We start from the raw sequence: 72,089 nt of genomic DNA on the forward strand, positions 1-72,089 counted from the left end.
AAGTGTGGATATTATTGATCTCAACATTAACAAACAACTAGCTAGGGACAACCAATGACCTTTCCAACCTAAAATTTGAGAAATACAAATATCATGCAATTACCTTCATAGGATGCTCTTAGCTACTCCTTCAAAGAGACGCATCCCTAGAAATTTTATTGTGATCTTTCTAATTTTTGCTCAAAATTTTTCTATAATGGATCTTTGGGTTGCCTCTTTGATATTGAAAAAATAGATGTTTTATTTGATGTAGTTAATAGCCTCCTTGGAGGAAAATTTGTAATCATCTGAAACTCACTTCACTAATCTAGCTTCCACAATAATTTCTTTACCAAAAAAAGGATCATCTACAAATTGGGAGTGAGTCTCAAACTTCATGTTCTGGGTAATCCAAATGTCTTTCCATTAACCATTTGATCTTAGCATCACAATGGATCTACCAAGAACTTTAGTTAGGAGGATAAACAAGAATAATGAAATGGAGTCACCTTGAAAAATTCCATGAAATGTCTTAAAGAATCTCTAAGGGCTACCATTAGCCAAGATTGAGGCTCTGTAATTAGAAAACATTCCTCTAATCTAATTGGTCCATTCTATGCTAATTCCAAAAAAATTCAACACCAAGATTAAAAATTCCCTATCCATCCCATCATAAGCATTATGTATGTCCATCTTTAGCATCATATATCTTTCCTTGTTAGTTTGAGTGGTATGGATTGCTTTATGAGCAATGATGACTCCATCTACTATGTTGTAGTTCAGGGTAAACCCACTTTGTTCAAGTGATATGAGCTTTTCTAAAATTGTTTTTAATCTATTTAGTGCCACCTTTTTTATTATTTTATATAATATGTTTCATAAGGAGATCGAAAGAATTCATCAAAGGAATTGGGTTTCTTCTTCTTCAAGATCAGTGATATGAAGGTGTTATTGAAGTATTTGAAAATAAAACCCTTTTTTTCTGGACTCCTCAACCACAACCAACAACTTTGTATTTAGAATGTGCCAAAACTTTTGATAAAAAATTTCCTAAATGTTGTTTGACCTAAAGATTTATCCTCACCCAATCCAAATAGACAAACTTTTAGTTCATTCATTGTAACAAGTTTCATTAGTTCCTTGTTGCTTGTTGCAATCACTAGTTCTGGAATAGTCATTAATAGTTCCTCATGTGCTTGTAGCTAATTGACTAGTTTGACATTCTAAAGAGAGGAATAGAATGATAATGCATCTTTCTTGACATCCTTAGGGAGATTGACAATTGTCCCATATAATTGAGTGATTGTGATGGTGTGATTGAAAATCCTTCTATATTTGACTGAACAATGAAAAAAATTGTGTTCTGGTTGCCTTCTCTGAACCATATTTCTTGAGATATTTATTTCCAAAAGATTTCTTCATTTTGTAGGAGTTCACCATATCAAGACAATATATCTTGTTCTATCACATAATCCACTTGAACCATGCCTCCTTCCAATATTTTACAATTGAATGCTTCAAGAAATCCTTCTACATCTTTTTTTGCTTTAAATGTGTTATCAAAGTCTACTTTGTTCCAATCTTTGAGACTCCTCTTGATAAATTTCATCTTCTAATAAAAATTGAAGGCAAGATTCCCATCAACACTCGGAGTATTTTTCCACCAGGAAGTTACTTGATCCATAAATCTTGGATCATAGAACCACATTTATTTAAATCAAAATGTGCATCTTACTGGAATATTATCATTTTGAACAACCATTCATGCTAGATAGTGGTTTGATCCAAAGATGCCCATGATACATGCCTCAAAAAGTAAGGGTTGAGAGTCATATTTTCCTGCAAGGAAGAAGTGATCCAATTTTTCAGCAATATTATAAAAAAAAATTTTGTAGTTTGTCTAGGTTATCCACTCTTTTCTTCTACCTCAAAGAGACCGTTATTAATGACAAACTCCTAAAAGTCTCTTTGAACTTGATTTATAGCCCCTTTATCACCATGTTTATTAGCTAAATATAGCATGGCATTCAAATCTATAGCCAAGATTATAGCTTCCTAAGAGAAATCCTTAATTATATTTGAGACTTCCTCCTAGACCTTCTTCTTTTGATCTGTAGTTGTTGGGCCATATACATTGATAACTATGCCTAAAAATTTGATTGTGTTGGACAGAGACTTCATTACTTGTCAAGATTGTGACTTAGAAATTGGAGTCATTGTGACATCTCTAGGATTCTAAATTATCCCAAGGCTTTCTAAAGTTCCCACCAAATCAAAAAAAAATAGAATGAACCTGACACACCCTAAAAACTCTAGTAGTATTTTCAACTTCTAGCTTTATTTCTTGAATGTAAATGATATCTATTTTCAGTTGGTTAGCAAGACAAAAGACAGAGTCCACTAAGCTTAGAAGGTTAGCAAAGAAGGTTTATAGTTTCTACTGAGCGTTCTGAGACTTTACTTTATGTAGATAGTTATTACCGAGCTTTCAAGGTTAGCAAGGAAATTTAGTGTCTACTGAGCTTACTCGGTGATCAAAAGAAAATATTGTAGAGAGCAGTTCTTACCGAGCTCTCATGGTTAGCAAGGAAATTCAGTTCTTACAGAGTTATTATGGATTTTTAAAATAAAGATTTGATTGGTTGAACGTAATTTTCATATCAAATTTAAATTTGTAAAGTTTATATATATTTATATATATCACCACAATAATAAAATTTACTATGGTGACTTTATATTCAATATTGCATAGGATAAATTTTTTATTTAATAAGAAATTATTTTTAAAATAGTAATAAAATCTATTGTGGTGACTTCTAAGCTTCCCAAGGATGTAATAGTGCTTAACATATAAAGCAACAATTTCCTAGGCTATAAAGATGTGTAAAAGGTGCAAAAAGAGGATGATGGAGGATCCTACTTATAAGGAAATGATTGTTGGAAATATGGTTAGCCAGATGCCTTGATATTTGTCATTTATGGAAACATGTACTCAGAATTTCATTTATGCATTTAGAGTTAGAAAATTTGTCTAAGTGTTAGATAGTTTGCAGCAGTACAGATACAAATGTGATGTGTACAAATGACTCATTGAGAGCTATCTTATGCATAGTTGAGGAAAGCTCTATGACAGTGTCATGATGACATATACAAGTGCATAGATGTCTATGGATATTACAATGCAAGTTATAGTTGAAATACTAGTGCGGGTATTTAACAAAGCATACCAGTGATCAGAGTTGTACGGCTTAAGGAATTATTTTAGTAACAAAATAATTACTAAGTCATGATGAGAAAACTATGTGGATATTATTCCATAAGTTATTTTATATTATTTCAAGCATGTGAACACATAAAGCCTAATTGAGCAAAGATTTCCTAATATGCAAGATATAAGTAAGGATATTATCTTACGCAAATAAAGTGTGCAACATATGTGATATATGTGATATGTGAACTATTATATGAACTATCTAAAAGATATGTGAGCCTTATGAAATGTGAGATCTGATGTATGATTAGAACAAGTCTAAATTACAACACTAAGAAAGAATTATATGTATACTTATTCTTGTGAAGAATTGAATTGTATAGTTGCATCTTAGGGCAATGGGATCTGCTTGCATACACTATATTTGTTCTACCAACTCCTAACAAGGTTGAAGCAACTCCTAATAGGGTTGAGGCTTCTAATAAGGACTTAAGAGACTATATGTATTCCATAGACTCCTAACAGGGTCGATATCCTTAATAGGACCCTATTGCTTAGTGAATCGTCTAGTGGGTATTATCCCCTCCAAGGTTTTCCCTTGGTCATGTTGGATACAATCTTTAAATTTTGTGTTGTCTTTCATGTTACACAAATTTCATATCAGTTATCATTTAGAGTCTACCAATCTTAGTTGGTTAGCAAGGAAAAAGACAGAGTCCACTGAGCTCAGAAGGTTAGCAAAGAAGGTTTTCAGTTTCTACTGAGCGTTCTGAGACTTTACTTTATGTAGACAGTTGTTACCGAGCTTTCAAGGTTAGCAAGGAAATTTAGTGTCTACTGAGCTTAATCGGTGATCAAAAGAAAATATGGTAGAGAGCAGTTCTTACCGAGCTCTCATGGTTAGCAAGGAAATTCAGTTCTTACAGAGTTAACTCAGTAGCCAAAGGACTTTGCAAAATTTACAGTGTTAACTAAGTTGAGATGGTTAACTTAGGAAATTTTTTCTAGAGTATTGTTTACCAAGCAAGATTGGCCAATGAAGGATTTCACTATTTTGGGAAATAATTTTTTTTTTTAATGTAATATTTGTAGCTAACTGATGTATGGTTTATTGATAAATGTAACTTGTGAATGTGCCAACTTGATAATTTGAATGGTATATATAAGAGGTCAACTTGTGAATTTTAAGTGTGGTGTATTTGATGTGATATGAATGTGAAAGAGGATTGATTATTGTGAGAGAAAATTTTGAAAGATGATCAGAGATCATTGAGGAGTAGAAAAGCTATATTTGATCAAAGAGGATTTGATGGTGCAGAATAAAGATCTATAATCAACAAATTTAGTTGCATCTTCTTCAAGTCAATTCATTGTTACTTTCTAACCATTGTAGAAGTGATTCCAAAACCTCTCAACAAAGTTGGTTTAGCATCCATTTTTAAATCCTCTAATAAGGTGATAGTTCAGTTGAATTGGTCTAAAGACCTCTAGCAAGGCCACTATTAATAGGGTGATTAAATCCTTTAACAGGGTCACACCTAACAGTATGTTTTGTAACCTTTAATAAGGTTGGTTCCTAACAGGGCTCACTTCAGAAGAGTGAAAATTAGTAGCTAGTTACTTGGTGGTTTTTCCCATATTGGGTTTCCACATTAAATCTAGTGTCTCTTGTGTTCATATTATTTACTTTTGTGTGCATGTTAATAATTATGAATGCTTAAAGATCAGTAACAAGTTAATCTACTGAGTTACAGCATTTTTGTGAGTGTTTACCGAGTATCAGTAGTAACTAGTTATTTAAGACATCTAAGGGATCTAGATTTGTTTTGTGGTAACTGATTCACCCCTCTCAATTACTCCATCTATAATTCCAACAATTGGTATCAGACCTTTTGGTGCTTCCAAGAAAGATTTCAAGGATCTAAGCTAAAAATCAAGATGTCTTACAAGAGGGAAATTCCAAGGCTTAAGAAGGATGACTTCTCAACATGGAAGGGATTGATGAGACTTCATCTAGCTTCTATTGGTGATACAGGGCTGAAGTACCTTGATGAAAAATATACAAAACCTACTGGCACATTATCCATCAATGATATTTCTAAAAAGAAGACTCACAACAACATGATGATAGATATTGCATTTGTCTTAAGTTACGAAGAATTTGATGATATCAAGGATTGCAAAACTACTTTTGAAATGTGAAACAAGTTGAAAGAGATCTATGGAGGTGATGATAATATGAGAAGAGCCAAAGCAAAAAGTTTGAAAGGTCAATTTGATCAAATGAGGATGAGAGAAGATGAAAACATTGCAAAATATGTTGAAAGAGTTAAAGCAAGTGTTAGTGCAATCAAAGCATCTAGATCAGATATCAAGGAGGAAACAATTATAAGTAAAGTTTTTAGAACACTACTTCCCATTTATGCAATTAGAGTTTTAGAAATTCAAGAAAGAAGATATGAAGCAAATCATAAGATAAATATAGAGGCCATAGTTGAAAGATTGACTACATTCGAGCTAGATAACTATAATAATTATGTTCTAGCTACCAAGAACATTGAATCGGCATTTGAAGCCAAGCTTTCACTCAAATAGAAAGGTAAGAAGATAAAGGATTCTCAGTCAAATAGTGATGAAGAATCAGGACAGAGTTTAGACAATGATCTTGAGGTGGTTGAAGCTTTGCTAGCAAGGAAATATTCAAGAGGCAAAGGGAAATACAAAGGTAAGGTTCCTCTAATCTATTTTTCTTGTGAATAAATTGGACATATTGCTACTAGGTGCCCAAATAAGTAGAACAAGGATGAGAAGAAAGGTCACAAGTGCAATGGCAAGAAAGACAAAGGTAAAATCAAATCATTCAAGGACAAAGGTAAGAAAACATGTTTCATGGCTAAAGATTCTAATGATTTTGATGATGAAGGAGAAGATGAAATTGTTTACATTGTTGTAAAGGATGAGTCTGATAATGATGATGAAATGGAACTTATTTCTCATGTGAGAAAAAATGATACATGGATTATAGATAGTGGTTGTTCTCATTACATGACTAGTGATAAAACTAAGTTTGAACATTTTGAAGACTATGATGGTGGTAGTGTGAGGTTTGGTAATATTGAACCTTGTTGCATAAAAGAAAAAGGAAGAATCTTACTAACCAAAGAACTTGTATGTGATAATGCATATTGGGTAGAAGGACTAAAACATAATCTTTTGAGTGTGGCACGGCTACTCAGTAATGGATTCAAAGTGGAATTCATGCATGGAAAAGAAAGACTGCTAGATGGCAAAGGAAAGCTTATTGGCTCAAGCACTCAAACAAAAGGTAACTTGTTTTATCTTGAACGTGGTGAATTTTCATGCTTTATTGCTCAAGTTGAAGAAAGTTGGTTATGGCATAGAAGGTTGTGTCATGTGAACTTTGATAACTTGGTGAAAATAAGTAAATTCAAGAAAGTAAGAGGCATTCCTAACATAAAGAAACCTAAAGTTGGTCTATGCAAGAATTGTCAAATTGGCAAAATGAGAAAGACTAGCTTTAAAAGAAAAAATTATCAGTCTAAAGAAGTTTTAGAAATTGTCCATACTAATTTGTGTGGACCTACTAGAATTGAAAGTTATACTAGTGAAAAGTTCTTCATTCTTTTTGTTGATGATTACTCAAGAATGATGACTGTCATGTACCTAAGAGAAAAATCAGAAGCATTTGAGAAGTTCAAATGGTATTTGGCCAGAGTAAAGAAGGAAACAGGCAAAAGACTAAAGTGCTTGAGGTTAGATAGAGGTGGTGAATTCATTTCACATGAGTTCAATAACTTTTGCATTGAAAGAGGAATCAAAAGGTAGGTTTCGGCACCTAGAACTCCTAAACAAAATGGAATAGCTGAAAGAAGGAATAGATCTATCATAGACTATGTAAGAACCTTAATGATTGAAAAGAGCATTTCTATCAAATACTGGAAGGAAGCTATCAGCATTGCAATTCATACCTTGAATCAAGTACAGCTGAAGAAGGACTCATTCAAAACTCTCTATGAGTTATGGTATGGCTACAAACCCAATGTAAGTTAGCTAAAAGTATTTGGAAGAAAATGTTACATTTTGAAAGAATCTAGAAAAGGTAAATTTAATGTGAAGGGTGATGAAGGAATATTTTAGGGAGATTCTTGCAAGATTAAAGCGTATAGATGTTTGAATTTGTCTACTCACAAAGTCATAAAAAGTGCACATGTGAAATTTGATGAGTTTACAGAAAGAACTAAAGAAGAAAGCAAAAAGGAACTAGAAGACTACATGAGATTTGTTTTCATTGAACTTGTTATAGTACCAGATACTCTTGTCAATTAGGAATCTTCTACTACTGAGTCTTCAATAACCAAGTTGCAAGAAGTTCAAACCGAGCTACAAGAACCTGAGTCACATTCTGATGCTACCAAGCCAATGCCTACAAGTTTGAAGGACTCAAGCTATAGACAAGATAGTCATAACCTAAAGCTGAAGTTCAAGAGGATAAAAATACAAATCATTCAAAAGGAAAGGAACCTGTATTAGCTAAGTATGTCAGGAGGCATCATGCACCAAATCAGATCATTGGAGATAAATTTGAAGGAACTATGACAAGAAGTAAGTTAAAAGGCACTTGTTTACTTGCTGATTTTGAACCTAGAAATTTCAAAGATGCATTAGAAAATGAAAGTTGGATTGAAGCTATGAATGAAGAGATAGAGCAGATAGAGAAAAACAAAACATGGACTCTTGTACCTAGGCCTAAAGAAAAAAATGTGATTGGAACTAAGTGGGTATTCAAAAACAAGTTAAATGAAGATGGTAAGGTGTCAAGGAACAAAGCTAGACTGGTATGCAAAGGATACTCTCAAGAAAAAGGTGTAGACTATGGAGAGACTTTTGCTCCTGTTGTGAGATTGGAAGGTGTTAAAAGTTACTTGCATATGTTGCATACAAACAATTCAAAGTTTATCAGATGGATGTCACATCATCATTTCTTAATGGTATACCAGATGAAGAGGTTTACATTGAACAACCTAAAGGTTTTGTTGATCTAGACAAGAAGGACATGGTCTGCAAATTACATAAAGCATTGTATGGTCTAAAGCAAGCCCCTAGAGCATGGTATGAAAGACTGCATAACTATCTTATTCAGATTGATTTTCAAAGAACTAATGATAATAGTAGCTTGTATTTCAAGGAAGGACCAAATAATAAGATTTTTTTGGCAAAATATTTGTAGATGATACTTTGTCCATAGGAAATGATGATCTTTGCAAAGAATTTTTAGAACAAATGAACAAAGAATTTGAAATGTCGATGTTTAGTGAGATCAAATTCTTTGGTGATCTTCAAATTTAGCAGAATAAGAATGGCATCTACATCACTCAATCTAAATACATCAAGGAGTTATTGAAAAAGTTTGGTATGGAAGACTGCAAACCAGTTAAGAATCCTATGGGTACTGGATTAAAACTTACCAAGGATGATGAATCAAAGGAAGTGGATCAAACATTTTTAGATCTATGATTGGAAAGTTGCTGTATGTAGTGCATACAAGATCAAACATTGCCCTTGTAGTTGGTATTGTAGCAAGATTTTCAGAAAAACCAAAAGAAAATCACATGATGGCAATCAAAAGTATCATGAGATATTTGAAAGAAACTGAAGATTATGGATTATGGTATAAACTTGGAGGAAATCTAGATTTAAAAGTGTTGACTGAGGCAGATTAGGCAGGAAACGTTGATGACAGAAAGAGTACAAGTGGAGGAGATTTCTTTCTTGGAAAGAGCTTGGTTTCTTGGACAAGTAAAAAGCAAAATTGTACATCCTAGTCCACAGCATAGGCAAAATATGTTGTAGTAGTAGTAAACTATTCAAACATTGTTTGGTTCAAATAGTTATTGGAAGGTATGAAGGAAGAAATCAAAGAACCTTTTGTTATGTTTTGTGACAATACAAGTGCAATTAACATATCCAAGAATCCAGTGATGCATTAAAAAACCAAGCATATTGCTATAAAGTATAACTTTATCAGAGAATTAGTGTAGGATAACGAGATCAAATTGGAATATGTCCATACAAAGGAACAAATTACTGACATATTCACAAAGCCTTTACCTAAGGATGTATTCTTGTATCTAAGAGGTAAGATAGGGGTCATTCCCTTATCTGAAGCTTACTAAAATATAGTTTTAGTGATGCCTCAACAAGAATAGAATTGAAGATCTATCAGTTGATGTAGCAAAGTAATGAAGACATTGCATATGAATTAGTACATAAGGTACATTGAATTTCATTTGAGTTATGTTGTCTTTGGCATGTGTTGTCAAAGAGGGATATTTTACTATCATATCTTTCTAAAATTTGCAAGAAAAAGGAGAGATTACTATGAAAGAGGGTGATTACTATATTTGAGGAGTTTAGTGGAATGAAATGTAAGAACGAGAAGCATTCTTTCAGAAAAGACTTGCTTTCAAATTTCATTTTGCTATGACATGTTGTGTTGCCATCAATGCCAAAGAGGGAGATTCTTGGATATAATTTTTTAATTGTGTGTTGTCTTTGATATTACACAAATGTCATATTAGTTATCAATCAAAGTCTATTGAGCTCAATCGGTCACCAAGACAAAAGACAGAGTCCACCAAGCTCAGAAAGTTAGCAAAGGAGGTTTACAGTGTCTATCGAGCTTTCTAAGACTTTATCTTATACAGATAGTTGTTACTGAACTTTCAAGGTTAGCAAGGAAATTTAGTGTCTACCAAACTTACTCAGTCATCAAAGGAAAATATGGTAGAGAACAGTTCTTACCGAGCTCTCACGGTTAGCAAAGAAATTCAGTTCTTACCAAGTTAACTAGGTAGCCAAAGGACTTTGTACAATTTGTAGTGTTAACCAAGTTGAGATGGTTAACTTAGGAAATTGTTTCTAGAGCAGTGTTCACCAAGTAGGGTCAGCCAATGAAGGATTTCATTATTTTGGAAAATAAAGTTTATTTGTTTAATGTAATATTTGTAACCAACTGATGTATGGTTTAATGGTAAATGTAACTTGTGAATGTGCCAACTTGATAATCTGAAAGGTATATATAAGAGGTCAAGTTGTGAAATTTGAGTGTGGTGAATTTGATGTGATATGAATGTAAAAGAGGACTAATTATTGTGAGAGTGAATTTTGAAGGATGATTAGAGATCATTGAGGAGCAGCAAAGGTATATTTGATCGAGGAGGATCTAATGGTGCAAAATAGAGATCTATAATCAAAAAATTTACTTGCATCTTATTCAGGTCAATTCATTGTTACTTTCCAACCATTGTAGTAGTGATTCCAAAACCTCTTAACAGAGTTGGTTTAGCAACCATTTTGTAAATCCTCTAACAAGGTGACAGTTCAGTTGAATTTTTCTAAAGACCTCTAGCAAGGCCACCCTTAACAGGGTAATTATATCCTCTAATAGGGTCACACCTAAAAAATTATTTTGTAACCTTTAACAGGGTTGGCTCCTAACAGGTCTCACTTCAGAAGAGTGAAAATTGGTAGCTAGTTACTTGGTGGTTTTTCCCATATTGGGTTTCCACATTAAATCTGGTATCTCTTATGTTCATATTATTTACTTTTGTGTGCATGTTAATAATTAAGAATGCTTAAAGATTAGTAACAAGTTAATCTACCAAGATACAGCATTTTTGTGAGTGTTTACCGAGTATCAACAGTAACTAGTTATTTAAGACATCTAAGGGATTTGGATTTTTTTTGTGGTAACTAATTTGCCCCCCCCCCTCTTAGTTACTCCATCTATAATTCTAATAGGTCAGGGTTTCCCTAGTTAACAAATAGTGGTGTTATGAGTTCTCTATGTGCATGGTCATATTTACTATTTAGTATTATTAATTTACTTTCATATGTAACTTATAAAGTAATTAATAATATTCAGTTGTGGTAAAAAGTTTGGATCACCCCCCTAGTATTATTTATTTCTAATAATTGGTATCAGAGCCTAATTACTTTGAAGATGCTTAATGACTTAAGTAAGACCCTTTGAATATGGAATAGTTGAAGAAAAACCTTTGAAATGCTCTTAAACAAATTGACCTTCTTATTGAAGAAAGAGATAACCTAAAAGATAGGTATGAGGATGCAAAATTTTATATTGGCAAAAATTGAAAGACAAGATTGATGATCTAAAATATGGTAAAGAACCAATTGTGCAAATTAGTTGTTGGTCTCAGATTGGTTTTGACAACTGAGTGTCACCACACTTTAATAAATTTTCTAAGTTGATGCCAAGTATAATATAGATGTCGAGTTACCATATATGTCGAGCCAAAAATTCAACAAGTGTTGAGTCATTCAGATGTTGAGTAGATAGACAATGTTAAGCAAGTTTTAACTACTAACTAAACTATAGGTGTCAAGAAAGATAGAATTCATATAGGTGTCAAGGAAGACATAATTTCTATATGTGTTGAGCATCAATAATCAACAAGTGTCAAGCATCAATAATCAACAAGTGTCGAGTGTTACAGTATTAACATATGAGTTTGTGCCTTCACAAACTCAAATGTAAATTATGTTACATGACAGCTAATATGCAGATTTCAAAGCTTAAAGATAAGATCAAATCTATTAGAGTTCCTATGTACTCTGCATGCAACCAATCAAATAATTGTAATGCTAAAGAGGAAAAATGGATGAATCTCAGCCATAGATTCATACCTAACCCTAAGTCATGAAAAAAATTTAAGAAGGATGAAGATTCATAATTCAATTATTAGCAAATTGAAGAGAGGAATGCCAGAGTGAAAGAGAGTGAAGAGTAGAAGGGTGAAGAGCACAGGTGACTTAGTAAAGTAGAGGAATTATCAAATCAGTTAATAGTAGAATAGAGCATCAGCACTTCACGCAATATCATATGAGATCAAAGAGGATCATATCAGAATGGACTAAACATTGATCTAAAATTAGCAATTGAAGATTGTAAGTAATCCAGTCAACACATTCTACTATACTTTCTAGCCATTGTATTAGAAGAATAAAAATCCTATCAAGATAGGTTGGTTTAATAGCCATTTTCTAAATACTTTAACAGGGTGACATTCCAAGTGAATGTTTGTAAATCCTTTAGACAAGTACACCATTAATAGGGTGTTGGAGCCTTTAATAGGGTAGGCCTCTCATAGGGCATACCATTGATGATTGTCAAAACTTTGTAACCTTGACAAGTTACATATTGCTATAGTGATAAGTTGTGAGTGTCAACCCCACCCTAGTTTTACCTTCTCATTTTGGAGTGTTTCTAGGTGATCAAATATTGTGTTGTCTATTTTCATGCATGCATTTACCTTCATGTTAATTAGATATGTTATATGCATGTGTTGATTTTAGTTTAAAAAATTATAGCTTAAAGTTTGGCACTTCTAATTCACCACCCCCCCCTCCTAGAAGTATTTTCCCACTTGTTAATTCTAACAATTGGTATCAGAGAAAATTTATTATAAGGAAAACCCTTATAGCTTGAAGAAAAGATCTAGAAATGGAAGTCTACAAGCTTGGGAAGATTATAGAGAACTAAAAGATTGAAATACATCTCATTATGCATTCTCTAGAAGAAGCTAGGGAAGAATCGAGGAAATCCCTGAAGAGAAGAAGAGACATCACCATAGCTGAGAATGATACACATTACAAGGAGATTGACACCAAAAAAGTGTTTTCCAATGGATATTCTAAAGAGTTTGATGCAGAAATTGCAGACCTAATGGAGAAGAACAGAGCTCAAGCAAAAGAGATCAAATCTCTCAAGATTGAGCAAGAATCACAAGCCATGATGTTGTGTGAAGTGACTGAATAGAAGAAGAGAGCCTTTGAAGATAAAGCTATGATAGAAGATGACAAGAGAAACCTTTCCAAAAGGGTAGAGGAAAATCCAATTGAGCTTGCAATAGTTTCCAACATGCAGCCAGACACCCTAAGCAAAATCAAAAATGCCCATCATGAGTTGAATGTGAAGGACATTAAGATCTCTCCACTAAAGATGCAAAATAAACAATTGAAAAATGACTTGAGAAGAGAGAATGAAATTGTAGAAAGATTTAATAAACCTAATGAAGCCATAAAGTATTTTTGAACAGTTACTAAAATCACCAAGATCTAGCAATGACACTTCAGGACTAGGATACACTAGCACTGAAGAAGGAGAGTCATCTAAGACTACAGAAGAAACAAGTGACAAAGGTAAGAACACAAAACCCACTTGTTATTTCTATTGTAAAAAGGGACATACCTATAATGTGTGTAGGAGCAAGAATGCCAATCAGTGTGACAAACCTAAAAACATGGGTCACTATCACAAGTGCAATAAGCAAGGTCATCAGGCACATGACTGCAGGACTAGAACCATCAAGACATTAAGATTTGAAGGTCACTACTATAATTGCAAGAAGTATGGACATAGAGCCTTTGAATGTAGGTTTAAGACTATGTGGAGACTAAACCAACCAACAAAGATAAATAGTCATGGACATCACTAAAATTGGGACTACAACACTAGCCAAAACTATCACTAAGTTCAAGAATATGGACACATTCCTAAGAACTACATAAGAACACATTTTAGCAGCAACTACAATAGGTGGTTTAGTCAAACCACTTATTTTAGCTATCTAAAGATAGGACACATCAGCAAGTATTGCCCAACTAGGTCAAAGGCACCCGATTCTGAGTTCAACAAAGGAAAAGGAAAAGTTGATGTTGAACACATCAAAGGAGAGATGAATAGGACATGGAAAAGAAGAGATGGAAGTGGTACGTCTAATGGAGGGATCACTTCACCAAAAAGGTCAAGTAGTCACGCTTCATCCAACTAAGTAGAAGAAGGTATGTGGGACTAATATTTAAATGATTTATCATACATCAGTTCCCAAAATAATTTATCACTGAAAAGGATAGATCAACATGAATAAACATGCAAGGTTAAATCTTCAAAAATTTTGCATTGTTGTCGAGTAAGGAAAGTTGCCTTCAGATGTTGAGTAAAATCCTAGTATATGTCAAGTTGTCTACCAAAGTTAGTAGGAGCTGAGCTAGTAGTGGATGCCAAGTGAAGGGTAATTTTGATTGAAGCCAAGTAAGGGAAACTCTAGCATATGTCGAGTGTTGGAAAATCAATGGGAGCCGAGTGGATAGTTGTATATGCACTAAGCATTAAATGGTATGTAATGAAGGGTATAAGGTTGAGTTTTTTATCATCATTGTGAACATAGAGAAAGAGCAAGAAGAGAATAGAAACAACTTCCAATAAGAGATTGATGCTTTTGAGAATATTTCAGCCAAGATTCAATATTGTTTCGTCGATTTAAGGTATTTACCCTAGTGCCAAGCTATGCAGTTATGCAAATTTTACATCTTGAAACCCTAGTTTTTAGAAATGGCATCTAGCTCTAGGAAACCCTAGGATAAGGAGCTATTTTAGGTCCAACTGGTCAATAATGAAGTTAAATAGCCAAATTTCAGACCAATTCCTAAAGTTGCATACAAAAATGGCCCTGCTGGAGCTCTATCCATTATTCCACCTAAAGTTGTGATGGTGCAAGATGTTAGAAGGTGTTATCACTATAAGATAGGAGAAATTGGTGACATGGAGATAAGGCAAGCATATAATAAACTTTGTGAGAATGGGGTATTGAAAGAAGAATTCCAAATTGTTGAAAGGAAGGGCTTAACTCGTGCCCTAGATTTCCCCATTGTTTTCAAAATGGAATGGATAAGAATTATGCTAAGTAGAATACATGATGGATGCCTATGGTTGGAGGATGGACCTATTAAATACTCTAAACGAATCATACATAGGATAACTAGGTATCCAACCCTATAATGGCCAAAGACCCTAAGGACTCGTTCAAATGAAGATATAGAGAAAAACACTAGGGAAAAATGGAATAAGAGGCGCATGACAATAGACACAATAAAATATCCTCTTGTAGAATTTTTTGTTAGGGTCATATCCCATAAATTCTACCAGTCAAGCTAACTCAATAGTTTACCTTGTATTGTAGTTGATGTAGGATACAAAATTGTCAAGAAGGATCATACATATGATCTGGCTAAACTACAACTACAATAGATTATGGAGAATTTGGGAGCAATAAGGAGATCCAAGAGTGTTCAATGCAAGTTTGGATCAATTTTGATATCCTTATTTTTCTATGTTCAGAATGAATTCCCCTCCTTTGGTAAAGTAATTTGGAAGAAAAACAAGTCTATAGCAATATAGGTCAATGAGTACATAGAGAAAATGGGGGAAAATTTTGAAATTATAATGACCAACTACTTTGAAGACTTTAACAAATCAATGAAATAGAGACTCAGGATACCTATCTCTCTTATTGAACAGCATGTTAATGACATATGTTTCTTAGTTGACATTGATTTCACATACATCAAAGCAGTAGTACTAAGGGTGAGATGGCTAAGGACACTTGGATATGAAATGAACATTGATGAGGCATCTATAGCAATCACAACATTGCTTGCAGAAGACATTGATAAAAGTGCAAAACCTTTTGGCACTTTTGACGTTGTGGAATCCAAGGTAGAAATGGAGTTGAAAATTGCTTCAACCCTAAAGAAAAGGACATATTGGTCAAGAAGCTTAAGGCTAGATTTGGAGAAGGGATAGCAAAAGTAGAAGAAGATGATGATGAATATGAAGAAGATGAAGAATAGGGCTAGAGCAACTTGCATTGACCCACGGCATGGGAGAAGATGCAAAAGAAGTAGAAGGTGTTGAGGAGGAAGAGCAAGCCAAGGAAGCACCAAAGCCAAAGCCAAAGAAAAGAAAAGCTTAGAAATAGCCAGTAGCTCAACCCAAAGGCAAGAAGATAGCCAAGCCAAGCCCAGAAAATCCTACTACAAGGGCAAGTACAAGAGCTACAACAAAGGAGGCTAAGGAGAAAGAAAAGAAAAAGGCTATTGAGCAAAGAAAAGAAAAAGGCTATTGAGTAGGAAGGTCCAACCAAGAAGAAGCTGAGAAGAAAGTATGTTGCACCTCCTAAATCAAATGAGGAAAGAACTAAATCTAATGACAATAGCTATTTTAGAGTGGTAAGTCACACCACCAATTCTGACTTAGAAAATATGTGTGATAACATTAGAGATAATGCAAAATTATTAGGCTTAAAAAGCATTGATTTTAATAAGTTGAGAAGAACATAACATAGTGGAAGAACCTATAGCTCAACCCAAAGGCAAGAAGATAGCCAAGCCAAGCCCAGAAAATCCTACTACAAGGGCAAGTACAAGAGCTACAACAAGAAAGAAAAGAAAAAGGTTATAGAGCAGGAAGGTCTAGCCAAGAAGAAGCTAAGAAGAAAGTATGTTGCACCTCCTAAATCAGATGAGGAAAGAACTGAATCTAATGACAATAGCCATTTTAGAGTGGTAAGTCACACCACCAATTCTAACTTAGAAAATATATGTGATAACATTAGAGATAATGCAAAATTATCAAGCTTAAAAAGCATTGATTTGTATAATTTAAGTAGAGAAGAACATAACATAGTTGAAGAATCAGTCTACACTATGATGGCAATGTTCAAGAACACTCCACTTGAACTTGAAAATTAAATGCCTAAGTTATATACTATTGTAGAAAATAAATGGAATTATTGCCTTAATATGGAAAAATAATGAAGAGATTCAACATTGGCTCAAGGAATGCCTAAACTCACTAAAGGGAAAATTAGTAAGGAAAATAAGAAGCATGGGAGCAAATTTGCACCCAAATATAGAGCATTTAGTATCTTTTGAAATAAATTTGAGGATGTTGTCAAAAAGTCCACTTTAATGTGGAAATTAATCCATGGCCTCACAACTATAAAGGAAGGAGAGGTAGACCCCTTTGAGGGAAGAAAAAATGGAGAAGAAGAGGACTATGATAAGAGAGAAGAAGGTGAAAAAGAAAAGGTAGATAATATAGTAGAGAAGGGAACACAAAAGGATGATATGGCAACTGTTCAACAGTAGTAAATAGAATAGAGTGTGCAAGACACAAATTGCCACCACCAAGTCCTCCACATGTTACACCCACACCTATAGATACAATAATTATACAAGATGTTCCTCACAATTTTGGTCAGAACATAAATCCACTAACTATAGAGGATCTTAAAAGGATTCTTCACCAAACTACACTACAAGCACAACTGTGTACAAATCCAATCTTGGTGAGTGTGGAAGAACTAAAAAAAGTTGTAGCTAACATTAGAAGGGATAAGGTGAATCCACAAGAACCACCTTCTCATATCCCAAGAGCTGCAAGTGGAAAACCCCAAGAGCAAGCTACACAAGATACATCAGCTAAGGTTGACTCCACAATAACAGTCACTACAACAACTGAGGAGCTAGCAAAAGACCAAATAGAATAGATGAATACCTCTATCTCTATAGCACAAGTACAAGATGCAACCCCATATATCATAATAATTGATAAGGAAATATCTAAAGAGGACAAGAAAATTCCTAAGGAGAAGGAGCAAGAGGCAATACAAACATTGATAAATTTTCCTACAACAGGGACTCCAATTGGAACATCTCAAAAGCCAAGCACTAAAGCAATACCACTTCAAATCTCAGCACTAGGTTTGAGTTCTACAAAGGTTTCAAGGGTACTTCACTATGGAGACCCTACACTAGTTGAAGAAATAGTCATTCGTAAGTATGCCTATGCAACCATGAACATCGATCAAATAAATGAAGTGCAAGAGGCACTAGAAAGGAAAAAGTAATAGGAGATACTCATAAATGAGTATAAATAGATGCAAGCTTTGATTGAGATAAAAGACATCTTTCTAGATGCATTTAGCTTGCAAGCACCTGATGAAACTAAGCCAATCATGGAACAACTATCCAATATAGTAGACCAGGTGTAGAATGAAAACCTAGATACAAATGTAAAATTGTTATAATGGTCAGAAAAGAAGTTTCAGACCAAGGTGAATGAAAGAATATCTAGTGAAATAGCACTATCACAGGTGGAGCTAGCAAAAAATATTGAAAGGGTAAAGACGGTACTTGAGAACATATTCTCATTGTACTCCAAATTGTGTGAGCCATCAATTTTCACATGAGAAACCAGCCAAAGGATAATGAGCTTGGAGAGAAATTTAAATATATCAAGCATGTAGCTACCCAAAGATCCAGCTCCGAGTGAGAAGCATTTTAACACTACACTTCACACTTAGAAGGAACTAGATGTGATAATAGCAGATGAGGCAAATACAAAGGCCAAATTTATATAGATTCAATTTGTCATAACCCCATACATGGAAATTTTGTAGAAAGAACTAGACTATGCTGAAAATGTGTTAAAGAAAGACCCCAATCTTTCTACATTAGAAGGCCTAGTTCACCTTGTAGCAGAGTTAACCATCCAACTTAAATCACTAGAAATTGCACTAGAAAACTTGGATGATGCTCTCAAGATAGTAATGGAGGTAAATAAATCCTTTTTTGCTAAATATTTAGTTAATGTATAGACTCCTTTGAGATAAGTGTCAAAAAGAGGGAGATAAAATTTTGGGAGAGATAAATTTTAAGGGGGAGAAATAGAAACACCAAAAGGAAACTATAATTGCAAGGGAAGATGTATGAAAGGGGGAGTCAAAACAAGGCAAATAGAGAAAGAATGATAAAGCAAGGCATATAAAAATTAGCATGAAACAAATCTAGCATGAGAATTTTTGGAGACAAAAAAGGCACATCAACTCAGGGGGAGTTACAATTTTGAGGTATAAAATCCTTCACAAAATTTTGAACAATTTTAAAATTTTCTATATATGTTGAACATAATGTATTGTATACTTGAAGAAATTAGATTCATCATGTATAGTTAAGTATTTTTGACATTCATGTCAAAGGGGGAGATTGTTGGTCTGAGATTTGGTTTTGACAACTGAGTGTCAACACACTTAAGAAATTTTCTAAGTTGATGCCAAGTATAATATAGATGTTGAGTTACCATATGTGCTGAGCCAAAAATTCAACAAGTGTCAAGTCATTCAAATGTTGAGTAGATAAACAATATCAAGCAAGTTTCAACAACTATATAAACTATAGGTGCCAAGCAAGACAAAATTCCTATAGGTGTTGAGCAAGACAGAATTTCTATATGTGTTGAGCATCAGCAATCAACAAGTGTCAAGCATCAACAATCAACAAGTGCCGAGTGTTACAATATTAACATATGAGTTTTTGGCTTCACAAACTTAGATGCAAATCATGTTGCATGATAGCTAATATACAGATTTCAAATCTTAAAGATAAGATTGAATCTATTAGAGTTCCTATGTACTCTGCATGCAACCAATCAAATAATTGTAATGCTAAAGAGGCAAAATGGATAAATCTTAGCCATAGATTAATACCTCAACCTAAGTCATGAAAAAAATTAAGAAGGATGAAGATTCATAATTCAATTATTAGCGAATTGAAGAGAGGAATACCAGAGTGAAAGAGAGTGAAGAGCATAGGCGACTTAGTAAAGCAGAGGAATTGTCAAATCGGTTAATAGCAGAACAAAGCATCAACACTCTGCATAGTGTTGGTTTGAATTTTTTGCATATCAAATTTTCTATAAAAAAAAAATTAGATGAGATGTTTCTGACAAGTCATAGGGTTTTGGGTTTTGGTTTAGTATATTTTGTACCTTTGAAAATTTGTGAAAAACCCTAGGTTTGGATTATAAAGTTTAACCTGGCGCGAATTTTTTTTTTTTTTTAAGGTGGGGGGGGGGGGGGGGGGGGCGAAGAACGAATATTCTTCTCCCACTTGTTTGGACATCGTGGTTGAGTCTTTTGAGAAAAGGGGTTTTTAGTCCTATTGTCAGATCTGATTTGAATCCATGGTTGTCACATACTTGCTATGGCAAGATGCTCACATGTTACGCATAGCGAGATAGCGATCAGTGGAAAATTATTTGTGATACTAAAAAGTGGAATTTGATGTCACAAAATGTGTTCACGAGAAGATCTTATGACCATGTGATACGTCCTAGACCTGTTAGTTTCAAGAAGAAATGCACATGGAAAAAACTTGCAAGTGGTGTCACTAAAGTTCAAATTTATCCGGCGATTCACCAAGTCACTAATAGGAAATACTTGCAATTTTCCGGTGGTGATATAGGGAATGCTCAAATTTTCCAAAGACGGTGTCCTTCTAAGGTAAGAAGTAATTCTAAGGATCTCGAAGAAGATATGGTACATGTTTAATTTTTGTTTCTCTGCAAGTTAATGTCTTTTGTGGTTTCTTTTTCGAGAGTTGTTTTTAAATGGTTACCGAAACTCGCCATATTGCTAGCCTAGATTGTTGGTATTTATGTCAGTAGTGATATAGCAACCCACCTAAAATTCACAAACATGACAAGGCCCAGGACATATGATGTCATTAAGAGATTAGAAAATATATATATATATGTGCCAGCGTGTTGAGCCAGCTCAGCGATAGTGGTATCATGGACCCACTTCTCATGTATAAAGTACAAAAATTTCTAATCATGAGATCAAGCCAAGATCAAAGGCCATCATTAACTTGCTATGAAGACATGCTTGGAAGTTATGTATAGCGAGCTAATGAGTGATGGTCCACCACTGCTGCAATAGATTGTTGTCCATAGGATCAAATCTGGATTAACAATGCTCGTTAACTCGCTATGAAGAGATGTGCGATGAATAAGTATAGCAAGCTAATGAGTAAGGGACCCACCATTATGTTTTTAAAGGTTGTTTCAATTATCTACCACATTATTAAAGAGAGATCAGTGGTCATTGCTAGCTTGCTGTGGAAAGGTGCTCGAGAGTTATGTATAATGAGTTAGCGAGTTGATGACACATGTCTGTGGTCATCCATGGGCCCAGTTTGAAGTGCCAAAATTGAAGGAAAGGTAAAGGTGGAGGTATTTTATTGGCTTGACTGCCAATGTGTTAAGAAGAAAACTAAGTCAGCTTAGTTGTCATTCCCAGATTGTAGGATTTTTCAAGGATCAACGATGCAAGATTAAAAAAGAAAGTGCGACGCCACTCTATTTTTCTGTTCTACACATTTATGATAAGTGAAAGCTTCACGTGTGGGAGAAATAGAGTACAACATAGGAGATTTTCATTAATTCCAATCCCACGTGAACAAAGATTACACTTTTTTTAGCATAGGAGCTTGTTGATTGCATCGTGTTAAGCTTGGTAAAGATGTGAATTTATTCTTCTATTGTTCAAGAGCAATTACAGAAGTTCAGAGAAGAACAAATTTAGCAAGTCAAGTAAGTACTCATATTATACCCTCTGTGGCATTCCAGTTTTCTCAATACTATCAAAATGCCTCCTAAGAAACAATTTTCTGGGCAAATTAATTATATGGATAGGAATTTCCATGATGATTTATTAGAACTACTCCCAGAATCTACTGTAGAGCCTACACAAGTTAAAAAATTGATTTCCTTAAACCCTAGGCTTAAAATTGTGGATGGCCTGTATGACAAGGGGAATTGGGTAAGGGATGCAATAACCACTCAAACTAATCTTATCCTATTTAAAAAGTGGTTTTTAGAAAGAAATTTGTTTGCCCCACATGCTAATGTCTTGAATTTTGATTTGGGAAAGTTAGTAGTTCCGAGTGTTTTCATGGATTATGATTTTCTTGAAGCCATTTCCAAGAATTATGACCAAGCCATTAGGGTTGTGAGAAGAAAAGATGGTGTGCCTCTAGTCTCAATTAGTCCTAAAGAAATTAGAGAAGTTATTCACCTACAACCTTTGTTAGATTACCATGTGCAAATCAATCTGCCAGAATTAGAAAATGAATACAAAGAAAAGAGGGATGTAATTAGGGGAGGTGCACTAAGGGCACATATCGGTACAATAGGATCTTTGCCAATAATTACTATAGCTTCTAGAGAGCCCTTTAAGAAGAGTTTTTAAACTTCCCGAGCTATAGAGATATACATGACCTTGTGCAGAGTTTTTGGTGAAGATGAGCAAGAGTTCATGCCCATTGGCCTCATGTACATGATGGTTCAAATTGCTTCTTTTGATGTAGAGGTTATTTTTTCTTTTGCTTCCTTTTTGGCTGAAGAAATTCACATTGGTTTAGTTGGGATTGCAAAGGGCAAGGTCGAAAAAAATTTTGGTCACTACTCTTTATTAATGCATATGTTTTTATTCAAAGGAGTGACATATTTTGGTAATGAGATGAAACTAAATAGAGAGGAAAATGGGCCAGTCTAATTGTGGAGTGCAGATATGACTTGGGATGCAAGTAATGCTAGTTTTGTTAGATTTGATAGATATTTTGCTGCTAAATTAAGATGCCTTATATTGAGTGACAATCCTACAATCCCTAAGATGCTAATGAGTCTCATCAGGCATATGGATAACCCCCATGACTTGAAAGTTTCACATAATTGGGGAGATATCATCCCTTACTTTGTTTCTACTATTTTTAGAATCTATGGTTTTAAAGGCAGTCCTCATGTCTTGCCTTACCAAGTACCTTTGAAGGTAGGAGTGGCTGAAATTTTGTGGTAGTTAGGGGGAGTGGAAGAAATGTTTTTGTTGAAAAGGTAGTTAGGGTCAATTTTCCCTACCTACACATTGGCCCAGCAGTTTGTGATTACAAAAGGGGGATGGCTCTTTTTGTATAAAATTTTGGAGCACTATATGATGGTTGTCTCTCATCCCTATTTTTGTGACTCTGAGGGATTTTTCAATCAAATGTTGAGGCATAGAATCAAGTTGGGACCGGTCAAGCATGATTCTTATTATCCAAAGGACATTATAAGTAATGAATTCCCATTGCAAGAGCAGGAAGCTAAAAAGGAAAAATGGAGAGTTTATTCCCAGGTCTTAGAATTCATTCATTGTTTTGATAATAAATATGATCCTTTAGATAATGCTATTACAGAGGCTGATAAAATAAGTAAACTCATGAATACCTTCCCTGAGATAATGGAAGTCATGGATGAAAAGAAACAAATTTTTATTGATTCTTATCCTGATAAGGCTAGAGAAGTCATGAGGAGATTGGCTTCCACCCCAAATGTGGGAGCTGGTAAAATAATTGTACAAAAGAAGCCTGGGTATACTATAGTTCAGAATAAAAGGGTTCCTATAGATAAGGGCAAACAAATAATAGGATCCACCAATATAGCCCAAGAGGAGAGACCTGAAGATCCTAGTCCTAAGAGGCAAAAGGTAATAATTGAAGAAAGGCCTCACGTTGAGGAGTATTCACCCACTCAATCCCCTTTGAGGATTGGAGAAGAATAGCTCACTGGTGAACAGGTTGAATAAATGGGATCATGGGGGGGTATTTTTATTACTCAAGCAGAATTAGATGAGGGTAACCCTCCAGAGCCTCCTCTCCCAAGTTTGGATCTAACAATAGCTAATTATAGATGCAGGGAATTGGACCCTGTATTAGAACAAGCAAATCATCAATTTTTGACTGATGACATTTTTTTGAAATCTAGGGCTTTTCAGCAGTTTGCATGGAGGACAAACATGAACATTTTCGAAGAGAAATGTAAAAAGATGAAAATAGAGCATACAGAAATGGATGAAACTTTCATGCAAAACCAAATTAAGGAAGAAATGATGAAGGAATTGCATAATATAAGCCTTGAGGAGGGGAGGAAGATGATAAAGGCATCTAACATTTTATTATTGCCCAATTGGGATATTGCAGATGCACTAATTTTCAATTCTGTTTCAAGTAGATTGGAGTTGCAAGACTCAAATAGAAGTGACTTCCAAGGCACTACATTCATTGAAGATCAAGCTACATTGGTTAGTTAGTCATTGAGAAAGGGATCTAGAGCCACATCATTACAATCAGATGAGTCTAGGTTGATGGGAAATATACTTGTAAGAAGGGTTGCTGACACCTCACTTATGTAGGCAGCATATTGGAATGTGGATTCTTCTAAGTTTCTTTTGGCCACCACTAAGAAGGAGGAATAGGTTATGTCTAAGTTACAGAATAAATATGAAACAATTCTTGAGGCTTATAATAAGGAGGTGAAAAGGAGAATTGAACTTGAAAACAAGGTAATGGAGAAGTCCACAAGGCCAAGAATAACATACCCCTGTCCTCCAGTGGAACCTTTTAAATACACACCCCTTGTAGAAATACTAGACGCACCTCAGAGGCCAAAATATTATATAGCTAAGGATTTTGAAGAAGAAAAAAATAAGCTATGGGCCTTACATGTAGAGTTAAATACGCAATATGAGCATAAGCTTAGAAAGGCCCTAATGTATTTAGTAAATAAGATTGAATGGCCCTTGTTCTTTGATTAGTTGGCAAGAGTAATAAGTATATGGGAGAAAATGAAAACCCATGATGAAACCCTCAAGCCTATTGTTAACAAGTGGGAAAAAGGGAAAAAGAAATCACCCTTTTATGTTATTCAGTTATAAGGTCTTCCAATGACCATATTGAAAAATTGTTTGATATTACTAATGACCTATCAAATTTTGATAACAAGAGAGTTTCTCTTCAACTAAAAATTGCTTCTTTCTTAAATAAATACAAGAATTAAAAATTTGATCTGTTTCCTTATGCCTTGGATAGAAAGAACCAATTGAAAAATAAGGATGAATGGAGTAAAGAATTAGATGACCTTTTTTGCATAAGGATAAATAAATTTGTTAATGAAAAAGGGCATGCTTGGTGGGCCACCATGATAGAGGAATTGGTTAAAATCTAGTTATTTTTTTATTCTTTGAGGCAAGAATTTGTTGGTTTTGAAAAGGAGACTGATTATATATTAAAGAAACAAGATGATATCATACAGTTCAACTGGCCGGATGACATACAGTTTAACACCTGGATGGCAGATATTCCTTCAGACTAGTAGTTGGAGGAAGGTAGTTCAGATGATGATAGGGAATAGGAAGATGAGGTGCAGGTCATTGACACATCAGCACTAGAGTTGAAGGAAGAAGAAGGTGAAAAAGAAATAGTGCCTGCTCAAGGTGAAAGCAGTGAAAACCCAAAGGAAAAAACTGATCTAAAGGCATCAAAAGATCACCCCCCATTGGCTAGCTTGGTAGCCACATATTCTAAGGATTTGGAAAAATGAGAGACTAATCAAAAGTTGATAAGTACAATAGTAATAGGAACAGGCCTACCTAAAAGAATATTTGATATGCTTAGTATTCTGTTGTGACCTTTTTGTCTTTTGTGTAATGTTTTGTTTCTTGGACACTTGTCAAATCACAATTGCCCTTTGCTTGTTGTAACTCATGCTATATAAATGAGTTTCCAAGGCATTATGATGGTCTGAGACTTGTATGATTTTTGTTTCTCTCAAGAAAAGTACATATTCAGTCGGTCTAGTACAGTATAGCTGATTCTGAGTTTATTTCCATTGTACTTTCTGATAACACATTGAATGACAGAAATACCAATCAATTATGGGTTTTAAATGGGTTTTCTATTGGTTATTGTATTATTCGTATGAAAAGGATAATACAAAAGGTTATTTACACTGAATTTGTGTCATCTGTTTCTATCTCCAATTTATGGGTTTGTTTACTTTGAAGTCATTTAAATAAGGTTTAATTGGCTAAATGCAATCTGGATGGGTTGTATATTGTTCTCATTGTTGCTATTAATTCAAGAAGTTATATAAATGCTTCAATGAATTATTAGGGTTTGTGAACTCATAAAGGGATACTTCATAAGAATAGAGAAAAGTGATTACAATTGATTAATTCATTTACAAGTTATCTAAATTGGATCTCCTACCAATGGTTACTGCTTTGCCCAATGGATAAGGCAGTGATCTCATGAGTCAAAAGTAAGAAGGATGAATTCTAATACTACACATTAAATCAATTCATAAAATAAAATCATATTTCCATTTTGTTCAAAGTCATAAATGCTAGTCAATACTCATTCATATCTATTCTCTAAGTCTTAGGTAGCTACTATTTCTAGGAATATTTGTAAATTCAAGAAGAATGTGGACCATATTTTCTAATAAGGGATGCATACGAGTTTGAGAACATCAGAATAAGTGAAGTAGATTGCTCATGTGTTAGTGGATAATAGATGAGAATCAAAATGAAACTAAGAAATTCTTTACACAGTAGTCTGCATTAAAATCATCCCTAGGTATACCCACCTTGGTTTAGCAAGAGCCAAAAGAGTAGGAAACCATCCTTTAGTTTTGTTGAAGTTGGGTCATAGTGATTCATTCATATAGTTGATACTGGGAATTGGCTAATCCCTAGATTGTGTGAGTCAATTTACTGTGATATTGAGCATTTTGTTGCTTAATAGTTTTAGTAGTTTGAAACACCAACACATAGTACCATATCATATCAAAGAGGATCATATTATAATGGAATGAACATCAATCTAAAATTAGTAATTGAATATTGTAAGTAATCAGGTCAACATGTTCTACTATACTTTCTAGCCATTGTATTAGGAGAATGAAAATCCTATGAAGATAGGTTGGTTTAATAGCCATTTTGTAAATCCTTTAATCGGGTGAAATTCCAAGTGAATGTTTGTAAATCCTTTAGATAGGTACACCATTAACAGGGTGTTGGAGCCTCTAACAGTGCAGGTCTCTCACAGGGTAGACCATTGATCATGGTCAAAACTTTGTAACCTTGACAAGTTGCATATTGTTGCAGTGATAAGTTGTGGGTGTCATCCCCACCCTAGTTTTACCTTCTCATTTTGGAGGGTTTCTAGGTGATCAAATATTGTGTTATCTATTTCCATGCATGCCTTTACTTTCATGTTAATTAGATATGTTACATGCATGTGTTGATTTTAGTTAAAAATTTTATAGCTTAAAGTTTGGTACTTCTGATTCACCACACACCCCCCCCCCCCCCCCCCTCCCCTCCCCTCAAAAGTGTTCTTCCCACTTGCTAATTCCAACACTAGTGACAATGATGAAGTAGGAAATCTCAAGAAAGAAAATGAGATCTTGAAACTATTGAAAATATAAGGTAGGCAAGGTTATTGAGAGGGGAGGGCTGAATCAGGAACCAGTAAAATATTATCTTAATCCATCAATTAATCCTTCATATAATATTCTATTCTAATTGCATGCATGAAATAATGAAAGTGATAAAACATTCATAAAACATTGACACAAGATATGGTCACCCAAAAACCTTCCAAATAGAAAGTAAAACTAGGGTGGGGATGATACCCACAAGCTTTAGTACTGTAGTACAAAGTTGGCCTATTAACACTTATAATTGATCACTTCTAGTGATCTTTTGTGTTAGGAGCAATAAGGACTACTAGGTTCACCTTGTGAAAGGATTTACAAAATGTACAATGAAGTATGCACTCGATAAAGAGATTTATCAAAATATTTTTAAGTCTACCCTATTAAAGGATTTAATTGATACACCTATTAGGATAAACTAGTGGTTGATCTTTGATCTACAACTCTTATTTGCTTGTTGAGATTCCTTGTAATGTAACAGTCACCTTGCTGTCATAGATAAATCTTTATTTTCCCTTATACTTCTTGTAGCCTTCTTAATTTACACTTTTGCTCATCGTATATTCTTCACAGTCACTAATTTGAATATGATACAATGCATTACATATATACCAATCCAAATCATAACTTACTGGAGTTGGCTACAATACCAATTTCATCATGATTCATAAAGTCGGCCCAACTATTGTAACTCAAGTTCTAAAGACAAACTTGGTGATGTCCTAATACTCAGCAACCACTTTTAACACTCAACATCTACTAGCACTTGGTGGATGAAGAGGCTCAATCCATATTAATCACTTCCAAGTAACTTAAGCTTGGTAGCAACTGTATATTGACTTCTTGGCTTGGCAGCAAGTGTAGCACTTGGTTAACACTATTGAATGAAAGATAAGCTCAGTAGCAACATAAACAATTGACTAAGTGCAAGTTACTAATAGAAAAATTGACCTTACTGTCAACAATCTCCTCTTTTGGCATTAGTGACAAAAATACATATCAACCAAAAACTTCAAAAGTCTAAATATTCTTTATCATCATTTTGTGTTCTCAACTTAGTAGCATACTCTATTTTTCATATTTTTCAAACTTGTTTTTGTAAAGATGTTTTTTCTTATCTGTACATGTATCTGTATAATACTATATTGCTCCCCCATACATATACCTCATCTATACATATCTCCTTTACAATTCACTCTATATACTTCTCCTTTTTCTCATATTATACTTCTCCCCCTCTTTGACATAAATGCCAATGGTATATAATATCCATATTTTAATACCAAAATGTGACAAGAATTTAGAATGTACCTTCAAAATGAGTACCATTTTCTTGTCCCAATTCTCTTATAGTACCTTGCTTGCATGTAATGCAATCTAAAATTTTGTTGATAATTCCATCATGTGATCAGCTATGGAGAAATTGTCATCATGGATGAGTGTTTTAGCATGTACAATATGTTTTTGCAATGCATCCATGTTTGGAAGAATCATGCCTTGGATTTTTTCAAGTGTGACCCTAATCCTAGATTCTTCCCTTAATAATCTGCCTACCAATTTATCAAATATTTGATCTTAAAATAATGGGTAGAACTATAATTTGGGTCAATTGACGGCTAGTGTGCACTTGCCTTCATATATTGATCTCTCTTTGATAGTTTGTCCTTGATGCCTTGAGTGAAGATAGATGTGTCAATTAATTTAACAAATAATTAAATGGCATTATTAATAGAGGTTTATAGTGTTCCAATAATAGTAATTAACTTTGTTAGAGTAGGGTTGTCATTACACCAAAAGACTAATCTATAAATGCTCAATACAACCACCAACTTATAGTACATAGAAGGTGGTTAAGCCTTTATCACAAATCCTGAGAGGAGTGCTGAAAAAATTTCCAACAATCTCCCCCTCAGTGTTACCTGAGGATCTAATGATTTGAACCTATGACCAAGCTCTAATACCACTTGTTAGAGTGGGTTTTTTGTTGCACCAAAAGATTAATCTGTCAATGCTTGATACAACTGCTTAACTTATAGTACATAGGAGGCCATTAATCCCTTGTCACAAATCTCAAGGGGAGTGCTAAAAAAATTTCCAAAAAACATTACTTGATCTATTGCAATCTTCTATCCAACTTGTTCTAACACTCTATTTTCAAACTTTCTTTCATCTCTTTGAAGTAGCCTTTCCTATCCATTCAAGTCTTCATTGAATTTGTGAACAATTTCTACTAATGGATCAAGAATAGGATGAGTACTATCAACCTCAATACTTAGAGCATTCAAAAATGTGTCTTTGATATCCTCAAGAACTTGTGTTTTCTTCCTTTTCTCTTCTCTAAGATTCTATTGCTTAGCTCTCTTTTGCAAAAATTCTCCTAGGGTATTCATTTTATTAGGTTTGAGGGTAGAAATATCCCAATTTAGAATAACTATATTATCATCTAAATCAATTTCCTCTTCTTTACCTTTTCTTTCAACATAGTGGAAATAATTAGTTTACCCTTATCTAAAACTTCAGTACTCATATTGTACTAGCTATAGATACATTCAGAATAGAAATAATTGTAGAAACATATGGGCTAGAAAAAAATTTAGAGATGAGATTAATAGTAAAAATACCTTGTTGTTGTATGGAAATTCCTAATGATGGAGGAACTTGTACCTTGGTAGATGAAGTGTTGATCACTTATGTCAATGTAGTACTTTGTTAAATAGGTCCAAAGCTTGGTTGGATGCTTGTTGTTGTAGTAGTTACCACATCCAACTTAGTAGAACCTTTCTCAGATCTAGATAGCACTAATGCTTTCCTCAAAGAATGATAAAATGAGGCCATTATTGCTGCTATAATCTTCTTTGGATCAGTTTCCTTAATGCTTCAAATCTCTAGAAGATGTCCTCCATTAGATTCCCATTCGTCCTCCTCATCATCTAAATTTGCATCATCAAATTAATCATCTTTAGTTTCTAAATTTTCTTCCTCATCTTCATCTTCCTTTTCATCAACATGAATATCAAAATCACTTGGTTGATGACAACTAGTAGATGTTCTTCTATGTGACAGTGGAATATTTTACCATAGATTCAATGTTTTTCATCAGCACAAGACATGTATTAAACTTAGCTGTAAGTTTATTTTCATTTGTCTTCAATGTTTCCTTCACCTCTTTGTTTCTAAGACTCTGAATAAGTTATCTTAGAGTCTACTCATTGGTATCCATAGAAGTCTTCTTTGTATTATCCCATTGAGGCTTAATTACTTGTAAGAGTGCATTTGGAACTTGTTGAGAGATCTCATCTGGTGAATACTTCCATTTTCCCAACTTAGATATGAGAATATCTTCAATTTACTTCTTCTCCTTGGGGTTCCTTGTTTCATATTTTAGTGATTTGAAGTTTTTCATACCTGTACCATCTTCTATATTCTTCAATCTTTCTTGAAGTTTAGGAGCTCTCTTCATAAAGACAATTTTATGATCTTCTTCTTCTCCTAACTTCAATTTTCTTTTGGTCTTTATTGACCTTCTTATGAAAAAAATAGTAGAGGATTGGTAGGTCTAGTTATGCTAATCTTACCTTTCTTCTTGGGAGGCTCTTCCTCCTGAAATTCTACACCTTCTTCCTCATCCTGTGCATCATCAACTTCTACATCATCTCCTCTTCCTTTTGTTGGAAGTAGAGTAGTACTTTCTTGTTTTAGATTTTCTATCCTCTTCTTTACTTTTCTTATTGTTTGAGGAAGCTTAATCTCAAGTTCCATTCTTGCCTTTGTCTCATCATAAGTCCCAAAATATGTAGCTTTAGGGTTGACAAGCTAATTTAGCAAAGCTTCTATGATATCCTTGGTGTCATCGATGTTAACCTCATACTCTAGAGTCTTAACCCATGCCACTCTAGGTCTGACTGCCTGGAAGTATACTTTATCATAGCCCACCATGAAACAAATATCATCCTTGTAATCTTCTACAAGTTTCTTAGGGATCCTAAATCTAATATTCATCTTCTCTTTGAATGTTTCAAAGTAATTGTCTGTGATACTATCAAAATTTTCACCCATCTTTGCTATATACTCATTAATCTAATATAAAATAGGGACATCCTTCCTCCATACTACTATAGCTTTGGAAAGGAAAATTTTCTGAACAAAGAAGAATAAACTAGTCAAAATTGATCCAAATGTACATGGATTATTATTTGATCCTCTTATTCTCTCCATATTCTTGTTGATTTGATTTGACAATAACTCGGCAAGGTCAAAGGACATGTTGTTCACAACCTTGTATACAAGATCGATAGCTTCACATGACACATTATTTAATCTACTAGAACTATAAATGTTGTGTGCAATTATATGAATATCTAATTTTAGCTCCATTCTATGATTCCACTAATATTCATTCCTCTTATGTCCCACTTAACAAGAGTCTTCTTGGCCATTTCAACCTGACCTAGGGTTTTGATTGTCTTTGCTTTTCTTAGCATGAGCCTAGTGATTCTATGAATCATTTTCTTTGTTATTTGAATGGGTTGTTCTAACCATAAGTGCCAGTTATGTACATGGCTCAAAATATATCACATCCATTTGACCTAGAAATATCTTGACATGTGAAAAATATGTATCAAACCCTTGGCTTCCAAATGTTGATGCTCAAGTTTCAACACGCTATTCACAGATAATTTACTCAAAATTTCATTTATTTTGAGGGTTTTGAGTTCTTGAATGGAATAGAAATAAAATGATTGGATATCATGCATGAGTAATACCTTAGGTGGAATTTGAGATTGTGCACCAACTGGGTCAAGCACCTCTACAGTTGTTGGACTTAGCTTGAAATTTGGTGCCTTGTAGTTGACTCTATGAATAAACATTTCATAACCTTTATTTTTCTTGAAAATATCATGCTTGGTAGGGTTTCTAAAAACTTCAAAATTCTTTCAACAACAAACACTTGAATCACTCAGGGGCTCTAAGTTCTTTCTTCAAATAGCTCTAGAAATTCATAGTGAAATAATGTCTTTGATTTCTTCCTTTTAACAATTTTCCTTCTTTCAATCACCATTAATACTTCATACTTCATACTTGGTCAATGATAGACTGTCCTCCAGTTGGTTTAGCCATTCATTCTTGGGAGACATTCACATCTTAGTAGACTTACCATCACTTAGTAGAGTCACTAACAACTTGGTGTCCACACATCATGCTCTAGTGTATCCCAACCTCGCTCGGTAGGGTCTTTTGACCTGACCTTGCTTAGTAAGGTCTCATGCTTTTCTATCATGTTTGGTGATCCTTGTACATCTTAAATACTAATGTGGATCTTTCTTTGTGTTGGTTGGAGATGATGTTAGATTTCTTCTTCCAAATCATAGCTCTAGTGATCTCTATAAGGAACTAATTTAAAGTGTTTGGACCACCCAACTCCTTGACTTGGATGTCATTTACTTCAAGATCTTGGTTAGGATTCTTAGGAGATTTTGGTATCCATTGTCACTTCATTTTTTATTTGATATTGTCAACTTTGGCTTTCTTTTCATCTTTAACTCTTCATATATTCATGTAGTTCTTGGAAAGATGTCCAAGTTCTATACAAATAAAAAATCTTCTAGTGGTGTCTCTTTTCCTCATGTGAGGTTTCACACAGTTTTCTCCAATGTGTCCAAATTCAACATAGTAATGGCATCTACACCATGTGTTATAGTCACATCCAAATATTGCTTTCACAATCTATTCTGCTAGATTCAATTTCTTGGTCTTGCATTCAAAAGATTTGTGTCCTTGCTTATTACAACTATAGCACTTTCCTCAAACTTAGATTTCTCCTTTCATTCACTTGCTCTATGACCATGCTTATTGTAGCACTTATCATTGAATTTAGATTTATCATTGCTCCAAAATTTTCTTGATGTATAAACTATATTACTACAATGATTGCAAGTAGATCTTTTATGCTTTTGAACTCCTTGCTAAGATGATTCTCCTTCTTCTATATAACCTAATCCTACTTTACCTTTGTGTCTATACTAATTTGTTTCATTCAACTGATTCATAATTTCTTGATATTTCATCATCCTCTCATTGGTTTTCTTTTTAGTGTTGAGATCATTCTATAGTCTTTCATTCTCTAATCTTCAATTCATGAGTTCTTCATTTGCACTACTCAGTTGATCAATAAAATTTGCTTGTTGAAGGGGTACTTTATTGATTTCATTATTCTTCTCTTCTATGGCTTTGTCCTTTTGTTCCATGACTTCACATAGTCTAACTAATTGAATTTCTTGTTCTCTTTTTAGCTTTCTTACTTCTTGGAGAGTAAGATTCTTCTCAAGTAGATCTTTGATTGCTTCATCCACTTCATCTAAATTTCTTTCTAGACATAGGTCTTCAATTATTTCTTCAATGTGGAGATTGCATTTGATTGTTCTACTAGTTCCTTCCTTCTTTGCAGAGATTCAAAGAGATGTTCCTTTGCTTTTCTAAGATTCCCAATAGCCAATTCCAAATCCAACTTATCATTCTCAATAGCCTTTTCTAGCTTGTATACCTCCATTGCTTCTAACCTTTTCTCAAGTTATTAAAATTCTTCTGTGAGAACCAAAAAGCTCTGATACCAATTGTTGGAAATATAAGGTAGGAAAGGTTACTGATAGGGGAGGGGTAAATTAGGAATCAATAAAATATTATCTTACTTAGTTGACTAATTAATACTTCATATAATATTTTGATCTAATTTCATGTATGAAAGAATGAAAATAGTATAACATTCATAACACTTTGGCACAAGATATGGGGACCCAGAAACCCTCCAAATAGAAAGTAAAATTGGGGTCAGGATGATACCCACAAGCTTTAGTACTGTAGTATAAAGTTGACATGTTAAGGCTTACAATTGATCACTTTTAGTGATCTACTCTATTAGGAACAATAAGGACTGCTAGGTCCACCTTGTGAAAGGATTTACAAAACATACAATGAAGTATGCACTCAGTAAAGAGATTTATCAAAGATTGTTAAGTCTACCCTATTAAAGGATTTAACTAATACACCTGTTAGGATGAACTAGTGGCTAAAATTTTGTTTGCAACTCTAATTTTCTAGTTGAGATTCCTTGTAATGTAATGAACGCCTTGTTGTGATAGAAAAAGCTTTTTTGTCCATTATACAACTTGTAGCCTTCTTAAATCACACTTCTTCTCATAATATATTATTCACACTCATTGATTTGGATATGATACAATGGATTACATATACCAATCCAAATCATAACTTACCAAAATTGGCTATAATACCAATTTCATCATAATTCATAAAGTTGGCCCAATTGGTGTAACCAAGTTCTAAAGACAAACTCAATGATGTTTTGATACTCTACAACCACTCTCAACACTTGACATCTACTAGCACTCATTTAATGAAGAGGCTTGGTCCATACTAATCACTTCCAAGTAACTTGAACTCAGTTAGCACTGCGTGACTTGGTGAACACTGAGAAACTTGGCATATACTGAATCACTCGATTGACACTCCATTTCTTGGTCAACACTAGATTCACATCACTAACATTGTAGAGCATGGTTAACATTAAATAACTCGATCTACACTCAATTAACATTACAAAGCTTAGTAAACACTAGAGTTCCAATCACTTCCACTAAATAACTCAGTAGACACTACTATGCTCAGCATGAAGTATATATAGACTCTGAAGCTTAGTAGCAACTATATATCTATTTCTTGGCTCAAGAGAAACTATAGCACTTGGTTAACACTACTGAATGTAAGATAAGCTCAATAGCAACTATAGAGCTCGATAGCAACTATAGAAATTGGTAGAAACATAACCAATTGGCTAAGTGTAAGTCACTAATGGATAGATTGACCTTGATGTCAAGAAAACACGTGAGTTAAAAATTGTTGAACTTAAGTTGAGTCTTAAGACAGATGACAATAAAAGTTAGCCTAATCTAAAATCTAAGAATACAAATCTTAGATCCCAACTGATCCAAGTGACATCGAAATTAGATTTTATTAAGATAGAACATGCTAAGTTGGAAAAGTACAACATTATTGTGAAAGGAGAGTTAATACAAGCCAAGCAGCATTTAGAGAAACTTTGCACAAGTTTAGAGAAGATTGATGAATAGATATTTCACCAGGGAACCTCTTATGAAAAAAAAAATCCTGGATACCTTATTGGAGAAAAGTTAGCAAAGAAATTTGAGATTAGGAAAGAACCAAATCCTATTGTAGAGAGCCCCAAGGAAACTTATTAGAATATGAACCAATCATGTAAAGAAGTTGAGATAGTTGATTTGTATAAGAAATCTAATGAACCTAAGATAATAGGGCATTTTAATCAACCTAAGAAAGATGATTCACCCAAGGAAGTTAGACATGAATTCGAAGGTAGATGTTTCATATGTAATGAAGTTGGACATATGAAGAGAGGCTGTATAGGTAATTATTTTAAACCTATTACTAATTTCTATTGGTATAATTGTCATGGTTATGGACATAAATTAGTAGAATGTAAGTAACCTAAATTTGATAGTAACAATGGGAATAGTAGAATGTTTAGGAATACTAACCCTCTAGGTAATGAAAGAGGTAGATCCCAGAGCAGATCCAATGATGGAGAGAGAAATAATAGTGAAAGGAAGAAGATTATATGTTATAAGTGTAGCAATTCTAGACACATTGCAAGGAATTATAGAGCACCTAAGAATAAAAATGGAACCAATCAGAAAAGGAATGCACCTGTATGCCAATTATGTAATAAATTTGGACACACAAAAATATACTCTAGAATGGATAGAAGGAATTTTAATGGGAATCCTAATAATAGGAGGAACAACAATAGGAATGGTAGAAGAAGTAAAAATAGCAATGACAATAGTCAGGAGGAAGCAGTTAAGGAACGTGTTAATGAATTCAAGGAAGCATTTGTGAAATCTTGTAATCTAGAGAGTTCTTGTATAGTTTTGGAAGAATAGTTCTTTGATACACCTGAAGGGAAGTTGAAGTTAGGGATTGTTTCTGACTCATCCTACCTGAATTAAGTTGTTCTAGCAGAGGCAGAGCATTAGTTTGTCAAAACTAATGTTAGAGAGTGAGTTGGAAGTTGATCAGTTTATAAAAGATAAAGGACATAGAGAGAAAGCTATGGTCAAGAGTGCAAACCTTGATATGATCGCAGTAAATGAGAATTTAGAAAACAAGTTTATTAGTGAATAGAGATAGTATTTGAATTTTTGTTAGATATGCATTTAATGCATAGTCCAATTTGAAATGATTTAAGGATCATAAACAAGATTGTGTGCCATTTGTTCATTTGAAATGTCTTGAGTGAATTGAAGAGCAATTTGACAATGAATTGAAGTACAAAGAGAAGTTTGTGAAGTGCAAAGTTGTAAAAGCCCTAAAATGTGATTTTAAGGTATTTTATGGAGTTTGAGTCCAATTTTCAGTGCTTAGAGTTACAATTTTAGTGGCTAGTTAGACTGTCTATGATGTGAGTGATAGACCATGGTATGTGTTCAAGAAATGACTATTTATTTTACTTTTGGATGACTCATTGGGTGCATTTTTGCAAGTTCCAAAGAATGTGCTTCATGTTGAAGATATAGAAAGCTATATTCACTATAAAATAGAGAGTATAGGTGATAATGATATATATTAGGGCTTAGGAGTCATGTGCAACAATCACCTAACCTTGAAGTCTAAGTATGTGCACCTAAATAAGTTGAATCTAGTGAAATATATGTTTTATACACAGTTTGACAACCACGATTAGACCTGAATCATTATAAGTAGGGTGTGATTATATGTTATCACTAGGTGATATGAAAATAGTTGTTGAAAATGACCTAATTCATAAGGTCATAGGATTGAGTAATGAGGGATGTAATCCTATGAATGAGAAGAATGTAAGAAAGATGGTTGAAACAAACCTAAATACAAGATTTAGATTTGATGGAAGAAACATGAAGGTAGACTCCATTCAAGACAAAGGAGTAAAATTATTGAGCAAGATATTAAGATAAAGGTTTAACCATGGTTCAAGGGTTAACTTAGTACCAGCTAGATTCTTGCATGCAGTGTATGTAATGGTAGTTTAGGGGAGAAAATTAAATCTATGTGAGATTATCATATTGTGATTGTTGGATAACATTACAAAATTAAAGAAGACAAAGAGTGCAATATTTATATTTGAGTCCCTACTGACTCATTTTTTTCTATGCTACAGGGAAGTTCCTAGGAATTAAAAATTGGGATAGTAATGAGTGCACAATGAAATTGGTAATTTAATGCTACAGATATAAGCTGGAGAATGTTAGAGATGATGACATTGACATAATAGTGAAGATTTTCTAGTTTGAAATGAAATAGAGGTATAGAATACCTCCCTCCATGGTAGAGAAATATAAGGATGAAATATGCTTCATGGTGGAGACAAATAACACCTGTATCAAAGTTATTGTACCAAGAGTTAATTTCATAGATCCCATGGGATATGAGATGAGCACAAAGCTCATAGAAGGGTATGCACAAATCATACTCCAGTCAGAGAAGGACACAGAGTTCCCCAGATGAGGAACCAATGAGGAGAAAATGAGAATAGTTCAGTCTGAGCTATACAAAAAGGAGAGCAAGAAGAAAGTAGAGAAATTAATTGATTCCATCCTTAAAGAATTAGGTATGACTCGAGATGAATTTAATGAGGTGAAAAGTATATTACTTGAGATGAAAGTAGGTGGGCAGACTAAAGTGATAGCAGTAACCCCAATTTGTGTTGCAAGACATTATAAGGTATAACCATTACAAAATAGAGTGTGCAAGTACCTTATGTTGTAGTTGTGAAAGTGAAACTAGTGAGGAAGAGGAATGATCAGCCTAGGAGGTAGACAGAGGTGGAAACACCTATTGTCTAGAGGAAGTCAAAGAGACTGGTGAGGGTAAAGCAAGAACTTGCACTAGTCAACAAGAAAAGGGTCAAGAAGACCACTAGTGGAGTAGGACAAAGAAGGAAAATGATGCAAGTTAGTGAATCTAAAAGTTTTGAAGATGAAGCTAGAGATAGACCAATAGTGCAAGATGCACAAGAAGGCAGAACATCAACTGGAAAGAGAGCATGGAAACCCAAGGTAGAGAACCTTGACATGCAAATAATTAATTATTGTGGTTTCAAAATTCATGTCCAATTTCAATTAGAAATGGGGATCCCCTATTTTATTTTCAGCTTTTTGGATCCCTAGTCTGAGGTCTAAGTCCTTTATCTAGTGTCTTAGTTCATGTTTGGGTCCCGACTGAAAAACCCAATTGTCAAAAGTTAGAGTTTTTTTTAGGATAGAGTGTCTTTTTTGCAAAACAAAAGGTGCACTAATGCACCTAATTAGGTGTGCTAGTGCACCAAACTAATAAGAAAGAGACACATTTTTGTGATGTGTAATTGTGTAGTTGTGCAGCTGCGCACCTACATAGCACAAAAATGTGTGGGGGTCCCTGGGCTATATAACCATGGGGTACCCCACCCTCCTTACCTTATTTTATTTCTACATTTTTTGGAGCTCTGAAGCCACACCCTTCCACCTCCATAGGTGTGCCGTCCCACAAGACCTTCACAACTTCAAAACACATTTTAACTTCAAAAATTGAAAAAACCTAAAAAACCTTAATACACAAAGTGCAAGTGGTGCACTAGTATGCACCCTAATAAACTAAAAAAACTCTCACTAAGTAAATGGGTGTACATCAATATACCTTGTAAGGTATGCTGAGGTACACCCATTTCAAAGAAACCATTACAAAATAAAGGCACACCAGGGCAGTTATCGGGTGCGCCAAGTGCACCCTAATTTGTAAAATAGTTTTAAAAATTAGCTTTGTTGTTTTTTTTTAGACAATTAGGTTTATGGGTCTTGTTTGGGGCAATACTATAGTTTCATTAATCCATTTTTATTCAATTCTAAGCTAATGGATGTGCTTTTTGTGTAGAATCAATGGCATCTTCATTATCCTCCCTTGCTGAGAAAATAACTCCAAAGTTGATGGTATTCAAATTTTAGGGCATTCCTGCAAAATCACAGTTTTAGGATGAGTATTCATAGATTTGAGAAATAGATTTGGGTCACATGGATTTGGGTGAGTCCTTAAAACTATGCAACAAACCAATTGAGAGGTCTTAGATGATCTCTACATTGATTTGATTAGGGCTTGTTAATGCACCATCACACCCAGTGTTAGTACAGTCCTTAGAATTAATCATGACAATTGTAGAGCATTTTCTTCCTGAAGAGAGGGTAGTCAAGAGCATACTGGGAGAAATCATTCTTGATCTTTGACCCAAGAACATTGAAAAAGTGTTCCATCTCCCAAGGGTGGATCAATTCATTAGACTAACCTTTGAGCAAGTGGAGAGATGGTATCTAGAACATATTGATGAGGCTTTTGAGATCATCCAATCTTCATACCTTATAGAGAAGACTCCTCTATGAAATAAAATAGGCAAAGTAGACATGAAAAGAGGATACATGAAGGAAGATATTGGATACTCAATCATACTCTTGAGTAGAGTTATGGGTTTTCTGGCAGCCAGACACCTGAATATTTTTATAGTGTATTTTATTGAGACAATAAAGAAAGTAGAGATGCCATTGGATTTGGCTTCTACTCTCAGTGGGAATTTAGGTGAGCAGTTGGTGGTGATGAAGAATAGCAGGAAATTTTATATGAATTCATATTTGGTATACCTACTCACTACAAGAGCAACAGATTATCCAAGGCTCTATAAAAGGGGTAGCATGAAGGATACAAACCCATGGTTGTATATTGTATATCCTTAGCTGGTGAAGGAGAGGCTTTCAAAAAAAATCAAAGAATATAGATTTGTAAATGATGTTTTCATATTTTCAATAATTTAGATCATAGAAGGAAATTATGTGAAGAGAATATCAGAGGAGTTAGCTATATAGATATCACTAGTTGGATCTTATTATATCTAGTTCTGAACATTTACATATTTGAGGGTAGCAGGTACAACTTTTAACCCTAAAAATCTCCTTAGGTATCCTAGTGACAAGCTTATTCTCCTGGATATCTCTCAAAAAATCTTGTTTGCATATGACAGAGTCAGAAAGTAACACAAAACATGTTGGATGTGGCCTATAACTATATGACCTTTTTAGGTGGATCAAAGGCAAGATATTCCTTCTTATGAATGTGAATGGGATCAGTATCCCTTAGATGAGTATAACTCTTCTTGATCATATTTTGACAACATTGGGAGAGTAAACCACTTGGCTGCTAAAATATTTTAGCATGAAGATGCCATTGAAGATCATTGGATGAATGCAATAAATGACTACGATGTCTACATAAGGGATTACTGTAGGATGACTTTGTATCTAGCAAAGAATGCCTTGAAGATAGATATTCCATTGAAAATTGTGCAACAAGACATGGAAGAGTTGCTTGATCCATTGTTCAACAAGGATAAGATTGGTGAAAAACCTATTATGAATGCCTAGATTGACAAAGAAGAGAACATAAATATTAATCACAGGGCAAGGCACATCTTCAAATTGACAAATGATTGGATCAAGAGACCTTTCAAACTTGATCCAATTCCTAAGACAATGATCTTTCATGTGAAAGCCCATCTAGCTAGAGGTAGAGGAGTAAAGGTCACTATGCCTACATTTATAGCCCAATCACTAGTAAGACGAGAAATGGTGCACCAACTTGATAGACTAGTTGGGTATTATTGGGATCAAAATGGTAAAGGTAAGGGCAAGAGGAAGAGGAGTTCTCCTCAATAGGTTGAACCAGAAGAGGGAGAAATTATGGCACCTCCACAACAAGGAGAGGAAAACATACAAGGGTTGTAGAATTTAGAAGTTGCACAAGCCCAAGTTGATCCCCAAGTGTTGTCAATTGCACAAAGCCAAGGAGAAGTAGAAACTAAGGTATAAGAGTTTTCCTCACCTCAATAGATAGAGCAAGCCTCCCCCTCTACACCCAAAAGAAGAAAGATTAAGAGTCTGGTAAAGAAGAGGCAAAAGGTCATAAGGAAAGTGATTCCTTTCCCATCAGTCCTTAAACCTATTCTAGAAGAAGCAAAAAAGGAGGATGATGAGGAGGAAGAGAATAATCTACCTTTGAGTAAGAGGACTTGGCTTGCCAAAGCCATAGAGGAGGAATGGAGAAGAAGCTCTATGACCACACCACAATCTATCCTTGATGAACCCATTTAGATGACTACATCAGAAGATGAAATACAGCAGTGGGTAGATTAGAAATATGTGGAGGGCATTGATGCCTTTCAGATATTAGATTTTGACTTTATGCCTATGGGTACTGAGTTGATTGGGAATAAGATAAGAGGCACTCCAACTAATCAACTTCAATAGGAGGATTAGAGTTAGATACCCCTCAAATCACAAGGACCTAAGATAGTTTTGTCATCCCAAGTATAGGTCACATTTTGTGTAGACAAGGGATCAGCCACCCCTCTTCCCCCAAGTATAGAAGCCGAATAGGTCCAAGTGAAACATGAAGAAGAGCCACAACAAGTATCCACCAATGAAGTGTCAGAAGAAGGGCAAATAAGTGAACAAATTCAGCAAACTTCCCAAGACACTGAGGTGAGAACTGTGGGTTGTATAGATACAAAGACTCCTGGTATAGATCTATTGCAAAGGGAGAAGACTCTAGAAAGGAGTGCTAAGAAAACTCCATCCTCTAAGGGAAAATCCCTAAATATCCCATGGTGGCTAAGGAAAGAAATGATAATAAATAAGAAACAATAGTTCACCACTAAAGAGGAGGATAGAATGGAATTGATAGAAGTTCTAAGGAAGCCTAATTCACTACCTAAGGATGCACAAGAATTAGCCTTTGTTATGAGTGATCATAATCAGGATCTTTTTTCCTCATGTAGCTATCCCTCCTCCACAATCAAATGTTGAAGAATTGATTCCAGTGGATTATCAAATCTGAGAAGTTATGCTTAGGAAGCCAATCTTAGAAACTATAAAGCTGATGGTTGCAAAGGGGATGAAGGAGGTATTCAAGAGCCTAGAATAGGATGGGGTGGAATAGATAACACTTTGATGTAAAAATGAAATCCTAAAGGAATATTTGAGCAAAGTTGTTGGTCCCTTCGATCCCACCAACCCCAAGGAAACTTTAAAAGTAGCAATTGAAAGAAGAGATGGGGGAGCAATATAGTTAGACCTATTTTTGAGTACTTGACAAAAATGGAAAGAAATTTTTAAGGAGAAAGGCATACTAAAAATTCAAGGAAATATTAAGTTATTTCATGTTGTACAGAAGAATGCGGATGAGTTGGTAGCAATTTTGAATCAAGATTTTGGTTTAATGGATGAAGTGCATACCTGGGGGAAAGATTTACAAGCATTACAGGAAATCAAAGGCCAAAGGTTTCAAATGCTAATGGATGTATATACAACTGAGGAGCTAGATAAAATAGATGATTGGATTGAAAAGATTGCAGATGGAAATAAAGTAATGGAGGTATTACATGCAAAGATTCACAAGCTCAAGGACCAAGCCCAAGAGCAAATTTTGGAAGTTGAGAAACATTATAGTGATGCGTGCCTAGACATTTTTGATGATGATGCATGAGAAAAGTTAATACTTGTAGAGGTGGTAGTTGAGAAATTTTTGAAGACTTTTGAAGAAGTTTCTAATGATAAGGATATCTGGGAGGCATTCAGAATGGAAGAAGCTTTATTAGAGCTTGATGTAAAACTTGGATATTTTGCAGAAACTTGTATAGAAGTGGATAACTATAGGCAGAAAGTAAAGGAAAAATATAATGCCTTATATTTTCTAGATGCAATTTAATTTGCTAAGATTATTGAGAAATTCAAGGGAAAATACTTAGACATAGATCTAGTATAAAGGGGAACAAAACCCAAAAGCCAAAATTTCAATTTTGGCACTTGGTGAAATTTTAGAATTTTTGCCTCTAAGGTGTGCTACTAGGCGAGATGCACTAGTGCAATGTTGCACCAGGTGTACTAGTGCACTTTTTGTAACAGTGTCTTGGAATATTTTGAAGAAGTTAGAGGTGTGCCAATAGTTAACTGTCAATTTCAAATTTAGAGCTTTCCATGCATAGGAAGAGCATTCTGACAGTAGTTTAACTCTGACAAACACCTGGTCAAGATTGACCTTCTATTTTTGGCACTTCCAAACACTCCTACATCAATTGAAGGCTCTCTCCTTCTTATTTTCTCATTTTTTTTTGTTTTATGACATGTAAAGGCCCATGCATCCAATTAATGATATAAAATGGATGGAGTCCTAATTAGCACCAGTTAGAGAGTCAGTTTGTACATAAATTGAAAAAATTATTAGTTCAGAATTTTATGATTGCATAAATATATCTCTCACTTTCAACACAAATTGAGGAGATGATTTCCTATAAATTTGGGATTGTAATATGTAATCATGGTCATCATTATTTTGTAATCATATATGCTTTTGGTGCTTGCATTTGGAGTGTATTGATTCTTGCCTAAGTGTGTTATATTTTGTGGATATATTTTCATGGGATGTAATTGAGCCAAAAGTTTTATTGCATTTTTTCTAGTTGTGCAATCTTTTAATTCTAGTGTTTGCTATAGTTTTATGAATTATGTTGACATACCTAGTTCGAGAAGAGATCATCATATTGTTCCTACATAGCATTTCATCTCACATGAGTGCACTTTTTGTGGCCTTGCAATTTGATGAAAAGTGAAACATATTACAGTAATTGAATTCCCATCAACAATTGCATCAATGGAATTAAGGAAGTGTTTCTCCTATTTCCATTAGTTACCCACCGATTTCTTCAAAGGCTTAACTCACAGATGCATTGTTTTTGTAGCTAATGTCTATTAGGATTTTACTTTTATGTTATTTTCTCAATTTTCTTGTTACCATATCCTTTTTTATTTACTTTGATAACCCCTTGTTAAATTAGGAATTCATATTAGTTGCATTGTTAGATTGCATTCATCATAAAATTAGAAAATACTCTTTAAAAAAAAAACTTTTGTGTGTTTTATTCTTTTGAAGCAGCAAATAGTTTCTACATCTTATCTAAACTTATCAAAACTAGCAAAGACCTCCTCATGAAAACTCATATTTATCTTCAACTAAGTGGATTCCAGTAGGTTGCAAGATTGCCTGAAACCTTGGATTTGATCCTCAAGATTAACTTTTCAAGAGAGGAGTTTGAAAGGATTCTTGTTATTAAGCATCATGCAAAATGACAGCTCAACATTAATGATGACAATTTTGTACAATTAAATAAGTATTATGTTTGTACAAAAATATGGATAGAAAGCAATTGGAAAATGTCATTGTGACGAACATGATTATAGGATATAAGAAGTTTGATAATATTCAAAATAAGATACCTAAAGACCTATATAATAGGACAATAAACAGAAAGAAGAGAGTGTTGGAAGAAAATCTAAATTTGAGGATAACAATGATAAATAAATTATGTGAGGTTGACTCCAAGGAGGACTCAAATAGAATTTTGAAGGGTATTGAGCTCTTGTTGAGGAACAAAGGAAGAGTAATTCTTCTAATGGGAGGCAACTATCAGAATTTTAGGAAGGAAATAAAGGAGTCAATTATGAAATTTATGTCTACAATGTCAAAGGTGAGCGCATAGTCAAATCTTGATAGCTCAGTGTATGTACAAGTTATTACACCTTCCAGTAATGAGGAAGAAGTGGAGGAGACATAACAGGCACTATCACCACTGCATATTGTAATTGGTACTAAATCCATGCAAGTGGATAGTACACACATAGTTGTAGATGCAAAGGAGAACCCTTTTGCAAGTTATGGAGAAAATATTGTTGGCAATATTAGTAATATTATAGCATACACTAGATGAGATGATGATAAAGAAGAGGAAAAGAAGAAACAAGCTAAGAATAAGAAGAAAGAAGAAGAGAAGAAGAAAGAAATAGAGAGGATAGCAGAGGTAAAGAAGATAGAGGGGGAAAAGAAAAAGAAAGAGGAAGAGAACAAGAAAGTTGAGGAAGAGAAGAAGAGTGTAGGAAAATAAGATACCTAAAGACCTATATAATAGGATAATAAATAGAAAGAAGAGAGTGTTGGAAGAAAATTTAAATTTGAGGATAACAATGATAAATAAATTATGTGAGGTTGACTCCAAGGAGGACTCAAATAGAATTTTGAAGGGTATTGAGCTCTTGTTGAGGAACAAAGGAAGAGTAATTCTTCTGATGGGAGGCAACTATCAGAATTTTAGGAAGGAAATAAAGGAGTCAATTATGAAATTCATGTCTACAATGTCAAAGGTAAGCGCATATTCAAATCTTGATAGCTCAGTGTATGTACAAGTTATTACACTGTCCAGTAATGAGGAAGAAGTGGAGGAGACATAACAGGCACTATCACCACTACATACTGTAATCGGTACTAAATCCATGCAAGTGGATAGTACACACATAGTTGTAGATGCAAAGGAGAACCCTTTTGCAAGTTATGGAGAAAATATTGTTGGCAATATTAGTAATATTATAGCATACACTAGATGAGATGATGATAAAGAAGAGGAAAAGAAGAAACAAGCTAAGAACAAGAAGAAAGAAGAAGAGAAGAAGAAAGAAACAGAGAGGATAGCAGAAAAAGAAAGAGGAAGAGAAGAAGAGTGTAGAACTAAAAGGAGTTACTCCAATAGTAGTAGTAGCATCAACAATATTAGTGTCATTAGATGATGAAGATGATCAAAAAGGATTGATGAGATCACTCTAAAAGTTGTTTGAAAAGAAAAAATTAGTAAAGTCTTCAAAGAAGACATTAACTAAAGTTCTAGAAAGAATATAGAAGATAGTTACCATAGCTATAGCCATTCTAGACTTATAGTTATAGGCCAAGGAATTGTTGAAGATCTTTGATGAATATTTCACAACTTTAGCTGAGGTAGCATTAGTGCAAGTACAAGTGAAGCATGATGCATCATTGTTTGATATAGTATGCACTAATGTGAGAAATTATTTTAAATCACTTGATGGAAGCATCAAGCAACTTAGGAAATACATTAATGAAGGAAAGAGGTTGTATGGATAGTTTTCATTATTACACAAGTACCTGATAGACTTTGAGAGTCAAACTAAGGGTAAGATGAGTGAACTTGAATCACTCATTGCAAAATTATAACTCCCAGAGACTAGCATTGAAGAGTATGGAATAGAAGTGGAGAAGATCCACAATGTGATCAAAGGCTTGGAATATAATAAGGAGAAGGAAGGAAATAAATTCTTTAGTATTAGAGAAATTTCGTCACCAAAGATAAGCATTTTGTAGAAGAAACTAGAGGAATGTCTTACAAAAAAGACTTCCTTTGACAAGTTTTCCTATATTGACTTGAGCATAGTTGAAGTGGCATCCTATGCACTATGCGTGCTACTCAACATATTAGATATAGCAAAGGAGAACTAGAAGAAGGAAGTGGATAGTATAAAACTTTTTTTATGCAGATTGTTTTTTTAAGATAACATGTTGATTAGTAGCAGGCCACCTAGGTTTTGGATACAGTTTTTTTCTGGCACCTTTTTCATTGATGTCAAAGGGGGAGTAATCTATAACGTAAAATCATATGTGTGTACTAAGGAGGAAAAGTAATATATGCAAGGAAATTTTATATTGCATATGTAAGGGGGGGTACACTTATGTATCAATGTGAAGGAGTGATAAGGAATGTAATGATCCATAAAACATGAATAAAGTTGTTATGTTTTGAAGGGAATTTTGTGTGGTTAAGTCATTTGTTTTTTATTATGTATAATATTATTTTGGGACTAAGCCAATTTTCTCAAATGTTTCCATCAATTCCAAATGGGGAGATTGTTGGAAATATGGTCAGTCAGGTGTCTTGATATTTGTTATTTATAGCAACATGTATTCAGCAATTCATTTATGCATTTAGAGTTAGAAAATTGTCTATGTGTTAGACAAGTTTGTAGTAGTATAGAGATATATGTGGTGTGTACAGATGAATCATTGATAGTTAGCTTATGTGTAATTGAAGAAATCTCTATGACAGTGTCATGATGATGTGTACCAGTGTGTAGGTGTGTACAGGTAGTATAGTGTGAATTAAAGTTGAAAAACCAGTACAAGTATTTAATAGAGCATACCAATAATTAGAGTTGTATGACTTAAGGAATTATTTTGGAAACAAAATAATTACTTTGTCATGATGAGCCATCTATGTGGATATTATTCCATGAGTTATTTATATTATGTCAAGCATGTGAAGACATAAAGGTCAATTGAGTGGAGATTTGCTAATATGCAAGGTATAAGGATATTATCTTGTGCAAATAAAGTGTGCAACATATGTGATATATGTGATATGCAAACTATTGTACGAACTATCTAAAATATATGTGAACCTTATGCAATACAAGATCTAATGTATGATCATAACAAGTGTGAAGTACAATAGTAAGAAAAAAATGTATGTGTACTTATTCTTGGGAAGAACTAAATTGTATAATTACATGTTAGGGAAGTAGGCTCTTCTTGCATCCATTAAATTTTTTCTACCAACTCCTAATAGGATTGAAGCAACTCCTAATAGGGTTGAGGCTTCTAACAATTCCTAGTCCTCTAACAAGGACTCAAGACACTATATGTATTTCATAGACTCTTAATAGAGTCAATATCCTTAATAATATCCTATTATTTGGTGAATCATCTAGTGGATATCATCCCCACTAGGGTTTTCCCTAGGCTAGGGTTTCCTTAGTTAACAAGTTATGGTGTTATGAGTTCTCTATGTGCATGGTTATATTTATTGTTTAGCATTGTTAGTTTACTTTCATATGCAATTTATAAAGTAATTAACAATATTCAGTTGTGTGGAAAAGTTTGTAGAATATTGATTCACCCCCAACCCCCCCTCCCTCCCTTCTTAGTATTATCTATTTCTAACAATGGTATCTAAGGTACCTAAAGGATTAGCGGTGTGATGTTAAAGAAAGAGATATGTTTTCCTATGTGTAAACTCAAGATGAGAAGATTATGTCAACTTTAGGATAGACTAATGACCCTTCAAAGGACAAGTAATGATTAAATGTAGAACCCAACCTATGGATCAAGGTGATAAGGGGCACAAGTGACAAAGCTAGACTACCGTGTAATGCTTAGTAAAAGGTATAATCATGATAGTATGATGGATGCAGGATGTAGGATAGACAACTCTAACAAAATCACACCAAATGCTCAAGGATGATGGGGATGATGGAGAATACTGATATATGATTTTGATTTGGAGGATAATGATCTATATGATAACCCTAAAAGGATAAAGCTATGATATGATAAGTTAAAAGTGTGTGTGGAAGAAGATGGACCTAATCAAACTGGGTGTAGCTAGTGTAGTTGATGAGGCTCTAATTGACTCCATGTCTTAAGGTAATGTTTTAAACTTTTTGATCTCACTATGTTTATAGAGATACCTCCATACCTTCTTTCTCATTTTTTTCAAGTTTATCAAGTCTTGGATTGGGTGTGTATTTCTTGTGTTTAGCTTCTATCTCTCTATATATTGATGGTCTTTTTATTTTGAGCTTTTTGATTTTTGGTTTTGGTTGGTCTAACATGAGATTTCCACTTATATTCTCTAGGTTTTTCTCAACTTTTGGCTCAAGGTCATGGCTATGCTAAGTATGCCTTTTACTTAGGTTGAAAAATATGAACTTTTTTGGATACCAAATGATTCTAAGTGAGAAAAATGATCTTCTCAAAGGATAAATTAATAACTTTGGTTTGAAATAAAAGGTAAAATGGAACAAGCTAGACCTAGGGTTATTGTGAATGGACTTGCTAACAACCTTTTAGAAAACAAAGATAATACTTTCTTATTGTAGATAGGACTTTGTAAGAAAACAATCTCTCAAAGGAAAAAGAAACTTTGAGAGAGACAAATAAGTGATCTCTTTGGTAAAATTATTTTACAGTAACCAATGTATATATTTTGACAAAAAAAAAATCACGAAATCATTTCACAATATGGATAGTTCAAACATGCTTTATCCCTAAGGTCAATTTTGGTTTCAATGTGTTACTCATTAGGCCTACCAAAAAAATCCCTCATGATGTTTTCTAGATCTAATATCACTCTCAATCTAAGAGGTGAGTCAATCAACAAACTTACACATCATAATCCTTCAAGGTATGAGAAAGTGAAGTCCCCCTTCTACAAGGACACCAACTCTTGGGGATGAAGTCCAAGTGGCCTTATACCTCTACCAGGGAAAACACAAATGGTAACTTTAGAGAAGCCTTATATTCTCTTGCACCATGAATAATACACCAAGGATAAAAGGGCAGTTGCTAAGTGGTTTGTAATAAGATCTAAAATGTCCTCTCAAATATTCGTTACACATGTGACCCACTTAAGAGTCTATTTTGACCATGTTGAAATCATAGGAAATTGATTCCTTGCATTAGACTACCATTAGAAATGCATCCCCCCAAATTTGGCAGATTCAGAAAAAGTTTACTTGCTTCTCATTTATATACTGGTCAAAGGGATTTACTGGCTTTAACTTGTCTCCTAAGGGGACACACATTTCCTAGAGAATAGAACTCTCTAGAAGTTCTCCTAGGCTATTATGAATAGTCTTGCTAGAAACTTTAGTATGTGTGTCATGTATTTAATGGTTCTGGTTTGCAATTAATAAAAGATATCTCAAAATACATTTTCAAAAACACATTAATCAAACACACAAAATGCTTGGGTTCATTTCAACCTTGAAGCTTTTAGATTTCCTATCTATTATTGAAGACACTTGTGATTAAGCATATATTATTATTTCCAACTTGACAAGATATTTCAACATAGTAAGTGGAAGGCAAGAGCCTACAACACAATGGTAAATTGTAAGCCTCTTATCGGAGAGGTCTTGGGTTTGACTCTACACAAACTTAAGAATTAATAATAAATCACATAATAATAATGGATCCTTGCTTTGACCTCTTACTGATCAAAAAAAAAAAAACCATAAAAAATTGCATAAAATCTTTTGAAAAGGATGGGAATAAGAGTAATTTATGTTAGAGAATTCAAGATTTTGTGATTTCCTTTTAAGCCTCAAAATTGAAGTGTGTTTATTTGCAATGTTTTATTCCTCTTAAGAATTCAAGATTTGATAAAATTATTTTAAGTCCAAATTGAAGTGTGATTCATAGCATTTTTTATCCTTTTTACATTCAAGAGTGTGTTTGATTTCTATGCATTCTTTCCAACGAAAATATTGTCAATCTATTAAGCATTCAAGATGGAGTTCACATTTGTTCAATTTTAGCACCCAAATTGAAATGTGATGAGTTTGTTCATTTTTATCCCTTTTCATTCAAGACTTGTTTTATTATTTAATAAGTGAAAATTAAAAGTGTGATTAATCACACAAGTTAGTTCCAAAGAAAATGATTTCAAATGACAACCTACAAGTAGCAATTAGCAAAATAATAATTTTCTAGGCTCCTCCACCTACACAAAAGATGGAATGCACAATCAAACCCTTTAAATTTTGCAATTAAGTAAATATGCTATAGAAATATAAAATGTGCTATAGAATAATGAAAAACAGCTAAAATAGTTTGCAAAAGTGCTACAAAATACTACACCAGGCGGTGTGCAGATATTTTTACTCAAATGTGCTATAGTATAATGTAATGTGCTAAATGATATATTAAATGCATTGAATGTCTATATGAATTCACTAAAAGAAATTATAAATGAACTAAAACATCTTTTAAATGCACTAAAACAATATTCATGTTCTCAGGTGTAGGCAAAAACTCAAAATTTTCAATTAAAACAAATGCACTACATAATTGAATAAATGCACTACAAAACATTACATATGTGCTATAGAAAAACACAAATGCATTATAGAACTACACAAATGCACTATAAGACTAAACAAAAATGTTGAAAGACGGGGTAAAAATATTGAAATTTTGAATGGATGTGCTAAAACAAACTATGAAAGTGCTAAAATAATGTGCAAATGCATTAAAACAAGATTATAGTTCTTTGGTGCAAATAGAAAATTTTAAAAAATTGTGATTTCAAATGCGCTATAGTTTTATTCAAATGCATTACAATTTTGTTCAAATGTGCTAAAATAGGTTTTAGATGCACTATAGCAAGTTAATCTGCTAGAAGAGTTCACCCATGCATTAGAGAAAGTCATACATGCACTAAAATGACCTAGAAAAAAATTTCCCATGCTTTGAAGAGGTTTTTAGCATTTTTTAAGGTCTCCAAAGCATGGTTTTGCCTTCCAAATGTGTTTCCAAACTTGCACAAGCAACAAAACACAACTTGCAATACACTCAAACAACAAAAAACATTAGTGTTGGAAGTTTATTGGGAAAGTGAGATATTGAGAGGGGTGGTGAATCTGGATTAATAAAAAAATTAACCTTCAAAACAACTTAACTACATTGACCACATTATCCGTCTCATATCTAGATTATGCATAGCAATACTTAAAATATCAAATGTTTAAATAGATTTAACTATGTATCACATCCATCAACATAAAAATGTAAACACATAACACAAATATTTTGGTTAGGAACCCTCCGAGGTGAAGGTAAAACTTGGTTGGGGATGACACTCACAAATCATCACTACTATAGTAACAAAGTTAGCTTGTTAAGACTACAAAATTGATCACTTCTACTAATCTACCCTATGAAGGGTCTATCTTTTTAGGAGCTTTATAAAGACTATTAGGTTGACCTTGATTAAAGGATTTAACACTTATAATGAAGTAAGGACTATGTTAACATATTTACATAGGCATGTTAGAACCACTCTGCTAAGAGATTTTCCCTTATTCAATATGCCAAAATTGATTCGCTACTCAGTCCTTTAGTCTACACTTACAATGTTGATTATGGATCTCCTCCTTCCAAACTCTAATTTGATCTCCTATTTGATATATCTTTACTATGTCCTTCATTACTTTACTAGTTCGCTAGTTATGTTGCTTCACAAATTTCACTTGTAGCCTCTGAAACCTAAGTCCTTTAAATAATGCTTCAATTCCTTTCTCCCTACCATATCTATACATGAATATCTTTTGGATCTTCCCTTTTAAAGACATTTGTAGATTCTTCTAGAACATGGTTAACAATCTAGATGTTTTCCTTTTTACCTCTTCATCTAATTAGTTGTCCTTCCTTCATAAGGATCAATGATCTACATCAAAATGTATAACAACCTGTATTAAAAATTCTACAATAATTAAATGTTATTTACATATTAACTAAAAATAGTTTACCTCAAAGTTTAAAGAACTTATGTCATTCTTGTCCACACTGCGTTACTCAACACATAATGTCTCTGATGCTTGATTGTAACTATTCTTCCTATCATTATTCAGCCTTAACTAACTTGGCTCCTTCTATATGAATCGGCATCATATTGTCTTGTTTACTTGGAATTTACTGAACTTGACTTATATAGAAGTACTTGGCAACCAAAGACTTTCTTGACTCATATAGAGCTTAGCATATACAAGATGATTTATAAGTCTTTACAAATACATGACTTGTCCTATATAGAGTAGCTTGATCACAGTGATGGCCGACTAACTCTATCTTGTATATGATTAAGTGTTTGACACTAATAGACAATAAACATTAGAGATATCATCAATCTACCCCTTTGACATTAGTGGAAAAAACACTTTGTCATGATTAGATCATTTCAGTATAATTCAAAAATGATAGAACTGCCCCTATGCCTATGACTTGATTCTTATAGAACTTTGAAACCTTTTGTTACAACACAATATACAATACATATTTTACATGGCTCGAATAGTAGGATGTAGGTTGGCATACCTTTATTCTAACTTCTATTATTCTAAGCTCTACATATTTGATTGTATCATTTTAAAGTATTATTCATCATCTCCCTTGAATTCTTCATTTCTTTCTTATCTATCCCCTTTGATTTTGTCACTTATGTCTACTTCTGGGGTTGGGTGGATGGAATCAAACCATATTTTCAATGAATGGTTTATCAGTTTGGATAATCATGGCAAAAGCATGATCCCATGTGGTTCTTACTTATTCCAAAACATGAATCTTTATCTCCAACTTTGCAACTAAGTCAATTAAGATATCAGTCATAGAAATATTATGATCTTTTTGAACTAGATTCTCTGTTAAAACCAATCCTCATCGTATGACCTCCAAGTGAGGTATCAACATCAATTGTATGGAGATAAACTTGGATCTTATTCTACTATTTATTCTACTATCTATTGTATGTAGCTCGACCAACCTTCCCTATGCAAACGATAATCTATTATAGTGTATTGAGCTTGATTCAACTTACTAAGAGATAGAGTTTCTTGATAATTTCATATCAGCCTGAATCTTGTGAACACTATCTTGAAATTCATTGGAGAATCTGGTCATGTCACAAAGAATATTGTGCATATCTTGTATTTTCTTCACAAGTTCTTTCAAATTCTATACATGTGTTGGCAGTTCACTCTTCCTTACAGTAATCATAGTAGACACTTTTTCAAATACCTTATTCTCAAACTTTTTCTCAAACCATGCCATTAGTCTTTTATTTTCTTCTATATCCTTAGTGTTGACTTCCTCAACAATTTTCACTAACTAGGATATAACAAGGGCATGTTCATCAATGTTTTGAATATCAAAAGCATCAACAAATATATCTTTGATATCATACAACACTTGCCTTTTTTGTTGTTCTGTTCTCATCTCCTCTTATTGTTTGTTTCTTTCCAAAATGTCTTGCAAGATTATAGTCTTCTCAAATGTGAGATTCTTCAGAACCTAATCTAGTATTTCAATAACTTCATCCAAAGTAACAGTAGTACCTAGAGAGCTGACCTTCTTCTTCTTTCCTTTTCCCTTCTTAGGAGTGTTACTGCTCAACATAGCTAAGACCAGAGTAGGAGAAGGGGTTTCACCACTTATTCTAACATATGTATTAGTACTAGAGATAATAATAGTAGCACTTGAAATGGTTTGATCTATAGGGGCTTGCACCTAATGTGCAGATGTGGGATATGATATTGCTAGAATTAGAGTGTGAACTTGCACACTTGGACCTACATTCTTATCATATTTTTTTTGTATTGCGTCTTTATTTCCATCATCTAGAGTTCCTGAGACTTGTGGTCCTTCTTTACCTATAGTAAAATAGTGTACATTTGATTCCTTATCTTGTTCCTTTTGTTCTATCTCTTTTTTTGGCTCCTCGACTTCTATTACCAATATTTTGGTCTGTGAGGCTTGTTGGAGTTATTGCTCAAATTTTTTTGCTTGTTCATTACAATCAAAAACTAGAACTTGAATTTATCCTATCTTGGGATACTCCTTTATTTTTTGAATCACAAGAGTTTTGGGTGTGATGGCATGAATAGGGGATATATTACCTTGCGAGCTCAGCATGCCTATATCTTCCTCATCATTATGACCATCTTCAATAGTTACAATGTCCTAGTCTTTCCCCTGTTCAACTCCTTTATCCTTCTTAGTGACTTATGTAGTTAGCCCAAAAATGCTCTTCCACAATAATTCATCTTGTTTTACAATAGCCTCAACTTTATTCTATAAAATTGTGAATTCTCTATATGTAGGAACAAATATATGCCTATACTTCTCCAAAAAAGTTGTCTTTTGTTCAGTTGATAGCTCAAACATGATTTTAGTTAATGTCCCTTCTCTTATTTGCTTTTCAATTATTATTGCTTGTTGCTACTTGAATTCAATTTTACTATACAAATCAGTGGGAATCTTGCTACCTATCTCTATAGGAGTTAGTTGAATTTTTCCATCATCTCTAATATGGCCTCTTCTACCTTAGACTTGTCAGCATCACTTAATGTTTCATACTCAATAAATTTAAATGCAATAAGCCTATAGAGTTCATAATGTTGTCACATACCTCCTTAATAGTATTAGGCTTTGTATGCACAATGACTTGGTGGTGACCCAGTTCATCAGATTCAGTCATCTCTGCATCTTCATCTTTAGTATCATTTTGTTCTTTTAATTTTCTCCTCTTTTTCTAACTATTAGTAGGTGGCACTTTTCTTTTGACTGCACTTGTTCCACTTGAACCTTTACTCGGTTTGTTAATCTTTACAACACCCTTCTTTATATGTCGCTTGACATTGACTTTCATTGTTGCCTTGGTTCCCAGCTTTAGATGTGTAGGAGGAGAGAGGGGCTTGGATGATACCTTATTTACATTATTCCTCACTGTAAGCTAAATGATTTTTACTATTTTATCCTTCTTAGCTGGTGGAATGATGAGTGTTAGAGAATTACCCTATTTCTCTGCACTTTTTTCCTCTTCCTCTACATCACCTTCACTATCTTGGTCCTCTCCAAGACCTCTTGTAATCATTAAAGGTCCCTTGCCTTTAGTTGTTGTGCCTAGCTTCCCTTTTATATTTTCAATCATTTTCTTCCTCTTCTTTTTAGTAGAAGTAATCTTAATTTCCACAGTTATTCTTGCTTTTACTTCTTCATATTTGTCAAAGGGCTTGACCTTTGCATCAATTTCTTCAATAAGTAGTATAGTAATTTATTTACTCACATCATCAATGTCAATTTCATATCCAAAAGGTTTAGTCCAGGCTAGCCTTGTCTTAACTTGCTATACATATGTGTAGTTATATCAACTAAAAAACGCACATCATTATAGTATTTTTCAACTAAGGATGCTCCATGCTTGTCCTTTTCCAAATTTTCTATTTGAATTCATCAAAATATTCTCAAAATTATCTCACAAAGTGGAAATATACTCACTTATTTTCCTTATATCAGGTTTACCTTGTTCCCACACAACATTTCCAATGTAGTAAAGTAATTCTAAGTATAAAATAAAATACGCATGATCAATAATCCAAACTTACACATAGAATTCTTTTCTTTTATGATTGATAGTAGGTTGTTTGTTAGTTGCAAGCATTGGAGTTTGGCAAGAACATATTCATGATCTTTCATCACAATCATCCAAGCCTGGTATACTGTCATAGATGACACACTATTTAGTCGATTTGATTGATAAAATTTATGTGAAATTATTCTTACTTCAAACCCAATCAATGTGTTGGCTACTGATTTAACAGTGTTTTAATAACCAAGTATACAAGGTAAGATTGCATCTATGGGTAGTTATCTCCAACAATGGACATAATTCACCAAGAACCTGGGCCAGCTATAAGGCTACTCTCCTTCACTTTAGGCTCTACAAAACCTAGGTAGGTAAACCTCTTAAGATCTAATTCTGTGACCAGTGTAATGAGCATAATCAGGATTTAGAATAACAAATGAAACCCCTAAATCTTCTATACTTAACCGAGAAATCACAAGCATGGAATAGCTAACAGTATGACTCGCGAAATTGGTAAGCTGAATGCGGGTTAAACTTTGAATAAATTTCAACATAAAAGGGAAAATGATTTAATATGTTGATATCAGCAAGACCCAAGTATGAGCAATAGAATTGAATGATCCTATCTCTGATCAGTGCCTTATCTATTGGGCAATTAAATGAATTACAATTGTACATCTCATTGAAATCTTTGACATAATTCCTACATCAAGATCCCTAATCTATCTTTCACTTTGTGAACAAACATCTGCTTCAGATTTAAATCTCATACTGAAAATATCCCATCACTAAATCTACAAACCTTGTGATAAACACCAAGCAATTACATGGCTCTTTGTTTTACAAGAAAGACATTTCAATCACATACATCATTAAACAGAATGCAACCTAATTCATGCTCTTTGGTCACGAACTAGAAGAAATTATAGATGCATAAACAGGAGACAAGATTTAGACTAAACTTAAACCCTTTGTTTTATTTTATTCATTCTCCTTGAAAACAAATGCATGAAAGATGTACAGGAACTAACTCACAAATCACCTAACAAATTTGAACTATCTGCATAAAACATAAATTGTTGTTCATACAAGAAAAAATGTTGAAGAATGGTGTCTTAGTAGTGAGTGATTTTCTTCTCAAAACTAGAACTTCTCCATAGAGAAAGAATGAGAAATATATAGGAGAAGGAATTCTTGGATCTACTCTACAACTGACATGTGTCCACTTGAAATTCCCTTTCTTTTCCATGAAAAGACTCTCTCTAGTCTCTCTCCTTCATGGTGAATGAAAACCTTTTCATTTTGCCTCTCAAGTGCATCAAATATCTCAAGAATTTGATGATGAAAGATTAACTAATTTCTGATGTTAAAATAAACTCAATGTAAAAGTGAAATATCAGTTGAATGGCCTTAAGAATGCAAGAAAACTGATTAAAATTGATTTTCTTCACTTTCACATTTCACCAAGCCTTTATACCTACCTCATGACCAATTCTGATGATCAACAATGACTTTTGGTCATTCTGCTTAGCATGCCCTAGAAATCACAAATTGACTTACAAACTGAACTAGTCAGCACTTGTGCAAAAACTGACCTCATATTTGGAAAGTTTGTCTCTTCCTAGTTCTGGTGATATATAACATCACTATATTTGCTCACTAAAAACCCCTTAAATCTCAGTTTGAAAAATATCCCTCTAGTATGAAACTCAGGTCTGCAACTTTTAAACTTTAAAATTTCAAAAATTTAAAAAGTTATAAGTTCAAACTTTAGAAAAAGACCTTTTTAAATTTAAAATTTGAACACTACAATTGCTTGTCAAAAAATAATTTAAAATAATTATTTTTTATTGCTTTCAAATTTTCCCACCCTTTGAATTTGGGTCAAACCTAGTTTGACCAAGTTCCATGTGGCACTTTTTGATTAGTTGACCTTTGTCCAATCACCTTGCACATCATCACCACATCACCATCTAAGTGGGCTCGATGAAACCTGTTAACTTACCACATCCCTGCATTCCTTAACTTTCGAGCAACTCCAAGAAGTGGGCATGCACCAACCGTCAGATCTTGACACATGGTGACATCCAATGAATCCATCTTGAACTACTCCTTTGGTGCCACCTCATCACCAGCTAGGACCCTCTAGCACATGGCAAAATCCTACTTACCTGCATTACTTAAACTTTGGGCACCTTCATTTTGCAGGCTTGCACCCATCGTCAAATTTTGATACGTATCAAAATTTTAGCCTTCGTCGCCACATCACCACACCTACATCTTTGATCAAAATTATGTTTATGTCTCATGCTAGCTATCAACCACATCTGAGTCCAAGTTGGCCATGGGGGCGCCATGTGCAAGTAGCCTTTCAAAAGGCTCTTGTCTTTAAGACATGATGCAAAGTGTAAAGAGGTGTATTTAAAGACTAAAAGAAGTCCACCCATGATGAATGTGGGATAAAATCCCAGCCTGTTTGTTCCATTCAACTTTGGTAACAGGGGTTCTTCTCCTTTTATGGCATGACTGTTCTTCTTTTTTTTGGCTATAGATCTTCTATTGATCATGCGTGGAGTCTTTTTGGTCACAACATGGAACTATGTTTTTCAAAACAAAAGTTCCTTTCTACAGCTTCTTGGTGTGCTCCTTTCTTACTGTGGTCTCCAAATCAATACTAAAAACATAATCTCTAGCTAGCTTAGAGCTAAAAGCTCTTGCTCCCCTTCAAACATGGAGGTTCTTTTATGTGATCTAGCATAGGATACTCTCTTTTTCAATGCATGGGTTCCTCTTTTTTGATTCCATGTGGGTACCCTACTTTGAGACTACGGCTTCCATTTTGTCCCTTGCACTAGCGTAATCTCTGTTTGGTATGGGTGTCTTCTTCTTCCATGTTATGTGCCTTTTCTCACAAAGTAGCTCCCCTTTTTATGGAGTGACATACTCTTTTTATGCAGTGGTCAGCTTATATGGTGTGCACTCTACCTTGCATTAAACTACTTCTAACACCAACTTCCTCTGCAACATCTGGCATGGGATGTTTTAACACTTCTCCCTTTGACCTGTGCTATGGAGAAAGAATTTCTCACTTCATTGATACTCTGCCCTTTAGTTGGTGGCTTCTCCAATCAGCTTTCTCTATTCTTTACATGTCATGGAGTTGGGGTTGCTTCAACTCCATGTACCTTGCATGGACTGTGGCATCTCAAACATGGCATGGATTCTTGTTTGCTTGCTATGGACATCTTCCTAGTTTTGGAGTGTTCCTTGACCTCCTCTGATGCTATAAGCTTTGTTTAATAATGCACTCTTAACTTTAGAGATGAGCAGCTTTGGACTTGGAGTGAATGCTCCATTGTGCATATGGTTGTGTGGTTCTCCTTTATAATGTGTGTTCTCTTCTTTAGCATGCATTGACTATTTGGACCCCTAAATAGGGAAATACTAATAAAACATGCATTGAGACTATAATTCCCACATTCTTATCATCATCAAGGTCCCTGCCCAACTCCACAAAAGCTTAAGATTAGAATTTTTTGCATCATACTAGGGATAAGGCAGTCTCTCCTAGAAAAATAGTTTATAGAGCTAGTCTTTTATATAAAATCTTAACATCAAGATGGAACGAACACCCAAACTCTCAAAGGGATTGAACAAGAAGAACATATGTGCATGAATATTCAAACCAATCATGCCAAATGAATAAAATTATTGTCTTACCCATTGCTTTTGACTTAGCCCCCACTTATCTAAGAACATTGCTCCTTCATTTTTCTCATGTATATGCACTTGAAAATCCCAAACAATGGGAGAGTTGAAAACAAACCATTCTCTCATAGAAATGCCATATGAACTTGGTTATGGATAGGGCTCTATGAAATGAAATTTTGCAATGACATCTATCAGTTATCTGACCATAGTTATCTTTTCCCTTTTTGAAAATCATTATACCAAACATATTTTCATGCTTTGACTCACCCTGCTTGATGTAATCAGTCGGGCTCCAACATGGGTTTGGCTAAAAAAATAATTGTTTTCAAACGACTGAAGCTCAAATTGATCTTCAAAACATCTCAAACTGATTAAAATCAAAACTGACCACTGAACAATCATTTACAAGTCATTTTATCACTTTTTGCAAACTGTCAACTTTGCGCCAGGAGGTCCATTGACTGGCCTTAAAAAATGACCCAAACCTCTAAACGGGCTCTGAAAACTAGCACACTAATTCTTTGTTCCACACACTTGCACCTCGTCGAATCTTGTCTCATGATGAATTTGAGGTCAAAAGATATTTTTTGTTGAAGTTGCCTTCTCAAAATTACTTGCATGAAAACATGTTAGAAAACAATAAATTGGGTTTGGATTTGGCTTTGAAAACTGGGCAAAAGGACACTTGGGAAGACAAAAACTAGGACGTTAGTTCACTGTCACAAGGACAGTATAGATTAATGATTTGGCCTCATGATGAATAACAGGACACAAATGGAAAGCAGTCAAAGTGGGCTACTTACTAGAAACACTAATAGAAAACATGTTTTGCAAATGGAATTGACCTGGAAACGTATGCAAACAAATTTGTCAAAGCTTGCAAACTGATACACTTAAAGAATTTTTAGAGGACAACACAGTGGTGCAATCCATTTGATCCCACCTATCATATGTTTTGAGATATGACATCACAAAAGGGGGTTCCAACAAATTTGCAAATGCTGACACCAGTAAAAAGATAGAAATTCCACTTGGAATCGTGTTTGAAAACTGATCAAACAGATTTTTCATAAGCTCAAACTTGAAACATAACAAGTCCCTAATGTCTAAAAGGAAACTCAAAAGGAATTTTTACATTTAGGTCAACTGGGTCAAAGTTATTATAGGTCAAACAGGGCTTCCCAAAATTATGTGCAATGTGCATCAGCATGAAAACAATAAATGACCAACTTTAAGGGATTCAAAACCTAGTCAAACAGATTTGAAATGACTCAAAATCTAAAACATAGGTTCTCAAGTATGGACACTAGATAGTCCCAAAGTGGCATGTCATGAAACATTTCTGGGTGCGATATATTCAGATGCAAACATGGCCTCCTGTCGCTATTTGACACTTAAGGTAAAATGCAGATTTGACAAATGCTCAAAATGGGATTTCACAAAATAGCTTGGAATGGCAATTTAACTTCATAAAACAAGTGGATAGGTTGAATGGAAGGTGTCAGAAACATTAAACACCTCATGGGGCTCAAAGATACAGTCAAGTACACATGCATCAAAAGCTTTTATAGGGCATAATTTCTCTAATGGTGCTCAAAATCAAGGCTACAATTTTGAGCACCAACCAATGGACCAATGATGTTTGAAATAGACACACCATGTCCATTCCACTTGACTTTTGTGTTTTCCTTTATTACTTCTTTACTCTGACACTGCATGGTCTTCTTTTTATCAAATGTTGGGTATCTTGTAACATCATGTATAATCTTCTTTGTAATCTTGAATGGTCCATTCTCTAGCCATAACTCCATATCATGAATTCAATTTAGTACACCCTTGATCCATTCAATTTTAAAATTTCTTGGAAATTCTAGGGCACATGTTAATCCTTTCCTCTCAACAATATTGAATTCATCCTTTAGTCCTCCTTCATCACATAATTTTTGATACACCAAACAAATTTTATAGTCTACCACTTCACCAATTTTACACATATAATAGCTTTTTTACATTGTGAATCATAATAATCCTAGGTGGTATTGATGATTATCGTTGGAAGGATTTAATGGGAAAAAAAATACTGGGGAGGGGGGGGAGTGAATCGAGATCTTAAACTTGTAACTTTAAAACCAGGTTACTAAATTTGTACCTAATTCATCTCATACAATAGATCTGTCATTAAAATTATAATGTTGAAACATAAATAAAATGCATCACATCCATGAAAGATTCAACACATAACACAATGATTTGATAACATAGAAACACTTCATTGAGAAGGTAAAATTGGGGTGGGGATGAAACCCACAAATCTTCACTATTGCAACAATAAAGTTAGCCTATTAGGGTTACAATATTTGATCATAAGATATGATCTACCATGTAAGGGGTATACCCTATTAAAAGCTTTATAAATTGTTAGGTCTCACCTTGTTAAAGGATTTTACACTCACAATGAAGTGAAGACTCTATTAAAATATTTACATAGATCTGTTAAAACCACTCTGTTAAGAGATTTACCCAGACTTAATTAATAGTAACTGATTTAGTACTTGACCCTCAATTTTCTCTATAAGTTGGTCTCGGGTATCCTCTTTGCTATGTCTTTGATCTGATCTCCTAATATGATAAATCTGTTTAGTCCTTCACTACTCTAATTACTCTCTTTCTAATATACTTTCAAACATAGTATTTTCTTCTGAGCACGTGCATACATCCAGTCATTCTTGCATTTTGATTCTAGGGTTAGAATCTTTCTTAAATATATTTTTAGTGAAGGTTCTAGATCTTGATTGGCAGTTCACAATTCATCATCTTTTGTCATTTCTATCTGATATTCTGATTGGTTAAATTGCATATCTTGGGATTATTACCTTTTCTAATGATGTGTGATCACCTTCTTTCTTAGATTTAAAAATATTAAATGTCATATAAAAGTTATTGAAAATGGTTTACATATGTATTTATACCATTACAAACTCATATGACAAAACTAAACTACTAGACACTTGAATGCTCTAATGCTCGGTCATGTAGACTCCTTCATATTGTCATTTGGCTTCTATACACATTATTACTTGACAATAATTAACTTGTCAATGTGTTTGTGAAATGTCCCTTTTCTGATTTTTATATGATATTTCAAAACTCTAATCAGATCTTTAAGATCAAACAACCAATATTTCAAAGATCTACCAATTTCTCAATAAACCCCAAATCAGGTATGCCGGAAATAGTGCCAAAAACTTCACAGCTTCACATATTATTAATAAATCTGAGAGTGGACATTTTTTATAGAAATTTCAGTAGCATAACAGCCTAAAAAATGAAATTTCTAGGTCTGTATAACATTTACACAACAGCTCCCAAATGGAGGGCAAAAACAATGCTCATCGAGCTCCCGAAAATAACACAAAATAGCCGAAAACACCACAAAAGCACTGATAATCTATAATAGAAGTATAATCATGAAAAAATACATATATTCATCTCTATTTTAACATCTAAATGCATGATATACAGTAGCAACCCAAACTGATATGAAATACTTAACCGAAAACACCAAACTCTTACAAAAAACACACCCAAAAATCCACAAATCTGCACTGTTCAGTACAAAGGCAAACTCTGTATGAGCATGCACATGGAATGGATTCAAACTCCCATCCTTATCCTTCTTGGAAACCTAAAAAATCCCATTCTTGGGTCTCCTTCTCCACAAGTTTGGCAGCCTCTGAAGAACAACAAAGAAATGAGCAAAAATCAAGTTCTAGAATGAGCCCAAAATGCCTCCAAACACCTTAAAAGAGGGCATAACCCTAACTCACATCCAAGAGGGGTTAATAAAACATATTTTAATAATAATTTTCATTTATTAGTCCATTAGCTTCCAAAGATTATCCCCTTTTTCTAAAAATTCACCATTTTGGGCCTGCTTGCCTTAGCAAAGATTATTATTTTTAATTATTTGAAAAGGGGAAATGACAAGTCCTCCCCTTCCAAATATTGCTTGTCCTCAAGAAATGGCTGAACAATAGACCAATCAATCCACCTGAATCCCAAATTTAGTCATGAACTATACTATTGTCAATTAACACAGGCTCCTGCAATATCTTGTGCAATATAACCAAGAGGAATCCATAATCAAACTGACAATTACTGCTCAACCAAACTCCAAAGTCACAACTTCCACAGTCAGAAAACCATGAGACACAAACTCTTAGAACATCAAAACTCAATTAAAGTGGACAAATCAAATTTCTAACATAGTAAATACCATCAATGCATCCCACTGGCCTATACGGAATGTACAATCCAACTCTGCAACAATGGTGAACGCTCCCGAATGAAACTGTACCAAGTATGGAGAATCCACACACTATACAACTCCTGTAGTCAACACAACTCTACAGATCACCGGCCACTATCTCATAACCATAACTCCCATGCACCCCTGATGGTGAAAAGCCATCACAAGATAAACAGCAAGAAATGGAACCTAAACCAAGTTTTCCTGCCATCAACTCCTCAGCACAAGGATCAAATGCTAACTGATGTACATACCCTGCAATATAATGTTGATAAAAAAAACCAACCTCAGTCAACACCTCACCATGAACAAGTGATACAACCCACTGTGACTGATCACCAGCTAAGTCAGGAGATGTCATAGCCAAAGGAGAAGAATCAATAACAACACCCGCTGAAGCATCACTCCAAAACTCCTGCTCTAAGTCATGTATTATCAAGCTGTCAACTGTAGAATCTATCACCATGTCATGCCCATCACAAATCTCATCCTGAGGCATCAAACTATCCCATAACTGATGATAAGCACTAGGAACCAAAGTACATCTCTGTATCATCATCTCATCAACATGGTCATCAAAGGTGAATTGATGAGCATACCTCACAATGTAATGTCAATAGAATGCACCAATCTTAGTCAGTGGCTCAGACTATAATCCAGATGTAACTAACTGGAATCGATCACTAACCAAGTTGGAATTGACTACTACCTCTGAAGACATCACCAAGGAAGTAGTATTACTAGTAGGAACCATGCCAACTATCATCTCACCAACATCACACATGGTCTTTGTTACAACATCTCTAGTCTTCGTGCCATTAGTACTAGAGGTCACCACCATGTCAGGCATACCACAATAATTTGCTACAGCACCCAACTCAACTAAACCTGACTCTAGTGGGGATGAACCCGATATGCCAATGTTGGTATCAAGGATGGATGCATCCCCATCTCCACTATCTTTGACAATCTTGACCATGGACATCCTCAAATCACCAAACACCATAGCTTGTGACTGTATAGAATCTAGTAAAGACTGTAGTTCCTCTAACTCCATGGTCACCTTAGCCAAATGAAACTATGACTCCTTGAAAGCCAACTATGTACTCTCAAGAATCTTAGAAGTCACCTCAAGTTGCTGAGTAAGCTCACTCACCCCATCTTCCTTGGCCAATAATGCATCATATGCTATACTCCCCCACTCTGTAAGATAATCTCTGTCAGCTACCAACTGCATATAATTCTGTCTCAAAATCCAAATAGCCTCCCATAAAGAGTGGATCTATGTCAAGGAAAGATAACTGCCTTCCCGCTCATCACTAGTAGGAGAACCCCATCCATAAACTGCTAACAACTGACAAGCAGCATCAAAATGCTAGCAAGCGATAGCAATGTCTTGCTCACTAACTCTCAACTGATTAGACACATGACGGCACTATCTAGACTGTCTCCTACAAACCTCCTCTGATGCACTTTCTAAAGGAATATCCTCAAAGTTACTAGTCTCTAGAGTATTACCATCCATATCCTGTGAATCAAATCCAAAGCTCATATCAACATACGGAGTATCAAAAACTATAGCACTGCTGTCCAACTCCTTTGTACCAAAAGAAATTGCCAAGGAAACTAAGTCTTCAAAACTGCCCACTGCATCCTCTTGGATGTCATCAATGCCAATATGATCCTGGGACTCATTTGTACACACTGCCAAATATGAAAGATCATCAACACATTCCAGCAAGTATGGTCGACTGGATATATAAACAAAGCCCAACACCGATGTATAAAAACTAATACCAACATCTGACAAGCTGCTGGCACAAGAAAAGACAACACTGTGCAATCTGCTAACCAAATCCATGATAGCACTCAAACAAACACTGATATCAAAAAGTGTTAAAGATCTCCAGTCAATTGAATCCCAAACACCAATATAACAATCTCGAGTCCATATCTGTAAACTAGAATCAGCTGGTAACTCAAGCAAATTCCTCACCTGAGTAATATGACCAATACCATCTAACTCAACATACCTATGATGATGAGATAATGAAGTCACAATACTATCTTTGTTCACTTTCAGCTGGCTAGACAAATCATGTGAAGTACTACCAACCTCAACCTCATGTGACGAAGCATCTAACTGTGCTTGGTACTCTTTCTCAGCAAAGTCATGAATGTTCAATGTCTTCTCATCTCTACCAAATATCTCACCATCATGCACAACAACATCCTCATAATCATCATCTAAACCCACTACCTCCTGTGGTAGAGTAGAATCTGATACCTCTACCTAGCTATAAGCTAGTTTCTCAAACTCCTCATGCAAGTTCTTAGTAATTGTGTCATCTGCCCTGTGAGAAAAACTGCCAAATAGAAATCTAGTCAACTTATCCACCTTAGTTGGGTCAGACAGCATGCCATTCATCATACGGTGGTGCTCAACCAATTGTTTAGACATGTCATGGCTTATTTTCCTAAGTTTATCTCGAATGTCTAAATAACCATCCTTTCTACTGTTCTGACTCTGGATGTCAATTGTCCAAGATCGTGTCCTCTGAGACTCTGTACTATACCTGTCCATTCTGGATAAAATAGAGTGTAACCCCAAAAGGTTATAACTTCTTCAAACACCAAGAACTAACATGCAATTGATTAGAAGTAGCATGCAGCCATAGATTTTCACATGCAGCTGATTAGAAGCAACATGCAACCACCAAATTCACCAAGAACTAACATGCAAATGATTAGAAGTAGCATGCAACCATAGATTTTGACATGCAGCTGATTAGAAGCAACATGCAACCACCAAATTAACCAAGAACTAACATGCAAATGATTAGAAGTAGCATTCAACCATAAATTTTGACATGCAACTGATTAGAAGCAACATGCAACCATAAATTATGACATGCAAGATTTGGGTAGTTGTCAAAACTGACATGCAAACTTCTACAAACCCTTAGGCTGGCAAGATCATAGCTCTGATACCACTGAAATGTCCCTTTTCTGATTTTTATATGATATTTCAAACCTCTAATCAGATCTTTAAGATCAAACAACCAATATTTCAAAGATCTACCAATTTCTCAATAAACCCCAAATCGGGTATGTCGAAAATAGTGCCAAAAACTTCACAGCTTCACATATTATTAATAAATCTGAGAGTGGATAATTTTTATAGAAATTTCAGCAGCATAAGAGCCTAAAAAATGACATTTTCAGATCTGTATAACATTTACACAACAGCTCCCAAATGGAAGGCAAAAACAATGCTCATCGAGCTCCCGAAAACAACACAAAATAGCCGAAAACACCACAAAAGCACTCATAATCTATCATAGAATTATAATCATGAAAAAATACATATATTCAGCTCTATTTTAACATCTAAATTCCTGATATACAGCAGCAACCCAAACTGATATGAAATACTCAACCGAAAACACCAAACTCCTACAAAAAACACACCCGAAAACTCACAAATCTGCACTGTTCAGCACAAAGGAAAACTCTATATGAGCATGCACATGGAATGGATTCAAACTCCCATACTTATCCTTCCTATAAACCTACAAACTCCCATTCTTGGGTCTCCTTCTCCACAGGTTTGGCAGCCTCTGAAGAACAACAAAGAAATGAGCAAAAATCAAGTTCTGGAATGAGCCCAAAATGCCTCCAAACCCCTTAAAAGAGGGCATAACCCTAACTCACGTCCAAGAGGGGTTAATAAAACATATTTTAATAATAATTTTCATTTATTAGTCTATTAGCTTCCAAATATTATCCCCTTTTTCTGAAACTTCACCTTTTTGGGCCTACTTGCCTTAGCAAAGATTATTATTTTTAATTATTTGAAAAGGGGACATGATAGTTTGGTTCCAACTATATTTCTTGACACATAAATGTGCTTGGTCTCTACTGAATACTTGACAATCACTATCTTGATCGATATAAACTTTTTATGCTCAACATTTATTAGATAACTCGATCATAGTGATGATCATGTAATCTTGCCTAGTAAATGACTAAGTTTTTAGATACTAATAGAAAATATAGGCTTAGAGATCAACAATTGAATCTCTTTTCATAGAATTTTTAGGAATAGAATGGTATTTAGGTGGAGGAAAATTGTCAGTCTTCACCAATTGAACATTGCTTACCTCTTCTCCTTGGTTCTTCTCTGTTAATGATGATGATGTCATTTTTGCATTAGGGTTTTGATATTTTTCTTTCTAAACAACTTGGCACAACTAAAGATCAATCACTTGATCACACTCCCACTGCTAATTCACTTCCAATTGCTTTAAAAACCACTTCACAAATTGTTCAAATTGCTTTGGCTCTAAAATATAAATGAAAGGTGTTTAAAATGCTTTCAAATTTTTGATATATAACTTCATTCATTAATATTGGGGCTCTCATAAATGTTGTGTACATAGTTAGGTGGAATCCACTTGTCTCGGTCATCATTACACTTTTTAACTTGATCTCCATTATAAAACTCAATCAATACCATCTAACTTGGCATATACATCAATCAGTTGTTGGGGGTACTCGGTCCATATTGAAATACTTGATCAATACAAATAGTGTTACTGATGCTTGACACCCAATAATGTAAATGATTCCATTGCACTATTCTTTCCATAAGTTTGTTCTAATGCATCTGTACCTATGCAGATATGACCTTTTTCACAATTTATGCTATGAATTGATGTAAGATGAGTCATTAAATATATAGTTCCTTACATACCTTTCTTGATTAGTTTGAGGTGGTGTGATCACTTTCCCTATTGGATTGGGTGATCTTGGCTTGATTCATTCCACTACTTTAAGCTTTTACCTTTTTCTTCTAGGTTTGATTCATCTCCTTCTTTGTTTATTCAACATCCACTTTTCCTTTTCCCTTGTTGTCTTTTGTCAATGCTCAAGTTCTATAGTTCTTGCTCACATGTCCAACCTTGTGACAACTAAAACAAACTATGCTTCCATTCAACCATTTCTTATAATTGCCTCTAAAATATTGTAATCCTAATTGTGAGAGTTACCTTTATTAGATACCTTATCTTAGTTTTTGGTTGTCTAATTAGATTTTTCATGTGATATGCATTCATGTGCTCTATGTCCATACTTTTGACTATTGTAACAATATACCTTAAATCTAGATGCAGTAGGTGTGTTGATGACCTTTGAGCTATATTCATGTGTTTCATGACCTTGCTTCTTGTAATTAAAATAGTAACTTGTAAACTTAGATTTAGGTTTTTTCTTACCATTCTTGCTTCTACAAATGTTTTTTGTATGCCCAAGTTCACCACAATGATATCATGTAGGTTTTCCTTTAGATTTTGCATTCCTTTTCTCTCTAATCTTGGATGATTCTCCTTCTTTAGTAGATGAATGTTTCTTGATATGCCCTAATCCAAAGGTTGCACTAGATGACCTAGGTGATCTCTTTAGCTCTTCAAAATATCTTATTGCTACATTGGGCTTGTTCATGCTTTCCACAAGTTCTTTCTCATATCTTATCTCATTTCTTAGTTGGTCACTTTGTGATCTCATATTTTTGATCTCCATGTCTTTCTTGTTGAGTTCCTAATTTTCAAGTATTAGTTGATTCATCATGTCTAGTTGAGTTTTAGTAAGCTTTTGTACATTAGATGACCTTTCTTCAAGTTTGATAGTCATTTATCTTTTGTCTTGTTTAGCCATAACTTTGTCTTCTTCATCTTTATTCTTTTGTTTGGTCACTTCACATAGCCTTATTGACTAAGTTTCATGTTCTATTTTCATTCCTTTGACTTCTTCATTCAAAATGTTATTCTTTTCCAATGGGTTTGTAATATTGCATCACTATCACTAGAACTTCCATAACCAAGAAATCTTTGAGTATCAACTTCTTGATAAATTGTGTCATTCTATTGAATAGACATATTCTTTCTCTTCCTTAGGAATTTCCTTAGTTCCTCTCTTATTTCTTCAAGTTATTGCAATTTGATCAAGATGCTAATCATTTTATTGTCAATAATCTTTCCCAATTTATAGGCCTCCATCTCCAAGATCTAAACTCTTGAGTTGTTAGACTTCTTCCAAGAGAACTTGGCTCCAATACCAATTGTTAGAAGTTTATTGTAAAACTGAGATAGTTTGCACGAGGGGGGCACTAAATCGGGAGCAGTAAAATTTTTAACCTAAATAACTTCACTGCATTCACCACATTATCTGTGTCATAGCTAGATTATGCATAACATGATTTAAAATATAAAATGTTCAAATAGATCTAACTATGTATCACATTCATTAGCATGGAAATGTAAACACATAACACAAAGAGTGAAATGAATCACTTTGTTAAGAAATTTTCCCTAATTAAATTTGCCAAAATTGATTCAGTAGTTGATCCTTTAGTTTGTACTTACAATGTTGATTACATATCTCCTCCATCCAATCTTTGATTTGATATCCTATCTTATATATATTTACTCTATCCTTCACTACTTCATTAGCTCGCTAACTCTGTTGCTTCACAACTTCCACCTGTAGCCTCCAAAACCTAACTCAATCATATAATAATTTGCTTCTTTTTTTCATACCATATCCATACATGATTAGGGTTTGGATCTTCCATTTTAAAGACATCTATAAAGTCCTCTAGAACATGATCAATGATCTAGATGTTTCCCATGTTACCTCTTCATCTGGTTGGTTATCCTTCCTTCATAGGGATTGATGATCCACATAAAAATGTGTAGCAAGCTCTACAATCATTAAATTAAATTTACATGTCATTTCAAAATGGTTTACCTCAAAAATTGTACCATTCTAGACATTCTTGTTCACACTGTATTACTCAACACATATTGTCTCTAATGCTTGGTCATAATTTTTCTTCCTATTGTTACTAGGCCTTGACTAGCTTAGCTTCTTCTATATGACTTGACATCCATATGCTCTTATTTACTTGACATTTACTAAACTCAATTTATATAGAAGTACTTTGTAACCAAATACTTGATCAGCTCATATAGAGCTTGCAATATACAAGATTATTTATAAGTCTTTACAAATACATGACTCAACATATATAGAGTAGCTCAATTGCAGTGATGACTGACTAACTCTTCCTTGTATATGACTAAGTGTTTGACACTAACAAACAACAAAACTTAGAGAGATCAACATTTAGATAGATAGTTTGCAAGTAAAATAGATTGAAATGGATGAATGAATGACTCATTTTTGGGATCCCATCGAGCATGCCAAAATGTATTACCTATGATTGTTATTTTCAATTGAATACCAAGGTTAGACAAAGCATTCAACAAAATAATAAGTTTAACACCTATGAGTAGAGCTTCAACATTAAACCAAAAATAATTAAAAGGAATGCAAGCCTCACTCCTCCTAGTAGCTCCAAGTTGAAGAGGATTTGTCCAAGTGATGGAGATGTGTGTTCAAGTTTGCCTCAAGCTTTCATTAATGGATTAAAGGTGGAAGTATGGGATGGGTATGAATTTGGCATGACAAGGGTATATATGATGAATTTGTTCTTCGTAAGAGCATTATAACATCAACATAAAGAGTGGATATGAATTGTGAAGGGAGGGGGTTAATTTATAGGTCAAGGGAGGTGAAGAGGGAGGGAAAAGATGAAAAATGGAGGAAGGATGAGGGAGGTCTAGGCAAGATGAGGGAAGCACATGCATTGTGGTTTCTCAAATCCATAGTCTTGTGATAAGTGTCACAAGGAGAGAGGATGTGAGAGGATGAGAAAAATGGAGGGAAAGTGGGGGAACAAAGGAGTAAATAGGGGGTTAGAGTGTTAGAAGTAGTAGATCACAAATATAACTGAGAGGGGGGGGGGAGG

The sequence above is a fragment of the Cupressus sempervirens genome, chromosome 5 (genome assembly GCF_028749045.1).
Source record: "Cupressus sempervirens isolate cs-2001-9-10 chromosome 5, ASM2874904v1, whole genome shotgun sequence".
NCBI classification, from domain to species: Eukaryota; Viridiplantae; Streptophyta; class Pinopsida; order Cupressales; family Cupressaceae; genus Cupressus; species Cupressus sempervirens.